This window comes from Hippichthys cyanospilos, chromosome 3, assembly GCF_059441005.1.
Source record: "Hippichthys cyanospilos isolate Australia breed blue-spotted pipefish chromosome 3, RoL_Hcya_1.0, whole genome shotgun sequence".
In the NCBI taxonomy this organism is placed as follows: Eukaryota; Metazoa; Chordata; class Actinopteri; order Syngnathiformes; family Syngnathidae; genus Hippichthys; species Hippichthys cyanospilos.
The window spans coordinates 22055839-22124691 of record NC_142371.1 but is presented as its reverse complement, the minus strand read 5'-3'; the positions used below and the strand labels follow the sequence as shown (position 1 = coordinate 22124691).

Below are 68853 nucleotides of genomic sequence, written 5' to 3'. Positions count from 1 at the left end.
AAAGAGGACAAATGAACTGGATATTTCGCCACTGCTCTTGTGACCCCGATGAATCATTACACAGCTTGCGCAGTCAAAGAATGTGTGCTTATGACTGTAGTATACTCCCAGTCCCAGGGAGACTCTCACGCTGTTCAAAAGCCTTTTTTTTTTTTAATTAGTCTCAAGTGTGTGTGAATTGTATGTATTTGGCCATCCTGCGTAACACCGAGAGGCTTGGGCAAGCACACTCTCAAAAAAACTACACCGGGAGTTAGTCTCTAATGATCCAGATGCAAGGAAAGACAGAGCTGAAAGATGTTTAGTCCCAAGGGATATACAGTAGCATGACTCCCTCTTGTGACTAGCTCCAACTCAGCCCTTTGAATTCGGACTCTCCCAAGATTCCGTTGATGAATAGGTCAATTTTTCTTGATCATTCGGGTTGCATCCGAAATCAGGAATACAAATGGTCAGATCCTGATCACCATGGCAACATCTTCTAATTTTTTAACACTGTCTCAAGTCATTGAGGAGAGATGACCAGGATATAAATAGTGGGCGTGAAGCATGTGAGGCGTTAGTGCGTGAACAAGCACAGTACACACGCACACACACACACACGCACGCAACACACACACACACACTGTGATGTTAGTACTGGTGATATCCATTGTGAGCATGAGTAGCTGCCAATTGTGTGTTTTTACGTGAGCATGTGTGTGAACAGCTGTCCTATACACGCTGGAAAGCAGTGAGATGAGGTCATAGCTCAATAATGACACCCACCTGTCCTCTGTGCAGCGTTACGATGGAGGCAGACGGCCACCATGAGAGCGAGGAGAAGACTCCGCCCCCCCGCCATGACGATTTCTTTCTCCTGCAAGGTGGGAAGCAGCCATTTTGTCATCATGTTCAAAACAGTGTTCTATATGCGCGTCCTTTTGGCTGGTGACTAGAAATGGAATAATTTTTGATGAGATGAATCGACAATTGATTTAGAAGTTAATAGATTGATTCTTGATAATGTTTTGGGACTTAAAATTTTATGAATGCTCCGAATTTCAGCCTCTTGATAGGACAAATCCTCAGATTTCATCAATCCTGCATGAAAGCAGATTGACCTTAATACATTGATTCTTGATAATGTTTTTGGACTTAAAATTTTATGAATGCTCCGAATTTCAGCTTTTTGATCGGACATATCCTCAGATTTCATAAATCCTGCATGAAAGCAGACTGACCAGCATTGTGTTAACCAAAAAATGAGACATTTACAACCATCTTCTTTTAATTGAAAACAGTGATCACCATTTTATCCGATTTTCTAACATTCAACAGACCAAACTAGCAAACGACTCATGATAAAATGTGCAATTTGAAAACGTCACTTAAAACAGATATGAATTGAAACATATTTTTAAAATCCAGTAAATCAACATTTTTTTTTAGTTTCAGCCCTACTGATGACCAGTCTATTGTGTTTTCATGTCCTGACATTGATTCACAACCGGTCCATTGATTTCTACGAAGCCCAGAAATAAACTGCCGACCAATCCGTTGTTCGTCTACGTGGCCTGTCGTTGAATGGCGACCAATCAACTATTTCTCTGTTTAAAGGCCTTCTTTTCATACCCATTGCAAGTGTATGGCCATATAACTATGTGCACGAGTGCAGTCTTCTTTCTTTTAGAGATTTTGTAGATGGGTGCAGTTTAAAATGGCTTTGTAGCGCCGTTGTGGGAGTGAACATAACCAATTTCATTCTTGGCAAATCGACACGACTATCTAATTCACTTTTATTTCAGCGCAGTTGAGACATGGGGTCCACACGGTGGAAGTACTGTATAACAAACTCGCTGGAGTTGGTACAGAAGATTGGTAGGTGAAAATTAGTCACTTCTATGGCCTGCCGTTGACTGGCGACCAATCTATTGTTTGACAATGGACCTTTTTTACATATCACAAGTTGAGAACAAAGCTCGCTCTCACTGTTTGCAAGGTTTTTTTCTTCTGCTATTTTTGTAGACGGCTGCATTTAGAAATGGCGTTGTTGTGGCAGTGAACACAGCTAATTTGATCCATGGCAAATCGGCATGACTCCCTTTTCGTTCTCGCGTTTCGTTGAAACGCGGTCTACGTGGTGGGAGTATAACAAAACTCGCTGTAGTTTGTGTGGGAGATTGGTCTGCGGAAATTAAGTTCATAAGGAACTGCAAGATAATCTCCATTTGCAGATGATGTAGAGTTGGCGGCTGTGAAATGTACACTTGGAAACCGATGTCTACTCCCTATTGTGCGCCTGTGTGTGTGTGAATTGGATGGAGTCCAGAAAACCCTAAACTGCACGCAACACGCTAGGATAGTAGTGAGCACATCTACCTCACAGTCAAGAGGTTCTGGGTTTGAATCTCAGGAAGAAGACGTGTTCTCCTCATCACATTCATTAGCAGTATTTGATGAAAATATGAGGATGACGATACTGATGATGACTGAATATTTGTGTTCCCGAGAAGACCAAAGTCACTTCCTTTTGTTTTTGAGTGTGAGCAGCTGTCCGCTATCACAAAAAGAAAACTGAAGAATTGGCCCATCTGCAAGTGTTTAAGCTGACTGCCGCGTTTCCTGCAGACCCGCGCCGCCGACCACATCAAGTGCCAAACGGCGGAGGAACGCTTCGGAATGTCATGTGCACGTCGTTTGTGAGAAGGTGACCGAGAAAAACGCGTTGTTCAAGAAAGACCGCTGGCGGCACGGCGGCATCGTGGTCAATGCGACCAGTTATTGACTGGCGACCGGTCATGGGTGTACCCCAAGTCAACTTGGATAAACTCCAACTCACCCTGACACGACCCCTTTAAGACAAACAGTATAGAAAAATGATGGATAGAAGGAACTTTTATCACCATCTGGAGTTAAACACAAACAGAAATTGTAATAAACATTCTTGATGAGCTGTATTAATTGATGCGCTATTTACACACGGATGGATGTTGTTAGCGTGCCAAAGAAAAAGCGGCGAGCCTTTGAAAGGTCAATGGTGCTTGTTGTATTTATTACAGATGAGAGGTTACAGATGGGACTGGGATGTTCATAAATCAGCTCCACTGGGCTGGAATGTGTGAGTGAGTGTGCGTTTGTAGCTGTCGAACACACGTGTGTACCAGCCAGGTCCAAATGTTTTACAGGAATGTGAGGATGAGGAATGGTGGAAATCATATTGTGTGTAATTGTGCATGATCTCTGTGATTTGGATAGGTCTGTCTATTTCTGTGGCTCTCAACCTTTTTTCCTGTGATGAACACCCAGGAAAGAAGCCCACTCATCAGCACAAAGCATTTTTGGATGATCACCTCGTTATTTCTGGCTCGCCTGCCGGAAAATGGTGTCTCTGATGACAATTTTTGTCTGTATAGAACTTAACAAAATAAAAGATTAGGCAGTTTTGCGCAATATAGTAACAAGTTGCTAAATGTTCCAATTCATTCACTCTTAATCTGAAAAGAAAAAAAAAGCGGTATTCCTGTTCCTGCACTGAAAAACATTAAATTAGATTTGTTTATACTTGCAGAAACCTGGATAAAATCTCCCAATCCCCCCGATGTGTCTTCACGTACCCCCACTTGAGAACTGCTGATGTTTGTGATAGTTGTGTATATGTGGTATGGACTGCATTTGTGTTAGATGTGTGTCTGTCATGTATGCATGCATATGTTGTTGATTAGCTGATGTGTGTGTGAGAAACGTGTACTTCATGTGTGTGTATGTAAAAAGTGTATATGTTGTGATGTGTGTGACATGTAAAAAGTGTGTAAGTAATGTTTGATTATAATGCATGAGTACATGGTGTATGTGAGTGTGTATGCATGAGAACATTAGAACCAAGAGACTCAACCACAAATTTTGTGAGATGAGATATGTGTGTATGTAATTGGTTTGTGTGTGGGGGGAGTATACTTGTGATGTGTGTGTGCATGTGTGTGTGTGTGTGTTGGAGTACAATGTGTACATTAAGGTGTGTATATAGATTTTAGGCCTGCGTATAATCACTGTCTCGGGCCGACCGTAGTTCTCCCAAGGAAAAGGGCCCCGCTAATGTGAAGCATGTGATGGTAATCACAGCGGGGCAACTTGAGTGACTTTGTTTACGTCCTAAGCTCAAACCTCCTCCTTTGCTCAAGGATGTACTGCAATGGTCTAAGGATGGAGGAAAGGGAAGCACCTGATTGGATGTCTATGACATCATCTGAAAAACGAAAGATGGCCTTGAAGGGTCAAAGGATACTGAAATGAAACAGCAGAAACCGTTTTCCTTATTGTTCCTGTTGTTCTCTGTCGTGTCCTTGTTCATGTCCATGCGCTTGTTCCAGTCTTTTTCATTTGTCTTATTATTGTTGTTGCTTTTGTTTTATTCTTAGTTCTGTTGTTGTTTTTACTCTTATACTTGCTCTTTTTCTTGTTGTTTCTGCTCCTGTTCTCTTCTTTTTCTACCTTTTCCTAATGTTTATGCTGCTAGTCCAGTTCTTTTGTTCTTCCTCTTACTTTTGCTCTTTTTCTTCTTCTTCTTGCTGCTATACCTGTTTTCTTTTTCTTGTTCTCATTATTTTTCCTGTTCCTATGCCACACCTAGCCGTCATTCCTGTTCTTTTGTTTTGTTGTTGTTCTTTGTCTTCTTATCTTTGTTTTTAAAATAAATTATTTCACCTGCTTCTGTTCCTATTCTGGTTGTTTTATTTGTGTTTATTCTCTTAATCTTGTTTTTGGTTTTGTTCCTGTTCTTTTTCTTGTATTTACTCAATTCTTCCTGCTCTTGCCCGAGTGCAAGGTGTCAAACTCCAGTCCTTGAGGGTCAGTATCCTGCATGTTTTCCATATTTTCTCTCTCAAACACACCTGATTCAAATGATTAGGGTCATTTTTAAGCTGCAGAGCTTGCTGGTTAACTAATCATTTGAATCTGGGTTTTTAGGGGGACAAACCTGGAAAACATTCCGGACATCGGCTCTCAATGACTGGAGTTTCACACGTGCTCTAGTGCTTGCTGTTGCTTCTCTACCTGTTCTTTAATTTCCTCCATCTTTCATTTTACTTGTTGTTGGTCCTGTTCTCATTTGTGTTCCCCATCCTGTTTTATGTTGTTTTTCCTGTTCCTGTTTTATTTTCCTTTTTTTGGCTATTATTGGTCCTGTTCTTGCTCAAGCTTCTTTAACGCTGTTGGTCTTGTTCAAAAGGTTGTTCCTGTTGCTATTCCACTTTGTTTATTTTATCACTCCAATTCCTATATCTGTTTAGTTCTCTTTCCTGTTCATCTGATTCTTGATAAAATCCCTGTTCACATGCATGCCCTTGTTCCTGTTGCGGTGGTATTACGTAAGGTGTTAGTGTTGGTTCTTCGAAAGCCATTAGTAGAACAAACATAGTCATTCAAGTGGAGTCCATTTGGAGTTGAACCAGCGACAGAATAGAGCCAGCTGGGACCGCTAACTTGAATCCAAAAACCTGCAAAATTTTCCCTTTTTTTTTCAAGAAGCCTCACAGCTGCTCTGGTCTCCTCAAACCCTCCAGGAGACTCAAACACTGAATGGATCTGAGTCCAGGCCGAAGGACCATCTGGAGAACAGATGTGGTCTTGGCCACTTCCTCCACATCTCATCTGACACTTGAGCGCCACATTTTCATCGAGTTACTGTCGGGTAAAGTGATTTACTGCCACACCAAATTCGTGCTGCGCCTTGGCTCGGTTCTGATGATTATGGACTTAGAATGGCTTATGAAATCAACTCAACTTCACACACATTGCAGTTCAGACCCGGCAGACCAGCCAGACTTGGCTCAGCATGGCCACCAACTCTACCATAAATCTTTTTCTTGGCCCACTCATTTAACACAAAGTCCACTTGATCACTATGACTACTTTATTATTATTATGACTACATTATTATTATTAATGCATGATCTCTATGACTACATGATTATTATGTATACATTGAGATTAGGAACGGTACATTAAAGACCTTGTAGAGTATAAATAAATGTCTTGTAAGTTTGACACGCTATAGTCGTTATCAAGTGTGCCAAATTTAAATGAGCTGAAAGAAAATCACCAGAAACATGATAAAAATGCGGCTTGAAAATTTTGAGGTCATGCAACTTTCTCCATTCTTAGACGATGTAACCATGCCCCCCTGAATATCCAACAAGGCACTCTAACTCATGTCAAAATTAGTAAACAATTACCTCCCTCTTCCGCCTTATTTCCGTGACGTGCAAGCACTCATGGCCGACAACGAGGCACTCTTAAATCAACTGAAATTTGGTCCACGCGCTGGCCATCCAACCAACTCTTGTGCGTTTCTCCCAGTGATGCATAAGTCACTATAACACAATTTAACTATAAGTTGTTTATTGGTACTTCTTACCACAAGAAGTATACGTTACTTTAACCCAAATTATTTAATTATTTCACGGACCCCCTGCAGTCAGGCCACTGATCCCCGGGGGTTTGCGAACCCCACTTTGAGAACCATTGCTTTGACATAATCATTATTTGAGTAAAGTTTAACCACCACTGATATTGTATGTATAAGAATTTTAATCACTAATTTCTGCGAGTCTGGTAGAGAAAACATCAAACAAAAGTTTCTTCCTGATCTAAATGACTGAAAACGTGACTAATTGCTGCTGACGGGAATGTTGGTTGGTCGGATGGTCTAGACGCGTCCTCACACGTTTCTTCCCGCTCCGGCCTGCTTTTCCTTTTTTGGTTAACGCCAACAACGGCCACATTCCTGCTTGGGCCTTCAGGACCTTCTACATAGAACATCTCCAGGAAATTCCTCTTCTTGGGTTTCTAGAGCGCAGGAAACCGAATCTTAAGCTGAGACGGCGTCACCCAGTATTTCGCCAAAGACACCCCCTAAAAAACAAATAACGGTGACAAGCCCCGGCCACTTTGAGCGGACGCCAACCTCGCAAATATTTCGACTTCTTTCCTGGATAATATTTATGTAACGTTATCATTCTGTTTGGAGAACCTATAGTGTCAGCTGCAATGTCAGGGACACGAGCTGGGTAACAAACTAATTGTTTTGTCCCGAGGGCCGGGATGAATGAAAAATCATAATTGTATAGTTACCTCATTGAACTATTGGCTCAATTTATGTTGAGGATAAAATGATGTCATGACATTGTATGCTTGTCAGAAGAAACCGCTTTGGAAATTTTGGAACAGGTTTTAGGATAAAAAGAAATATCAAAGTATGTGCATATTCAAAATGTGCCTATTAGAAATGTTTTCTTTCATTTTTACGATATTATTCCCTGAAAAACACTGATTTGCCAAGTCAGTCTTGTAGACATTTGCACTTAGGGTAATTCTCCAAATTTAAGACACACTTTTCCCCCCAAAAGTATGGGTGAGTTCTATAAATGTAACTTAGATTTATATTTTGTATTCGACACCTTTCAAAGAATATTGATCCGAAGACGAGTTTCAACACACAAATGTGAATTTTTATACAGGCCGCATTCTCACAATAATGACCGTATAGTTTAATATATAATATTATAGTTTAATATATGCACAGTATATATTTGTTTTATTAATAACCCAAATTGTTTTACGAACCCCCTGGTGTCAGGCCACGGACCCCGCTTTGAGAAGCACTGCTTTAAATCATAATGTAGCTTTATTAAAATAAATATATCAAGCATTTAGAGTTTTGATTATTACAATTAACTAAAACTATTTAATATACACAAAATTTACTGCATGCACATGTATGTTTTATTATAACATAAAATTAAGAAATATTAACCAAGCAGTTTTATGTCTATTTTATATTATAATAAAATAGACATAAAAATGCTTAGTTAGTTACTTAGTTCATTCTTATTTTAGATTATAAAATATATATACAATTGTTTAATTAATATTTGTTGTTATAGGGCTTGAAGTTGATTTCAATAAACTAAAATCGCATTTGTCCAGACAACTAAAAAAAAAAAAAAAAATGGAGATTGTATTTTTGGGCCCTTTCACCCTTTATTACTCTCTATTAAACTAAATATTTTTTTTTTTTTTTCTGATTGACCACCAGTCCTGTTGCAATTGATTTTTGACTTGTATAGTTGTCAATGGCAGTGAATGATTACTTTACAGTATTCTGCATCAGAATTTAGTAAAAATGGATCTTTGGCGTCTGTAGCCATCGATGGTCGTGAATGATTTAGCATACTTTATATATTAAATTGTTTACTAATTGGTCTTGGGGAAGATCTAAAGCATTTGCATATATAACTGTTTCTTGATGGCGTTTAGAACATTCAAATGACTTGTGTTTGTTGGCGACGGCGGATCAAAAGGAAAGAGCTGTCTGTGGCGTTATCAAGTTGAAGGTCCTGTGCGTGGGCGCGTTTGCGTGTGTGTGGTCCGTTTACAGTTCGCACACAAGACATTTGCTTTGTGTGTGTTTTCCTTTTTGAGTTCGACAAGTTTCGTCTGGCCATCATTAAAAAATACTTCAAAAGAGACTTTGTGTTGCTATTTAAGCATGTCATGTTCTTGTACTTCTTTTCTTTGATAGATCAAAGAAGTTCAAATTAATAAAAATAACAGCTACGATTATCATCAAAATAACCTTGACACACACTGCGGTGGTTGTGTTCACATTGTGTATATCGGGGAAACCCCAAACTTGATCTGCATTAGCGTCAACCAATCTAATGGGCGGGACCAACTTCCGGAGCTGATCTTAATCTGAGCTTTTGATCGGTCGAGACGGAAACGTCTCATTGACTTTGTCTCGCTTCGTCGTGTGGCGTGACCTTAACACCGCGACCCGCCGCAAACGACCACGCCCTCGTGAACAAACGGCACTTATACATCATCATGTATTATAAGCATACACTGTACTAATTATGGGCTTAGTTGAGCTTTTTTCCCCGGCTTAAATTGCGAGCTCTCGTGTCCCCATTGAAAGAAAAAGAGGGCAGCCCGAAAAAGCCGATTCAAATTATTTTTAAAGTTTTGTCATAATGCGTCATGGCCACCAGTGTGGAGAGGTAGAAGAAAAACATCTCATTATTTTTTTAATAACTCACACAAAACATATAATTCACTCCTGCTGCCTCCAGTGTGGTCAATTTGTAGACAGGTGTGTGCACTTAAAAAAAATGCCAACATTTGTCACATAAAACTTAGTTTGTGCCTCCGGTTCCAATTAGGTGAGGGGAATTTAATGAAGTCCCTTTTTGACCGCAATGTTTTGCTTTTTGTTTGATCATTTTATCAGCCAGAACTACTGTATAACTTTTTTGACCAATCGATTCATGGTTGTCACCCCCTCTAAATCTTGGAATTCATTATTTTTCAATTAGTTTTTTAAATTATATTGCATAGACCAGTGGTTCTTGAAGTGGGTTCCGTGAAATAATTGAAGCGTTTTGGAACTGATTTAGTTCATCTTTTAACATTTACAGATTTGTGCCTTGTTTGGCTGAGTCTTTGTTTTTTAGCGCCGCCTCTGGCCAATCATGATAGTGCATTGATAGTGCTCTACAGTAGATAGAAGCGGTTTTAACTAGGAAGGACAAAACTTTGGGTTATTAATAAAAAAAAAATGTGTTCATTTTATTTTATATTAAATCGTGAAAGTATTCATGACTCTTCAAAATAGCAACCAATTCAACCAGTTTCATATATTTAAAAAAATGCAATCATTTTTAAATTTGTCAAAATGTGTTTTGTGGCTAAAATTGCATGCTAACGAGATGATGAAGCCAGCAAAGCTAATGCTGTTGTTGACTGAATAATTGTCCAAGTTTGTTTTTTCCTGCCATTGTTTGTAATCTATAGCAGTGGTTGTCAAACGCGGGTAAATAAAAAACACATTAGGGGGTACGTGAGATTGTAACAAGGTATCAGCAAATCCAATTTTAATGTTAGGACATGACTACTTTTCAAACTGAGAGTAAATTCGTTGGAACATGATGCAATTTATTGTTGTTACAGAATGGTGACCCCAGTTACAAAATGTTTTATGCCTTTATTTCTTAAATTTTAAGAAATAAAACATGTTGCATTCACTGCCATCTGGAGTTGCTGAATTAAATATGCCTAGAGATAGCACTACTGATGTCGTTCCAAAGTTTAATCAGATATGAATGGCACAGCTCTCTTTAAGTCTGTTCCTTAGTCCCGCCAAAAATGATTTGCGCTGCTTAGGGGGTTGAAAAACTTTTCACAAGGGGTACATCTGTTAAAAAAGGTTGAGAACCACTCATCTAGCAGTATATACAGTTGGATTTTTTTCTTCAAATCTTTTCAAATATTTAAAAATATTTTTTTTTGGGGGGGGGGGGATTTTTTTCCCCACCCCATTTTCCATGTACTAAATTTTAAGACGCATTTTTGGGAAAAATTTTCGGTTTTAATTGTCAGTATTTTTTCCCAATGCATTTCAATGAGTATCAATTGTAAGTGCATTTTAGCTATTTGTGTGCTGGGTGGCCCCAATTCACTGCAGATTTTTGGATTAGCTGTACAGTGAATGAACAAGTTTTATAAATATATCTATTTAGGGAATGGAATCATTATCAGCCGGGCCAATTATCGCTCCAATATTTGGCATTTTGAAGTATGTCGCATCAACTTTTTTATACATTCCAATCCGAAGAAGAAAAAAAAACACAAATTAGTGGGGAAAACAGCCATACAATAATAATGCAACAAGTATTACTGGCCTCTGGATAATGTAAACTGTGAGTGGGCCCGATTAATGTGGCCCCCAGGCCGTACACCCTGACGTAGTGTATGTAAAAGTGAAACATGTGCATGGCGTGTATATAAAACTTAAACACGTACAAGTGAAAACATATGAGGTGCAGCAGCAGGAATTTATCTGACCTCTGCTGCCTCAAACTATGGAAGCTGATTTGGGACAAATGTTGGCAAAAAGTCAATTATGTTTATGAGCTCAATCTTTTAAAGATTTTTTTTTTTTTAAGTTTTGTTCAAACTCTAATATTGTTCCATCACATCATTAGTGAGTTGAGTCTGGAAATAAAAAACAAAGTGCAATTACAAATGAATGGATACAATGAATTAAGTTGAGCGCGCATCAATTATAGACATTTTAAATGGTCACGTTAATAGTCACACAACATTTATGAAGCAAATGAAAAGCTGCCAAACATGGTGATTAAAAAGTCCAACTCGCAAACATTTGCAGATGCGTGGGGGTCTGTGGGGTGGGGCACCATGCCAGAAACCCCCCCCCCCCCCCCCCCCCCCCCTTCACACACATCCTTCTGGTTCTTTTTTTTTTTTTTTTCTGGTTGCACTTAATCTGCTTTTGCCATCAAAACCAATGTTAATTCTCATATGTACATAAACCACGTTTCAAGTGGTTGGAACTTGTGATGAAACAATGTTCCTGCTCATATTTCTTTGAAAACATTCCATCCATCATTGTGTGCGCTTGCGTGGATGTTTTCATTTAAATGTGTTTTTCGTCTTAAATTTTATATGTAAACATATTACAGAAGATTTGTTTGCTCACAATCGTAAGATAAATCAATATGCCATAGAAACATCTAACAACTTAACAAATACACATGTGAAACACCTGGCAGCATTTTTTTTTCATTATATTCACTTCAATTGTGACGTTCCTTCTCATCACATTATTGCATTATTATGATCATGAATTTCAAAACAAACACACATATTAAAGCATGCACACACAAAAGAGAAAAAGAGACACTTACAAGTCACAGCTCGGACGTCCACTGCACGCCAAGTGCTGCGTTGCAACGGCCTTGTAGGGAGGTGCAGCCTGGGTCCTGCTGGACACACCCCTCAAAGACCACCCCTTCCTTCGGTCTCACACACACACATACACAAATGTGTTCATACACATAATAAATACTTAAAGGTAAAAAAAAAAGAACTATTTTCACATACCCAATTCCTATTTTGGCTGATTGAAACTAAGGCTTGATTAAAAGCTTTTCTAAGTCGTATAATTTAACCCAAGTACCTTGCTGATTTTCCTCAAAATGGCCGACTTCCTGTTCAATTTCAGGCATGCTGTTATGACAAGTATCTCTACCCAGTTTTATGTCGATTGGTGAAACTAATCGATAGTGAGGTAATTTTCCTTCAGTTGTGGCTTCTAACTTGCCGACTTCTTGTTCAATTTCACGCATGGATCCTTTAAACTTTTTGATGCATCTTGTAATGACAAATATATGTATTCAGTTTCATATAGTGAAGGGATTTGCCCAAGGTGGGCGTTTCAAATCAAAATTTCGGACTTCCTGTTCAATTTCAGGCATGGTTCCTTGCTAGTTTTTTATGCGTGCTGCTATGACAAATATGTTTACCAAATTTTATGTGCATTGGTGTATGTTTCAAATCATAATGTCCGACTTCCTGTTCACTTTCAGGCACGGGTCCGAGAGTCTTTTTTCAAGCATTCTGTCATGACAAATATGTCTACACAAATGTATGTCCATTGGTGAAACTCGTGCACGGATCTGGACATTTAAAGCCTTTCATGGGACGCTATACTGAGGGAGCTTGCTGAAGGATGTTGCTTCAATCCAAAATTTCAGACTTCCTGTTCACATTCAGGTATGGATCCTTGAGACATTTTCATTTGTCCTATTATGACACATATGCCCACTCGATTTTATTTCCATGTGAAACTAGTGTCGGGCTGAATTTTTACAACTTTCCAAGGTATGCTATAATTACTTTGTCCAAGACTTTTTCCATCAGTAAATGATATTATCCGTAAATGATATTTTTATATGACCACCCAATTGTCCATCTGTGACACTGGGGTTGTGGGCTGAATTTTTTTCAAACTTTCCACTGTGCTCTGTGGAAGGAACTTGCCAAGAGAGTGGCTGCTTCAAATCAAAATGGCTGGCTTCCTGTTGAATTTAAGGCATGGGTGCTTGAGGTTTTTTTTTCATGTATCCTATTATGATTAAGTATTGTAATTCTCCCAACTACAATCATCAATTGATGAAATAAGTATACAGTACTACTACTACTGTTTTTTTGTGTGTCACTCGGTTGAACCCTTAAATGTCATACTGCTCATTTTCACTAGGATACACGTGCTTGCAAAAAGTGCAACTAAGTTTTCAGGCATGTTGAGACCCCTTGCAAGCCCCCCAAAGATCACTTGATCAATCCGTCATTGACTTGCCAGAGTAATAATAAACACAGTGATTACAAGAAGGCCTCCACACAGCCCGAAAGGGCCGAAACTCCTTAAAGTGATAGGTTTATGTGTATAATACATTTCATATGTTGAAAATGTGAAATAGTTTCTGCTAAGTGGAAATCCCTTAAAATTGTGAATTATTTGGCCTGAAATACTGACAGATGGACATAAACTCCTTCCGAAGAGGAATAAGTCAAAGGTGATTTGTTCATCTTGTGTACATAAACCTTAATCGCAGAAATAACATGTACCAGTCACTACTTGCGCCCTTTGCGTCATCATAATCATTCATTCTCATACACGCGAAGAGCCACGCCTCCTCCAGGCTCCGGTATTTGCGACACTTCTTCGTTTTACGGCAGCGTGAGACGCACACCAAACATGTGAAGGAAAAGCTCAAAAAGAAGGAAAACGAAAGCCTAATAACAAGTAAGTTCACATTTGCTATCCCGCATTTGCACGCGAAGCGTAACTCGTTTGCTAGCGTGGGTTTAATGTTGCTTTCGCGACCATGGCGAGTGGAATAAGTTAAGTGCCGCCTTGTGCTTACATTAGCATAGCCTCGCACGTTGCTTAATTTCAGGTAAACAGTTACAAAATGTAATAGGGAAATAGTCGGATGAATATAATCACTCGTCTTGATTTGTCTACTTTTTCAACGTGGTGGCCGCGAAAAAGCTTCAAAGTCATTTCATCCTCATACCTGCTAGTGATGATACATTTTGCAAATGTCACATTTTGTCTCCTTCGCCATTAAATGTGACATTTTCTTCTTAACGCGATTAATTCAAAACCATTTGCCGGACCTGTGACACGCTGGCTTCCATTCGGCTTGCACATATTTGAATAAAGACTCGAAGCAAGTGCAAACTTGAGTCCACCAAGTTGGTGGATCATTTTATTCTGAAGCGAGGCAACTTGGTCACGTGACAACGAGAAATTTCCAGTGGCTGCTACGTTTAGCGTAACATTCTTACGCTAACGTGGTGATTTAACTACACACAATTTAACTGTTTATTGCAGCGTACTAAATGTAGCACAAAAGGCACGCGTTACCGATTTTGAACATTTATGCAATTGTTTATATAGAGTTCATGTCTCCTCTCTATAGTGCATGATTTGTTTGCTAATGTCAGTACAGTAGCATATGTTTCTATAAATGAAATGAGATACTAAATAATTGATCAAATTTTACTTCCCGGCAACCAGCAAAAAATAGTGGGTCATCTTTATTTGCAGATGGAGAACTACAGTAAGGTTCGCAGTACGGAGCAGCCGTCCGTGTGTCCGTTCAGCCTTGTCCCCGACACGCCGGAGGTGCGCGTCAAAGACGGCAGCAAGATCCGCAACCTGCTTCGCTACGCCCTGAGCCGCATGGAGGCCAAGCCCCAAGCGGACAACGACAAAGAAGGAGGAGCAGGAGGATGCGAGGGGGATCAGGGTCCGCCCGGCCGCCCCCTCTGCCGCCAGTTGGTGTTCACTGCGAGCGGCAAGGGCGTGTCGAAAGCCATCACGTGCGCCGAGGTGGTTAAGCGACGCGTTCGAGGTCTCCATCAGCTGACCACGCTGGCCAGCTCAACGCTGACTGATGTGTGGGAGCCCCTGGAGGCGGCCGTCGGCCTGGATAGCATCACTGTCAGCAGGAAGCTGCCCGTCATCTGGATTCTCCTCTCCAAGGACCCGCTGGACCGCAGCCTGCCCGGGTACCAGGCGCCCGGACGCTGCGACAACCTGTGGACTTGTAATGAAAAGGAAGAGGCGGGGGCATACAAGAGGAAGAGAGGTGGGGGCGGGGCTGGCAGAGGAAGGGGCGGAGGGCGCCAAACCGGACGGTCTGGAGACTCCAAAGCACCCAGCTGATAAAAAGCAACGAGGGTTTGACTGTTTGGATTCAGATTGCAAAGGGGTGGACGTTTTCCATAGGAAGTTACACTGAGGAATTTTTGAAATGCGGTGGTGCCTTGACTTACAAGCGCCCCAGCTATTGAATTTTTGTTTTTGTTTTTTTCCCCTGTTGAAAGCCAACATTTGACTCTGAAGAGCTTTACACCTTCTACCCCTAGATGGCAGCATCAAGCTTTACAAAATCCTGTCACCCATGAGAGCCTTTTTTTTCATTGTATAAAACTTGGTGCAAATCCAAATTGTGTCAACAATATTAAAAACAAAATATTAAGACAAGATTTTGCAGCACAGTTCTGTTTATTGCTTACATTTTTTTTCATGGATAGGCAAGTATCGGTAGCAGGTATTAGAATTGGGTTGATACCAGCCTTATTTTAAGGGATGGGTCCTCATGGAGGCTGCCAATACCAGCCAGATACTTGAAGGTAAAAAACAACATCTGACAGCAGTAACTGTTCTGCCGTGGCAGTTTTTCACATGAGCCTATCATCAAGTTAGGACTGTTTTTTTTTTTTTTCATTTTTACACATTCACTGAGTTTCATTTTGGCAATTCTCAGTTATGTGGCAAGAGGAGCACGACCGCTACGCGGGCTCCCTCTTGTGGTATCTGAAAGCATTAATGAATGAAAACGGACAATCTGAACGTTCGTGGAATCCACTCAAAAGATAGTCCAATGCATTTGTTTACTTTCTTAGTCCAACATATTTGCATTTAATAGTTTAATTTTCTTTTTGTATTTATTTATTTACATGCGTGGTACGTGTGTTGTATGTACATTTGCGATGTTTTTTTTCCAATGCTTCTGCGGAGAAATACGGGAGCGTGTCGCACGTGTTTACGAGCTATTTACAAGTGTGAGGGCCGAGGTGCATTTCACACATATACGCGTGTCAGTGGATTGAAGCGCAAACAAAGACGTGTGAAGAGAGCTAACCTTTTAAGATTTGTATTCCTTTGATTGGTCCTGCCACCATCTTGCAGCCACCTCTACAATATACGTGTGAATCTTTTCATTGCATTACTTTTTGTAAATCTTACTGTATTGTAAAGACAAAAGACGCATTTTTGCTTAGTGATATTGAGTATTTTTACGGGTTCATAAATTAGCTTTTATAAAATAAAAAATCACGTGTCAGCTTTTGGTTATACATATTGTTTAACCACAATACATGACGTTGATAAAGTGTTGCGGAACTTCTTGGAGTGGTATGTGAATAAATCAATTCCAGTATTTTGATACCAGCGTTTTACAAATATAGAAAATAGAGCATGCACGTTTTTCCAATTTGGTTTATTGACACACATGACATCTAAATAAATTAAAGGTGCAAACATGCGTTGTATAAACATCGTCACAGTAGAAAATGGTCTTTAAAAATGACAGTTATATACACGTGGAGTTGGACATTCTATTGCACTGACATTGTCCCCTTGTGTTGGAGATCAGGACCAGGGTCTCCACAAGCCCCCCTCCGTGGTGGGACACTTTTGGGGCGTCGTATTGCGAATGGCGCTTTTGGAGGGACCCTCCAAAGTCGGAGTAGAAGAAGAAGACAATGGGGAGTCAGCGAAGGCCACTTCTTTGCTGTCAGGTCCAAGGAAGCTGGCTGCTTTCTGCAGGCAGGAGGAGAAGCCATTTTGGTAGGGGTGAAGCACCTTCTTCTTGCTGTCTTTGTTGACATGTTGCTGTAGGAAGAAGACGGCGTGCTCCAGAATCTCTGCTTTCTCCAATCTGCGCCCACCAGCTAACTGTTAAACACACCCGGCGGTAGCACACACACAGTTTTAGACGCACACACACACACACGCACACACACAAAGAAACGTATTTTAAACACGCTTCAAACTTGAGTTTTTGTATGGGATAAATGTTATCAATTTTTACTCCTACTTCGCTCTCCAGGTGGCCTACCAAAGTCACAACCAACGTTAAAAAATATTTAGTTTGTGTGTTAAACCCAGCTGAACTGTACTCGGGTACTACACCGGTTTTAAACAAACAAAAAAGAGTTGAGCCACAATATGTACACGTAGGTTTATGCCGTTGTAGATTTTTTACAGTACCTATATTTTACCACTAGAGAGAGCCCGTGCGCCACATTTTGCAAATCATTGTCCATCCACGCATCCATTTTCTAGAGCCGCTTATCCTCACAAGGGTCGCAGGCTTGCTGGTGCTTATCCCAACTGACTTCGGGCAGTAGGCGGGGGACACCCTGAATCGGTTGCCAACCAATAGCAGGGCACACAGGGACGACCAACCTTTCACGCACCCAGTCACACTTAAGGACAATTCAGAGTGTCTAATACACCTTAAATGCAATTTTTTTTTTTGGAGTGAGGGATGAAGCCGGACCAAAAAACGCCAAAAAATCTTTAAAAAAAATACTAAATAATAAACAAAATTTAGATCTGGGCTTTAAGCTTTTTAGAACGAACGTGTCTTCGGGCATATTAAGTTAGTACAAAAGTAGCATATAAGCATTATATTTACTTGTGGTGTAATCAAAAGAGATTTGAGATTCTCCAAGCTTCTGTTTATTCTTTCTCGTCGTCGCCTTTCCACCAGAGGTTTTAAGCTCTGCGGAAGACAAAACAGCATCAACATTTTTATGATATGATTCCATAATTCCTTGCTCCAATGACAATGACAATAAAGTGTTCACGTACCTTCCTGTCTGTGTTTGCATGCTGGCATTGCTGAGGCATCTTCATGACTGCAGTCCCAACAGAGTCAAGTTGAGTGTCGGGCCCTTCGCTCTCACTGGACGTATAAAAACTCATCACAGGCCCCGCCCACTCACTCTCCACACTCATATAGGAAACGATCCAATTGCGCGTCATATCCATCCGCAAACAGTACATTTTTTTAGTTGTATATAGCAAACGTTTCGTGTTTGACTTTTTCTAACATTGCGACATAAATGATTCCCATTATGTTTCTTATTAATTGTGATTAAAACAAATGAATAAACAGTCGTCATCCTAAAAAGGATTTTTATTTCTTTGTGCAGATTTGTCATCAATGTACCGTAATATTCATTAATGTTAACACTTTTTGTTGCATGTGCCAAGAGGACCCTTCGCTAATCCACGAGCACGTGGACGTAACCCCCATTTCCTCGACAGACCCCCACCCACGCGACACGCGCCCGCCTAAAGGTGAGAGCAGCTCGTGTGATATTAGCATATGTGGGGGGCGGGGGGGGGGGGGATTGTTGGCGTCTGGCATCCGGTTAACAATGTGAAACTGACACTTCATTGTGTGACCAAAAACACTTCCGAGAGGCAAATGCTGTGCGCACCGAACCAAAATTACCCTATTGTGTTCATTTCAAAATCTTTATACATATAAATATCCTATCAAATAAACCAAACCAAACGTCTGTTTGAAATAAAATTACCTGTACAATGAAATACGATAATTCAGCGAATTAAACGTATCGGACTACATGTCTCAGAGAAACCAAACAATGCAAGCCGAGAGTATTTTCGCAAAACTATTCATCTCGTGCGTACTTGCCAAAAATGGTGGTGAAACAAGCGAACTTCCGGTTGGATGACCTATCAGCAATTAATGACTAACTTTGTGTACATGGTAATAAGCACTTACTTCACTGATTTTAAAAAATGTACGTTGAACACATTTTCGCTTATTATTCAAATCAATTGTTTTTTTTTTTTATGAATACATTATTTCCTACATTTCGTACTGTCCTAAGGTTAATTGTTGCAGTCAAAACATGCTTAAAACACAGCGCCACAAATTTACTAAATATAAATTAATTAAAATTGAGCGTGTTGTTAATTTTCAACTCTTGCCCTACAGTTGGCTCTACAGGGCTAAAAAAAAAAAAGCCAGACAAACTCAGTGACAACTTTTCCAATAACAATTGAACAATTGAATTTAATCGAATATTTTATTCTAATATTGATGTATTCGTCATATTTAATAAATACGCACCAATCAGAGAGGCGATCCAAATTTTGTTGAACTATTGTGACAAGATATTCTATTCTATTCTATTCTATTCTATTCTATTCTATTCTATTCTATTCTATTCTATTCTATTTAACTCTAACCAATTTATAATCCCGCACTGAATGTAATGTAATGACTTTTTGATTGAGGGATTTGCATTTGTGTATATTGCATTTTCTTGGCAAACATGACGTTTCGCAAACTCACTAAATCAGATCTATAATATAAAACAATGTCATGGTAAAATGCAGTGAATCAAACATTTTAACCGCCGTTTTTTTATTGAACGTTATTGCGTTCACGTGCGAATGAAGCTTTCGGCGCCGCGTGGATTGACGCGTGCACGCGATTTCTATTCAAGTGCGAAGCAGTCACACCTCCCACAGCGAGAAACGTCTGCTGGACACTCTCCCACCGTCACACCTCGGGGGGGCTTTGGTACCGTGGCGTCGCTCTCCCACGCTCGCGATTGCACATCAAAGGCTTTCGCACGAACGCGTGGACACTTTGGCGCGCCAGCACGCGGCACACAATGGCACGCGTGCATGGATTTTGCAAGTGTGAATGCAAACATGGAGTCCACAGAGACAAATGCAAAGGCAGCTTCGTGCGATTCGCATGTTAGTTATTATTCGTGATGGTCATGTTTGATATCAAGGCTAATTTATCGCGATGTATTCGATTTGCTTTGCGACATTCATTTGGGGACATTTAGGTTGCTTTGCTACATGATTCAGAATGTATTTTCCCTCATTGTTCTTTTGTTCTATGATGCACAATTCTCCCGATCAAAATAATAAGTAAATATGATATAGCATAAATAATAAGATCACGTCCAAAAAAAAGGCTTCAACAATCACCTCAGCAAATGGTCACACTCAAAAAGTTTGGGTCAAAAATAAACCATATCGAGTCAACTATGGATTGAAGTTAATAGTTTTAAAAATTTGGGTTGGTAATATTTTGATCCGATTTGGGGTATTTTTGAGCCAACAGTTTTAATGTGTAAAAGTTAATACACTGGATACACTGGGTGAAATGAATAACTTCAAAAAATTGGGGATCCATTTCTACCTGGGTTATTTTTGACTCAACTGAAGTGCATCTTCGTAAAATAATGTTTTTCCCTTCGGCAAACACGCACCGAACCGAAAAACCATTATAATTTCGGAGTAATTAATTGTTCAATCTGTTGCTGATTTTATTATGAACACAAACACTGTTGCATTGACTTTGCTCAATTTTATTCCGTCACGTGGTCGCTCGAAATAAAAGCATCTGAATCCAGCATTTGTCTAAAGTAGAAAACCGAAAAAATGTATCTGGACCCAGTTGATTTTGTCCAACTTGACATTTATTTTGTTATTAAGTGACATTAAGCGGGTTCAACGCCCCGTTTTCCCATGAATAATAAAATTAAATTAGAGTACACCTATGAAAAACATGAAAAAAAAGCCACAATTTGTCCAACTTTAGGGCGTTCTGGCGGACAACAATCCAAGTTAAGGAGCTAGAGCAAACATATGAAAGCAAAAAACAAAACAAAACTGAATTTATGGCGTCTGGCTTTGCGTGTCCGAGCTGCTTTACAAGGTTCGGCTTCGTGCTGAAGCTGAAAAAAAAAACCGCAGCGTCTGTGTGGACGAACGTGTCCGGCCTGACCCCGCTGTCTTTCAGGGTTCTGGGCACTATAGGAACACTTGAGTTTCTTCTCTATTTATACATCCACCATCACTAAGTGGATTTATTGCACTAAACGGTGAGATAATTAGACGGATGCTCAATTAATGTTGTATAAAATAAAACAGAAAAACCCGCGTCGGGGGTAAGGAAACACCCATGGAGCTTGGAGTTGCCAAGATAGCATGTGATTGGCTCTCGGGGAAGTGGGCGGGGCTCGGGTGGACCGGGAAGCTATAAAAAAAAGCAAGTGGAGGAAATCGAGTCCCTTTTCTGACAACTTCTGGATCCCAGAGGAAGGCTTGTTGGAAGAAGATCAAATCATGAAGCTCATGCAGGAAGCAGAAGATGCAAATCGCGACAGAAAGGTAAAAACACCACATTAATTCCCCGCAAGTTCTTTATACAGCATAAAAGTTTTTTAAGGCTACTTTTGATCATTAAAAACAACACGTATTTTAGTTAAAAATATACATCCATTTACGTATTGAAAGTGTTTCAAAGTCTAGTTTTAAAATGACATTTTGGTTAAAATTGTAATTAGAAGTTTTACTTTTCTTTTTCTCAACGCTTTCCAGCTTCTAAAATCCCAAGTGGAGAAGCGTAGGCGTGAGAGGATGAACCAGAGTCTGGAGCGTTTGAGGAGCATGTTGATGCAGGAGCCGCAACAAGAGCAGCCGCAGGTAAAAATAAAAAAGCTGTACATCATCACTGAAATTGGAATCATGTTGAGGGCAGCACGGTGACCTAGCGGTTAGCACGTGTACCTCACTGTTCTGGGTTCAAATCTCGTTTCAGGCCTTCCTCCCTTCCTGCGTGGAGTTTTGCATGTTCTCCGTGCTCTTTCACGGCTCAAAAACATGCACGTTAGCGTCATTCGTCACAAAAAATGGCCGCGGGCGACCTAGCGATTGGCGCGTCCGCCTCACAGTCGCAAGGTTCTGGGTTCAAATCTCACATGGGTTTTCTCCAGGTGCTCTGGCTTCCAACATCCCCCCAAAACATTCATGATGAAGATTCAAAATTATCTAGAGGTGTGAATGATTGTGCCCCAAATCAGCTCCTCCAGCTCACTTGAGAACAATATAGAAGATGTGTGCCCGGTGTTAATTTAGAACATACGTGTGTTGCTCCAGGGTGCAGCCCAGCGTCGCGTGGAGAAGACCGAGATACTGGAGCGCACGGTCCTCTTCCTCCACAATAACAGCAAAGCGACGAGCGGGCCGCCACCGCAACAGCACTCCTTCCAAGATGGCTTCCACGCTTGCCTGCAAAAGGCCGCCCACTTCCTGGGGCCCCAGGGCAAAGGCCTGTGGCTCGCCCTGGACGCCTCCATCATCCGACGCTCGTCTTCGTCTTCTCCCTCCTCCCCTTCCGCCATCCTCCGCGCGCTGAGACACAAGTCCAAGCACAACCGGCGAGCGGCGCCGGCTCCGCCCCCCAGGACCCCCCCGCAGGGGCAAAACTGGCTGGGGACGTGCATGGAGAGCCCCCCGGCCGAGGGCCCCTCGCTGGGCCAGAGCGTGTGGAGGCCCTGGCCCTGAACGATGAACTTTGACCTCCCCCTTTCTTTACGTATTCATTATCTGTCAAGTTGATGGTGTAAATAGTTTCAAGGCGTCATTTGTACGCCGCTGTGTATATACGTGAACCCTTCCGCCCACTATAGACGTGTATATAGTGCTGCTTGGGATGGGAGCCGGATGTTGGCGCCCACCATGTGTCCGCTTCGCAGGTGAGTTGTCACACACGCACATACGCGCACCGACGGGAGTGTGGATCATAATCACGTGTCCTGTCTCATTTCCAGCTGCTATTAAATGTGAGGGACCCCAACCCTCACGTCCATGAGTCATGAACAACCTCTGTATCCCTCCTCATCATAATATATGACTTGTATATTTTGCACACTAACTTATTGTACATGTCTCCCTATGGTGAGCCTCTATTTTTTTGTTTTTTTTTGTCTCAAATAAACATACCATCAAATGTCAACGTGTGGGCTTTGTTCTTAATGTGAATTCCTGATTTTTTTTCCTATAAACATAACTCCCAATATGCACCTGAGACCCACCCTATTAATTTGTGTCCACAGTAGTGGACTTTGGTTTTTAGTTTATGTCTTTTGACTCATTCAAGCCACATTGTAGTTATAGTTTCTGTCACAGAAACTTGAGGTCAAATCAGCATTTCACGGGCCACATAAAATCATGTGGCGGGCTGGATCTGGCCCCCGGGCCTTGAGATTCACACCTGTTAGCTACAGTGTTAAGTCAGGGGGCGTGGCTAAAAATTTTGTTATGTGGCCAGGGTGTCACGACACAGCATCTCAGTGAGGAGTGCCATGCACACTTTTCATGAAATAAAACATTTTATTATCACATTTAAATGTCTAAACGTTAATTCAAGACGTCTGAATACCGCATGCATGTAAAAATGTCAGAAAAATCACAGTAACGTTGTGTGGCCAAAGTGACAAGGGTTGGCCTCGGCCACCCCTGGCCACCAAGTCGCTCTACCTCTCCACTAAGTCCTATTGCGCTCAGTAAAAGACATTCTGGTCTTTCCCATGTCTCATCTGTTTGCTGTCTAGCTGAAACAAAATGGACACAACAGTGAACAAAGATGAAAGGTTGGGTCTCAGAAGGATATCTCAAATCACTTCCACCCATAACTTTTGTCCCCCTTGATTCAGACTAGCTGAAAATGATGTGATTGGACCCTATTTCTGGTCACATGATCGGGATCGGGACCTTCTTTTGGTATATTTGTTTTGCTTCAATTCAGTGGACATTGTGCTGCTCCTTTTTGTGCTCCTAGTGTGATAAAACGTGTTTTTTTTTTTATATTGAGGTACACAGCACTCGCTGGCCTCATTCATATGTATTTTTTGTTTGATGAGAAAATGATATATGCTTGTGAGTGTTGCCTGTGTTATTGTCTACGTGTGTTGCTTCACCCTTTGTATTCAAATGTCCTTAAAGTTTTTTTTTTTTTTTTTTTTCCACCAAAACACAGATGCTGTTTGGTCTATGGCATTTTGCAATATATGGTATTAAGCTAAATGAGTGCTTCTCAATTATATGTTGCAAAGCTCCCTTAAGGAAAGAGAACCCCCCCCCCCACACACACACACACACACACACACACACACACACACTAGACACGACGACCATAAATAAGATTATCTATAAAAATTGTATAAGTACTGTATATCTAAATCTGTATCATTTTTAACATTGACACAAGAAAAAAGCAATATAACGAAACTTTCAACAACTGTTAAATACTTTTTAAAGCATTTATACAGGTTCAAAGTTTGTCTAAATCAGGGATGTCGAGCGGACAGGTTTTGGCCTGCAAATGGGTTTAATCTGTTCCGCCAGATGATTTTGTAAATTATAAAAGTGAGCTGGATTTTTTAATAAATGAAAAACTTTAAATGTTTTAGGATAGGAAACAATGTTTAATGATTAAAAGGAATCTTGTGCTTTTACTATTATAAATAGTAATACAACATACTAATAAATTAGAAGTTTTTGTTTTGAAGTTATGTATACCATGATTTTATTGGTTTGGCTCACTTGGGAATAGATTTTTATCCACGTGGCTCGCAAGCGAAATCGAGTTATTTTGACACCCCTGTTCTAAGCAGAAAAAAACCCCCAAGTGCATCAAAGTGCCTGAAAAAAAAGATGCCGATCATAATCCAAATTTGATCACAAATGACACTTCACATGGCAAAAACAAATGATTTCTCCAAGATGGTCTTTCCACATACTCTCCCACGAATGCAAATGGTGTCTGAAATGGAAGTGCGTTTCCCAAGGCGTTTTCCACACTTGGGACATGGACAATGAAAAGCGTGTCCCGTGGGAACGCCACTCGGCGGCCCTTCTCATTCCTTTAATGCAGGAAGCCATAAATGAAGTGTTAGTCATTTGCACGTGGCGTTAACTACTTCAAGGGCCAAAAAGTCCTTTGAAGGCGCGATTATTTAAACGTGAAAGGAGCGTGACGTTTTCAAATTGTCTTTGAATTAAATTGGAAACTGCGATGGCATAATTTCATGAGACTTTGTATATGTTTAAAACTTGCTGTTTAAAACTTTTGCCTGTATATTCTTTTCAAATATTTATAACATTTCTTTATCTAAGCCTAAAATTGATTTTAGAAGTACACGAGACCGGATCGGTGGGTGCTTAAGGCATTTATAATAATAAAAGGCAAGACGGAAAGTCGAATTTGTGAGAAAATATGCAAACCGGGCTTGAAGACAAATGTTTCCTTCGGGGTGTGACGATGGAGGAACGGAAAGCAGTCGCTTCTCGTGGCGGAATGAAGTGTGTGTGAACAAAGTGGAATGGCTTCATCCATTCGCACCTTGAGTCGTTCACACATGACTTGAAAGGACATGCACGCACGCGTCATTCCACTCGCGCCAGGTCAATTGCCACTAAAATGCACTATCACCCAATATAGCCTTTAGGAACCAGATGTCAAGATCGAAATGAATCTGCCAAGTGGGCTGTGTAGTTTTCATTTAATCTATTGGATGCGCAGGTGTTTCCTAACCCTTGTTTGTTTGTTAACTTAATTTTCAAAGTTTTGTTTACTTATTCCCGTGTATTGAAAACTGAAAAAGGGGCGTTTCTGTGTGCTGGTGGCTGGTGCGTCCACCTCACGCTCTTAAATGATGACGCAATTCTTTTATGTAATGCTAACAAAACGATTTGTTTCAGATCAAAATTTCCATCCATCCATTTTCTATATTCATGCGTGCCTGGAAGCTTTGCAGCCCCATCGTCAAGTCAAACAAAAAAAAACTTTTGATTTTAATGCACAACTGAAAATTAACTGATTGATTGAATGAGACAGAGACATTGCCGCTGTAGATTAATTCTGAGTTTGGTGTGCGTAACATTAGGCGCGTTTTACATGAACCGTAATAGTGCCCGTTTTATCCACATCTTTCGGCTGTAATATTTTATCATCTATTTTGCAAAGACTTTGTATAAAATGCACAATAGCAGGAGAGTCACCGCAATGTCGTTTATGGCTGTGCCAGCGCGAAAAAAAACGTTATTTGCGACGGTGTTCCCTTTGGAGGTGTTTGATGTCACGTGGTGAAGAGTCAGTTTCACGCTGTTTAGCCGGATGCTTCATGCGTACCCCCCCCCACCCCCTCCTTCACATGGTAATATCACACGAGCGTTTCTCACCTCTCGGGGGGCGCGTGTCGCGTCCACGTGCCTGAAGATTGGCGATGTCCGGATGGTAGACATCAAAAGTATATTACGCATGAATCAAGATGACGAAAATAAACGATAAAGTGCAGACCTGCACCAAGGTACAAAATGTCAAACTTAAATCCAAATGAAATCATTTCCCTAGAGATTAAAGAACATATTTGGAAATAATAATAACAATAATAATAATAATAATAATAATAATAATAATAATAATAATAATAATAATAATAATGTGAAACCATCTTCTACTTTGCCTTTGAATGAAATTAAAATACAGTATTCTTTCCAGATGAATGTTGACTCAAATTTGATAATTTAATGAAAAACTAATATTAATGTGGAGAATGAATGGGGGGGCTGCGGTGAGTTTTTTTCGAATGATTTCTGAAGGGGAACATTCCATTTTCATTCAGTTGGACTCCAGGCATGCATGATTAAGATTCCTCAGGATGCAAACGGTTGATTGTTATCTTCACGTGATTCTTTCCCACAGATCTTCAAACCTCGAATGGAGACCTCTTGTCAACGTCACATGAACAAACTTAGGAAGCAGGTGAGCCATGATTGGTCGTAGCCTGAGCCTTTAAAAATTGTGATGTCATTTTCACTCGACAACAAATGGCCGGCCCTATAGCTGATATGGATAAAACGGGCAGCCCCATCTACCCCGGCGTCCTGCTAAAAAATGCAAATTTCGGGGATTTATGGAACATATTATTGGACAGAACATTTCAAACACGTGCACGTGGATGTAATTAATCTGTATTGACGATATTATTTTTATTACTTATGGTTTAAAGCTGAAGTTTTAATTGGCCGAATCTACCTGTAATACATAAAATAACCAGAGAGTGGCGCTATTTAGCTTCTTGTGGCGTGTAATTTGACCTTTCCCTGCAGGCCGCTTCTCCACAACTACCTCAAGAGTGAAACAAATTTACTTTTTCTAAGCCACTCGAGCGAGCAAATATGATTTATTTCTCATTCCTTATCTTTTCTTTGCTCTTCGCCTCATGCAAAGGAGGAAATCCACGTATCCCGAGCGCTTTAACCCGAGCAAAACGTACTATAAATTTCCCAAGAGAAAAGATGACTTTTCATCAGGATTATCTCAAACTACCAGTTTTTGTCCGCTCCTCGCTTCCGCCGCTGGAGAAGCTCCATTTGTACCCGGTCAAAGGCAGCGGCCTCGAGCCTATACCTGATCCCGTCAGAGAGCGCCTGCTCCCTGCGCGGCCTGACCTAAGGTCGTCGGTCCCGTCAGGTGATCTCTCCGTGAGGACGTCGTGCAAAATGGACAAAATGCGCGTCCGTGTCCCCAAGAGCATTCTGGGCGGCGGAGAAACAAATTATCAACTCAAACTTGGATTATGTCATGCAAATAAATCGTCGAAGAATTATGTTTATTTTCTAAATGACCTTGACCAGTGTGGAACCAAGCGACAGGTGAGCTACTAATCTTTATTTTGTGATTCAGGGGACACCATGAAATATCGTGGACTGAAGTTGACAACAATTTATCACGTAGTTTTTAAACGAACCTTTGGAAAGTTAGATTATTCAGCTTTTATAAAATCGTAAGCATTGTTTGGCTAAAGCTAACGACTAGCATAATTAGCCAATTAGCTAATGTCACTTAGCAACATGTTAATACGACGTTGAGCCCAGAAATCTTCTGAACATTTTGTTTGTTGTTCTAACTTCAATGAAGTTGTTTAAATCTAAACTATACGTATGTACACCATACAGTACATCGAAGTTTGTTGAAGTTGGTTAGTTGTCATTTTTTGATATTTGGGTTGATTTATTACTGGGCGTTGGCGTCATCAATGTGCGACAACACTCACCTGCCCCCTCGTTAGGCATCAGTGAAAATATTAAAAATATATATATTTTTAAGTAACTGAGCTGTTAATTGCAACATTTTCGACAATTTTATTTTGTAGATGTGTGAAGCCCAACCAATTAAAACTCAACCTATAAAAAAAGTCACAAAATAACAAATTACTTAAAATTGCGCCAACAATTTATTTACTTTTATACTGTAACTGTTAATTTACTTCTATACTGTAACTGTTAATTAAAACTACTGTATATCTATAGACTATACAGTACATGCATTGTAGTTGTAATCCTGGTCTTACAACTAACTCGAAGTGCTTAGTTTTTTTGTTATTTTTTTTTCTGCATGTATATTTAGCATTCATCTTGATCCTATTTTTGTCCAGATGATTAGTGGGCAGATGACTTATTCAAATACCCTTCGGTTCAACCCAGAGATGCGCGAAGGGCCCATAAGGAGAGCAGCACCCTTTGTGATACCTGTTGCCTGCAATTACACCAGGTGACTCCCGCAACCTCCACATCTCATCACATGATGTGTCTTCATATACAAATTCTGGCTTTCTTTGGTTTTCATAGGTATCAATATTCCTACAAAGTCGGCTATCTTCCAAAGATGCGATTTCGCAACATCTTCAAACCAATGAGGAACAGAGCTAATTTCATTCTGACACCACGGAACGGTAAACTTTGTGTATCATTTCTTTTGCTGCTCTAAATTACTTGCAAAAATCAATGAAGAAATACGTATTTGTATTTTCATCGGCAGCTCAGTGGGAAAGGCTTTCTCCATTGGATCAGTACATTCTTGGCGAGCCCATGTACTTCGAGGCTGAGGGTCCATCCATCCCCCAAGACATGAGGCTGTACATCCACTCCTGTTATGCCACGCCCAATAAATCACACACCTCCACTCCTCAATTTCCTGTTGTCAACAGCTTTGGGTAAAAAAAAAAAAAAAAGATATTCTAAAGCAGAACAAGTATGAGTGTGTGTTTTCAACAAACTGCCACCCAACAATGAAGGTGCATGATTGAAAGCAAGTACAGTCGCTCCAGATTCATCCCATACAAGAACAATGTTGTCCGATTCTCCGTGGATGCTTTCTTCTTCCAAGGAATGACGGACCAAGTAAGTTGTATTATATTAGCTATTCCAAGGTAAACAACGTGACCAACAGTGAATTTCTAATTGCTCTACAGCAACTCTACATGCACTGCACCATGTCAGCTGAAAGCGACGTTCCCACTCCGACAGCAAAGTCCTGCAACTACGACACAAACTTAGGACGGTCAGTTTTTTCAAGAGATATCTTCTTTTTTTTTTCCCCCTCAAAGCCGTTACTGATTATTTGTAGTTAAGAAGGCCAATAACCAATATTTGGAGCCGATATTTATTCCTTAATTAAAATGTAAATATTGCCAAAAACTGGATTCCAACTCTTTGTTGAAATGCCTTTAAGTATATGTTAAATGAATAACTTCTCAAATCACATCAGCATGTTTTAAATAGTTAAAAAAAGAACCTAAACAAGTAAAAGGCCTTCTGCAGACTTTTTTTTTTTTACAGCAAATGAAGTTCTCCAAAATTTCAAAATTACAGAGACGCTAGTTTCACTTATCTTTGTCGTTGTTTTCATTTCCAACAAAAAGAAAATAAAGTGCAGTGTTCCCAGGTTCAGCAGAAAATCTCATGAAGTTAATGCATTCACTACCAGCCCAGTTAAAATGGCTTTGATACCAATACCTGTCAATGGCATTGAATGTCTATCCAACCGTTTTCATAGTCACTTATCCTCATGAGGGTCACAAGCGCCGTTTTCAGGGAGTATGCGGGTACCATCTGGATTCGTAGCCGGCCAATAGCAGGGCACATGGGGATGACCAACCATTCCTGCACAGTTAAGGACAATTTAGAGTGTCCAATACACCTGGTATGCATGTTCTTGGAATGTGGGAGGAAGCCAGAGTGCCCGGACAGAACCCCTGTGGGCTCTGGGAGAACACGCAAACTCCAAACAGGAAGGCCGGAGTCAGCTGGAATTGAACTCAGGACTCTGAACTGTGAGGCAGATGTGCTAACCACTTATCCACTGAGCCGCCACTGCAGTGAATATGCTAACAAAGGACACTGAAAAAAAAAAAAGAACCAAAATAATCAACATATTTTGAATTAAATCACATAGGGTAAATTCATAATTTTCAGGAAAAGTCAGCTTTATATCCCTACAGGATAATTAGTTAAAGTTAAGAGAGCTACAAAATTATAAAACAAAGTAGCAATGTTACATAAATAATACTGAAAGTAATATCTTCTTTATGTTTTCCTAAGATGGGTGGAGCTACAAGGTTGGGACTGGGTGTGTGCCTGCTGTGATTCACAGTGTGGTCCTGCTGCCGCTGGTTGTGAGAAACATCATTACAATTTTTTTTTTTCTGTAGGATTCATTAATACCAACAGCATTACATTTCTTCTCATTATCCAGTGAGTGAAGTAACCAGCAGAGGGTGGAAAGTGCAGCCAACAGGGCAGCTCTTCAAAAACCACAAGAGGAAGCGATTGTTCTCCACCACCTCTACAACGGTAGCTTCCATTGTGAAGACCACCACGGAGGCCACTCAGATTTTGACCACACCGTGGCCCAAACTGATTGCGGCCGCGGCTGATGCAACAGAGTTGAAGTGGCCATATGGGGACAGAGGAGTGGAATGGGTGGAGGAGGTAGAAGAGGAGAAGCAGCAGGTGAAAGGCACCGCCGTTATGGAGGAGGAGGTCCTGGAAGCTCATCAAGACGTTGAAGGTATCAAAAGTTCCCATTGGAACACGGTTAAAACAGAAATGAAATAATGATGATGATCATTTGCTTAAATCAGAGCCTAAAATGAAAGCGGTCAGAAAATACGAGACGAAGACGCCGTCACGGAAGACGACGAAGCTTGAAGTGACGGGTAAGCCGGTGGAATGGGAGGAGGAGGTGGTGAAGAAAGGTTCGACCGTCGCGGATGATGTCACAGAACCTTACCGCACTTTTGAAGATATCTTTGAGTTTGACAAATAAAGCCTAACGTCGCCAACACAGGAATCCCATTGTTAGCAAGGAACATTTATTAACAAGGAGTAAATAACGCGTTGCTACATGACGGGATATTCTGTACACTTTCTTTTACAAATGTCTTTCAAGTCAAGTCTCACTTACAAAATCATTCCAACTCTCAAGGCACTTGCAGTTGATATGAAACGTCTACACACTCCTGTTCAAATGCCAGGTTTTTGTAATTAAAAAAAAAAAAAAAAAAACACAGTGTAGGTGAGTCAGTGAAAATTTTAAATACCTGTGGTAAATCCCAAAATACACTTGACTTTATTCTCATAGGGGTTTCTTGCCATGTCAGCAGAAAGTGGAACACTTGGTGCTAATACTAATTACTTTTAAAGTGTTAGTTATTCCTTCCAGTTTGTTTCAAGTTTCCACTTCCAGGTGAAGGAAAAAAAAAACAAAGTATGCTTCAATGAAGCATTCTTTTAACGCAGATGACCAAAAGTTTAAACGGTGAACTCAGTCTGAGCACAGAACCTTTTTCACCGCTAAAAAGAGAAGAAACCTCTAGAAAAGAACTTCACTCTAAAAACAGTTGGGTCAAAATTAATTTCAGATGAAAAACAGCCAACCCAATATTTGGGACAATTCAATCCATCTTTTTGGCTTGTTTTATGCAGAACAACCCAATTTTAGAGGCTTTTTTTTGGTACAAAGGGACCAAAAGCTCCCTTTGTAGCTTTTACAATCTAGCCTTTGTAGATTGTTTTTGTCCAAAACAATCCCGAAACCCAAGTTGAATTGAGTCGTATATTGGGTTGGTCTTGTTTTTGATCTATAATCGGGCTATTTTTAATCCATATGTTGTTCGAGTGTATCATGGAAGAACAGAATATACTGTATTATTCAAATTCACATTGCAGAAAATCATCTAACATATTTTTGGTATGAGCGACATACTGGTTTGGTCAGCATGTCTTGAAACTGACTAATTTTGAGAGAGTTGTTTTCCAAAATGAAAAAAAAGTTTCACTCCAAAATTTGTTGTCTTAAATTAACACAATTATCATTCAAAAAGTGACAGACTTAATGTTTCTGGCTTGTTTTACACAAGGCAAACCAATTTTGTCTTGTACAAATCAACGAATTTCTGTGGGTAGTTTTGTGTAAAACTGGGTCAAATTGACTCAAATACTTAGTTGGTCCTTTTTTTATTTATAATTGAGTTCTTTTAACATTTCGGAGTATTGTAAATGTCTTATTTGGAATCATCAATGAAATTTGCGAATATTTCCATCAAGAGCCTGAAATTCTGAGGATTCGGTGTCGATTTACTGTTACATCTCTAAAGCCAACCGAGTTGTACGTTTTGTAAGTCGCGGCGGTGGAATATGCTCTCGGTCTCATTTTATCAGAAAGTGTGTGTAGACCTTTGATATCCGCTGTACATGAGGAAGAGAAACTTGGTTCCGTTACAACTGAATACAGTAAATACAGTATGTCATCAGTATATTCATAATATCCGGGGAAGAGTATAAAAGCATCCGTTAGTCCCTTGTGTTTGTCCAACCGACATCATAATGCCCTTTTTGATAAACATCATCTTTCCTTCTGGATGTGTGCGCTCAGTAGTATGAGCTCAGGTGGGAATGGGTGGCGGGATGTCTGTTCATGGCCGCCCCGGGGTAGATGGGGCTGCTGGGCGAGTTCCAATACGTGGTCGGCGGGCCGAAAAAGTTCCCGGGCGAGACGGGCATGGGCGGCGGGTGGCCCGTCATGAAGTTCATTTTGGGCTGGTGGCTGTGATACGGCTGCACGTAGGACATCTCCGTCTGGTACTTGACCATGCCGGCGCCGTCGGCCGCCTGGTGGCTCTGGTGCGTCTGCGAGATGCCGTGGAAGTCGAACTTGTAGGCGTAGCGCTTGCCGTGCACCTTGGTCATGATGTTCTTGTCGTAGTAGTAGCGCAGGGCCCGGCTCAGCTTGTCGTAGTTCATGTTGGGCTTGCTCTTGCGCTCGCCCCAGCGCTTGGCCACCTCGTCCGGGTCGGTCATCTTGAATTCGCCGTTGGTGCCCTCCCAGGTGATGATGCTGGCGTTGTTGCTGTCCGACAGCAGTTCCAGCAAGAACTGCCACAGCTGGATCTGGCCCGAACCTGTCCACGGGTCGTTTGTGCGTCAGTATCTGGCTGCTTTCGCGCACGTCGGATCAGGCCGATATTTTGCATTTCACGCGAAATCTGTCATCGGTTATGTCGTCATTTGCTGACGGATCAATGACATGATAAAGTATTTTAATTAGCGTAAAAAGTGACTTGCTATGTAAAGCTTAAAAAACACATACAGTGTCACTTTGGACATGAAATTGGCTGTAAATCGAAATAGAATAGAAAAAAAAATGCTAAATTCCTTAGGAAGTCGGACTTTTTGTGTTGAGGCCATAACGTTAGAAAACGTTATTTTAAGTCACCAGTAATATTACTAAATGTATTGGGGTTTTTTTTTTGTCTTTAGCGGTCTCTAAAGACTACAGATGAAATACTGTGTAGCCTTTTGACTAATTATGGCACATTTACAGAAATGTTTAATATTTACCGGACCTGAAATATATCAATTAGTAAAGTTTTTGTCCATTCATGTCAAAAAAAAAATTAAAAAATCACTTCCTAACCAGATTCACTCAATGAGTCAAGGACAGATGGAAAAAGTCTTAAGGACCTATCCCATATTTCAACAAGGCCTGATGTCAAAGTACCCAACATCATTACATTTCAAAATGCATTTTGGAGCACATATTGAGAAACTGATGACAAAAATGATGCCCCAAATGAATAAACCCAGAATTGAAACATTTTCAACACAAACTTAGAGTGATCCAATGGGACCTTTTCACTGTGCGGCTGGGAGTGGGGATATCTTTTCTGTGGACAGTGACCTACCAACAGGCCTTTGGGCGCTGAGGTCAGGCAGCTTGTCCGAATTATGCCTGCCCGTCCGCTTCTTGGATGGGCGGACGGCTTGGCCTTCTGTGAGGAAAACAGCAAGGCAAACGATCACAGACGTCGCCTCCGCCCATCACCTTAATGCCAGCCCCTCCATTTTTTTTCTCTTGTTTTGCCAACACACACAGTGCAAAGGCCTCATTTTGTGTCACTCCGCTAATTCTGTTATGGTCTCCTTACCTGGGTTTGCTAGCCGGCTGCTTATGGGCCCTAGTGTCTGGTAGGGATCTAGAAAGTAAGACATTACATAGTTTTATTTCTGACTCGTTTACCAAAGAATTGTGTCACTAAAGGCAATAATAGCCAAATAAAACTTAAAAAAATTAAAAGCATACAACATTTTGTAACGGGGTGACTATAGCACAATTTAACATCATGTGCCAATTAATTTGTGCTTAATTTGAAAAGCAAGCTGCACTCTTCTTGACTGCCTTAAAAGCATTAAAATAGATTAGCTGATGCGTGCAGTAGCTCAGTTAAAATCTCATGTACCCACATTTGAAAACCACCGTTAGATCTCTGTCGTTTTCCCAGGGTGAGCAGTGTTATTTTTTTTTGGTTTTATAATAGCCTCTCAACACGTGTGTTGCATTGAAAACTTTAATAATGTTCATTAAAACATGCCTGTAGCAACGGATATCCCCTAGCATTATTTCCTATTGGAAAATAGTTTTCAAGTCAGAAGAATTTTGAAAGTGTCCCTCTAATGGTTGGCCGCGAGGGAGGAGGTCTCCTGTCAGCTCATTCACTTCCATTGTTTTAGTGGCATCTGTTTTTTTTTTTGGGCCTCACGACAATATTAGCATTAGGGTTTCATTGAGTCTGTATTTATCAGCATGTTTTTGTAGACTCGCACCTTGGCCGATTCTTGATACGGGTTCTGTCACTCTGTTGTGTTGGTGCTCCATGGTGGATCCTATCAAGAAGGAAGACGGCAGAATTGTTGATAAATTGTTGTTAAAACGATCCGTTTTGGATGAGGTTTCTTACCTTTGGGCACGACCGTCATGCTGTTTGTAGTCCAGCTGTTCCTACGTCCAATCTCATCAAAACTGCTTTCTGCGCAGAACCAGACAATGAGATTGATGAGTGCAGAGCATCAGCAAAATCTTTTGAAGTGGCCATTGGAAGCCGGGGCGGGAAGGAAGTCCGTAAATTGGCCGGAGAGACGATAAGTATGTCTGGAGATGACCCCGTAGTTTCTTGGGTGAGCTTTCTTTTGTTTAGGCCGACTCTGTCTCAAGCAGATTGTGAGTTGTGTCCCAGCAGTGCGACCTATGCCCCCCACTCCCCGCCGCGAACCTCGCCACCCCTCACTTCCTGTGCCATTGCAGCTGCTTCCTGCCTGAAACGGCCTGTTGAGTTTGGGATTCATCAGTTGAGGCCAGTGTTGTGCCAAGGAACCGCTTTCCACTCGTGAAACTATGTAACACGGCTCTGAACTCTCGGCGCATTGTTTCTTGAAGCCTCGCTCGTTCCCGCTCTCTTGTTTGTTTGCGATAAGCAGAGAATTTGGAGGTTAAACTGAGAAAGGATGTGACAAGTTGAGATCAATCAGGATTGGACAATAACAGCAGAATCTCGAAAGGTTAACGTTTGTTCAGACTTTGATTGGGTAACGAGTTGAAGAATGATTTAAGTCCTGAATGAAAACTTATTTTGATTCAAATTTCAATGCAGAAAGTGGTTTATACTGATGAGATTTAGCAACCCTTGCGAATCGTCCTTTTGGTACATGGAGCCTTCAGTGGCCTTTTATCAAATGTAACGTCCTGGTGTTTGTTTTTAATGCTTTTTTTTTCGATGTATCGAGATCAATAGCCCAAACTGGGTCAAAAGTGACACAGCTAAAAATCCTCCATGCATTAATCCCTAATTGCTTGCAAATCATATTGATTTGATTGCAGAATTTACAATAGTATGACTATCGACATCGAGTGAATCCACTTGTTAAAACCACTCATATCGAATCACATTTATACTAACTTGAGATGAAACATATCCACATCACACAGGGCTGTGCAATTAATCGAATTTTAATCGCGATCACAATATTGGCTGCCACGATTAATGAAGCTGATCCTAGGTGATATTTAAGTATTAAAGAGCTGGCTACCGTACGTGTCAAATCAAACCCTTTGTCATCCTATCAGTAGCGGGGAATGTTTCCCACGTGTTTGCATGACAAAAGACTCTGCTTTTCTCACCCCAATATATTATTAACCTGTGTGAAATGGCTTTGGGTTTCTCACCTGATTCCTAATATATACAGTGCTAGCTGTCATTTGAGACCCATTTTGAAAAATCAGATTGGCAAAAAAGTAGAATAAATTCAGCTTGAAATGATCGAAAATGACACGTTGACTGCTGATTGATTAAAATTTGCGTAAAAGTAAATAATGTGCTTGGTTCTAAGGCTTTTTTTTTTTTTAATTGGTTTACACTCAAGTAAGCTGTGTTGCCCTGTGTGCCAAGTTTTTGCCATGTCTTGGGTGAATCTGTTTTAATCATTTACTGATTTATTTTTGTTTATTTTTATTATTTGTAAGTATCAAGCTTTAAAGCCTTGTTTATATACTGCTTCTTTGAAAAAAGAACTTGAAAAAATGTTTGACTAAACATGAGAAATTATCGTGATTAATAATCATGATGATGAATTATCGTGATTTCAATATTGACCACAATAATCGTGATTATTATTTTGGCCATAATCGTGCAGCCCTAAAATTACATCTCTACACGCTGCCGTCAAAAAAAGAAAAAAACAATCGCATTCGATTGCTCATTAAGAATGCAAAAAAGCACTTCAATTATGTTGTCATCTTATGAACTGGCACAAGTCTCCAGCATGAGCCTAGCCACTAACTAGGTGAAGAATTCAAATGATTTTTTTTTTTTTTGTCTTAAATGAACCCCTATGCATCGGTAGGCGTCACAGCTTAAGATATGCTAATGTAGGTATGATTTTTTTTATTGATCACATGCGAAATGTTGATGGCAAGTCTCACCAGCTTTAACTTGAAGTCGAGGCTGCGGTTGTTGTTGTGGCGGTTGTGGTGGCGGGGGCGTGTTTGTTGAGGCAGTCGTGGAGTACGAAAAAGTTGGACTACCTGTAGGAAAGACCAAGAATATTTATCTAATCCTTCTTTATTTTTTTATGTAGCCTTGACTATGGTCATCCAACTTAAAAATAGTCTGAGAGAGGAAGGGCGTGGCCTTACTCTGCCGGAGGTAATTGAGGTGCGAGAGCAGGATGTCAGCGTTGTAGGCGGACGTGAGGTGCATCATGTCCTCTTTGGTCAACTTGCATAGAGCTTTGCCGTCCAGCGCTTGGAAAAGCATGACATCCACTTCCTCCAGGACGTACTCTTTGATGGCCCAGTCCAGCCACTGACGCACGTGGTCCTGTGTCCACACCTCGGGATCTGACAGCGAGGTGATAATCAAGGCTTCGTGTATTTGGCGGCCGTCAATAGTTTATTGATGATTATTTGGAATCAGCACAGCTTTTGATGCGTAAAAATTAGAAGTTAAGTCTCACTCAGTTATGAGTGAGAAATCCAGAGTCGGACAAGATTATGTACCTCAAACTTGAACTACAAATGAGACAATATTTCCCCAAAATGGCCATTAGGATGGCAACATCAACTTTAGTAAAATGCACAGTTAGATTTGTGATTTGGTGGATGATAGTTTCTGGTGGGGTTTTTTTTTCTTAAATTGAGGTTAAAAAAAATATTAGGAAACATTTTTGCGTGACATTGCCGATGATAAAATATGCATAAAAAAAATTAAAGTACCCTATTTTGCACCTAAAAGTCTTCATTCAATTCTCTCAAAAACTGACAGTGCGCCTTATAATCCGACCTGCCTTATACAGCCCAAAACCGCAAGTTTTCATTTTTGGGGATGAAAAAACAAAAATAATCGCAATACATGGAAAAAATATCCAATGTGAATCACAAGGTTCAATGCTTGGCATCACTGGAATTATTGCGAAATATCTATAAAAATTCAGATGTGGCAGCTACTAGTCTTGTGCATAGTAGTCTGTTAATCCTGTATGCGATACAGAAAACAAACACCCATGTGACCAGTCATGCCACAAATATTTCAAAGAACAATTACAATAAAAAAAATAAATAAATATAATCATGTGACTAAAACTGGACTCACATTTAAAATCTTGCTAAATTGATGATGTCCAGTACATAATGTGTCACCGCAGGAAGGGGTGAGTCATTTCCAGTGGCTAAACAATGAGCGCACCTTTTGAGTTGCCCGTAACAGCGTACTGGGGACGGCGCCCTCACACTTCTTTTAGTTGTTCCCGATTGTTAAGATGCACACCATTCTTTGGCAATAACCACGTATTGTGACGCCATTACTGACTCCTCAGCGGGTCTCATTGAATTCCTCGGCGACTTGAATGGAGGGAAAGGTCCAACTGACTCATAGGAACGTTCATCATCAACCATCTTGGTAATATGTTAAGCTTCAATTCGTGTCAATAAATGACTGGATCAGGTGTGCCACATTATCACATTACTTTTACTTTCGAGTTTTTTTTCACTCATTTATCCATTTTATGCTACTTTTATACCATACTATCATAGGTTGGATTAATGGTCGGAATCCCTGTATTTAAAAATTGAGGTGTGCAGACTTTTGATGCTTTTTGTATATATCAGTCTTTGAATTCTGAGTCATAGGGTGACTTTGGCGGGCGATCATCTCACCTGCGGGTACGATGACCCGCTTTTCTTCTGTGGTGGTGATACTGGGTGGAGTGACGTTTTGCGGGCTGACGCGGGGGTCCTGGTACGAGGGCTGGTACGCCATCGGGACGCCGTCGTTGCTCATGTGCCGGGAGCGCTTTGTGACGCTGCAGTCCACCGGGTTCTCGTGGCTACAACGCATAGAGGAACACTGTAATCATTTTGCATCATCGTAGTGCAGGATTTTTTTTCCCCTCCGGGGCCGAATTGAATGCTCTTGTGGGCCTTATATGTCCCACGAGCCACAGGTTGCTTTTAGTATCTTACCCACACAATACTTTTACAAATAAAACATTTATAAACAAAATAATAAAGGTAAAAAAAAAAGGTATCCATGGATGATTGATTTTCTTCATAGATGAATATTGTCAAAACTTTATCCCTGGTATCAAAAAAGTAATGTAGCATAAACTTATTTTGTTATAAATATAAACTCTATAAACACTTTATAAAGGATTTTCATTTATGATCATGTTTTTCTGTTGCAGGTTTGTGTGGATATTTTTCTCGCAATTCTTCCTTTCAGGAAAGACCAAAAAAATTAATTGTATTTGTTTAAAACAAGAAATTAATAATTATATTATTAACATTTTATTCATTTGAAACAAGAAATTGAACCTCTACTACATTATTTAACGCAGATTTACTTCACGATTTTTCTTCAGATTTTTGCTCCTCAGTCCAACCAGACCAAAAAAACAAACTACTTTATGCATATATTTATGAAAGAAAAAAAATAAATAAATAAAAATTCATTCTCTACTTCCCAGAGTTTTGTTCCTGGTTTTTTTTTTTTTTTCGTTTTGGAGCGTAACCCTAATAAATGACGCAAGTATACCTACAATATTTATTAAAATGATCTTTATTAGTTTGTCTTTAAATGAAATCATTGATCACTTTTTTATTCTACTAGGCCATCAGTCAAATGCCTCATATTTTCAATATTTTTTTTTTCATTTCAGATCAAAAATAAAAAGAAAAAAGACATTAAAATGCGGAAATGTTTATCCCCATCAGATTGCAATACAATTTCAAAATTTTAAAGCAAATTGCCAAGCTGTGCCCGTAACTGATGCATTTGGAATGGGATCAAGGAATATTTTAGTCAATGGAAAAACCTTGGATTGTGACCCCCCCCTCAGTTGGTCTCCCCCTGTCCCACCCTGACTCACTTGCTTCCGTTAATGTGCTCGCTCCTCTTCTGCACGGTGGCGGCGACGGCCGGCCAGTCGGGCTCGGCGGGCTCGGGGCTGTGTTTGAATCCACCCGGCGACGTCATCTCTGTCTTCATGTGCATGGCGGTGGAATAGGGCGGCTCGTATATGGGCTGGTCCTCACTCACCACAGACAGCGCTTCCTGTGAAACACAGCCACTGGGTCACTGGCTATTTTCACACACTTCCTGCTTACCTTAATTATTGTTTTAATCGCCAGTTGAAGAATGCCTAATTGCTCATTTGGTTGTTTTGTTAGCATTACGTTCTTGGGAAGAATCTCAATAAAACTCGTCGATAAAAAGATTATCCTCGTTGATGAAAGCTAACGAAAAAATGGATTACTACACTTTAAGTTTAAAAAACAATAGTAACTAAAACTTTCAAGATTTCAACATTCGTTTTTGGTACGCCAATATCGTTTTCTCTCGGGCCAAAGTGGCAAAACAACATACCTGCATGTTTAGCACCAACATATTTATAGAAAATGGATGGATATTTTCAACATTAAGACCAACACAATACTGTAGAGTCAAATAGCAGTTCAAACCCAAAATCGATACCTCAATAGCGTCTTCTTCTGTCTCTCTTTGATTCATTGATTGATTATTTGACCGAACACATAAACACATTGCGCATAATTTATTCACACAATACATATGTAATTTGCACGTCAAAAATCTTTTAACAAGATCTTATTCACTTTATAGATAACTTTTATATTTATAATACTACATGTTAAAAACCATCTTTGAGCACAGCCATTAATTCCAATCTTTTCAGTTCTATTTCGTAGTTGACACAGTGAACAGATACACACTGCAGATAAGCAGCCCTGGACTAGAAGCCCCAGGGCTCAAACCACGAGAAAAAAGATGCAGGTTGTTGTCTGAAAAATATGGTAATTCATATTCCACAAATGCAGTATTAACCCAAATACGTTTTTTAAATTGTCACAGAAAATATGGTGTCGATGCAAGTGCATAAAGGGATATTATACTTATTTAGCCATTTTCAGTAGTGAATCAATATTTTGTCTAAAATCTTACTATTGTCGTGTGTCATTTTCAGTCAACGGCAAGTTGCAACATTTTTAAAGGTATTAATTGTACAAGAGAAATAACTTGTTACTGCTAACAATTGCTATAGAAATATTCCTATGTGTGAAATGAGTCTTCAGAAGTTTTAAACCACAGTTAAAGCCACTGGTCAGATTTGGTTTTGCGGCGTTAGTAGGCGGGGTCCAACTGAGGTTAAAGTCCCCTCAGCGCTTCTGCCCAAACTTAAGAGCGCACGGTGCGTTGGTGCGCCTGCGCTGAGACCGCAACAACTACAACGACATCGGGAACCTGAGAAGCGTTGTTTGTTTAGAGGAGCCGAGCATTGTCTTTTGGGCCTCGTACGTCAGCGCCGTGCTTTTTCAGTGGCCGACAGGAAACCTGGCCGCCATGTGCGGCAGAACCTTTTGGCACGGGCCCACAGAGAGGAAGTCGAAAAGATGTGGGTCATTTGAAATCTGCAAAACACCCCGTGGTCAAGGGTGCTGGTGGCAGGGGAGTGGCAAGGTCATCGCACAGCCAAACTATTGTTGTTGTTGTTGACTTTGTTCATTTGGTAGCTCTATTGTGACCGCTATTAGCTCCTTGTGTTGTTGCAATAAGTTAGAAAAAAACAGGCAGATTAGACTGGGTGATTGCTCTTAAACAGTCCTTGTCAAGTGAATTTAGAGGTTTGAGTCTGAATACACAAAACGTGTTTCATGATTTCATTCATCGAGATTTTTCTTTGGGTGTTTTCATTCATCAAGATTTTTCTTTGGGTGTGACTAAATCAGCACCACCAATTATCTTTGGAGTCAGACATGAGTTCTCCCACTCCCTACTGTATGAGAACTTGAGCGCCTTATTTTGCATCTGTGACACAATTCCCAGTTGTTACTTTTAGGCCCAAGCTTGCTAGCTAGCGAGCTTGCTAGCTGGTGGCTAGTGCTTCTTGGTGCGGCAGGGAAATCCTCGCAGCAATCTACAGATATATATACATATATACTCCAGCCATCAGAAGCTTTGGGCAGGTTTATTTTCATGGCTCAAACGTTTGGGGATATGTTAACAATTAGCTTGTTAGTTCGCTAGCTAGCTGGTAATTAGCATATCTTTGTGTATAGCACACAAAAATGCCCCAGAAGCCCCAGAACAATCCATTGGGATATATTCCTCTCACCAGAGGATTGAAGCACATATATTTCCACAGCTCAAACATACATTATAGACATGTGTTGGTGATTAGCCCGTTTGTTAGCTAGCTATCAACTAGCATCTTTCATTGCGGCAGGGAAATCCTCGCGACACCCTAGTGATATATGTCCACATATACTCCAGCCATCAGACGCTTTAGGCAGGTTTATTTTCAAATGTTTAGCTAATTGTTAAAAAATAGCTTGTTAGCTCGACGTTAGCATCACTTAGTTTGTGAAACACAAAAATAGCCGAGAAAGACCGGGACAACCCATTAGGATATATTCCATATTCTTTGAGCATATATATGTTCACGGTTAAAACGTACAGTATAATATTGTGTTGAAAAAAGGCCTGTTAGCTCACAAACCAGCTAATGACTATCAACCTTTGTTGCTGCAGAGAAACCCTCACAAGAAGCCATTGGATACATTCCAGCCATCAGAGATGTAGGGTTGCTTTTGCAATTCTCCTAGCTAATGAGCTAGCTGGTGGCTAATATCTCTCATTGCGGCAGGAAAAGCCCACAAGGTAGCCCTATAGTAATAAACTGTTAGCTAGCGAGCTAGTTGTTCACTAGCATCTCTCCTTTCAGAATGGAAATCCTCAAAACGACCGGTGCAATATATTCAGGCCAAAAATAACGTTAAATTGATTAATTTTCACAGCACCAACGTATAGCGATGTGATGGCAATAAGCCTTTTAGCTAGTGAGCTAGCTGCTTATTAGCATCTCCTGTTACAGCATTAAAAAGCCTCACAGTAACCCACCAGACAAAGGCTTTAAGCAGATGTACTTTCACAGCTCTAAATGTGGAGTTTTGTTAGCAATTAACATTAGCTGGTAAGCTAGCTGGTGGCTAGTACCACTCATTTTGACAAAAAGCCTTGCATTATCCGTTGAAGTATATGATACTTATATTCCACGCACCAGAGGCTTGAAACATTTACATTTCATTGCTGGAATATATAGGGGTTGGTAATTAGCCTGTTAGCTCATTAGCTAGCTGGTAGCTAGCACCTCTTGCTGTGGGATAGGAAGCTCCATAAAAGACTTGATGGTACATATATATTCCAGCCATGGGAGGCTTGAAGTGGAAATGTTTTACGCTTTAAACAAAATTTCTGATTTCATTCACACAATCCAATATTTGATTCTAATCCATGTTTATTTTTGTTGTTTTTTAACCACTTTCTCCACAAAGAAAATAGCTCCACAACACATTCTCTTCAAGTGACAACTTGAAACGAATGCTAATGTGCAGAAGTGAAAGAGCGGCCTGAAACTGGCACCAAACGGCCTGCTAGGCAAGCAATCCTCAAGAGTCAAGACAGCAGTTGCTTTTTTTCGATCTTCTGCCTCTCTTCACTCTTTCGCTATAACCACAAGCGATTCAGCGCAAAACCACCGCTATGCCAAACGGCCTCTTTGAGACGAGCGTAGCTGGCTCCGCCTTTTTGAGCCCCGAAAATCTGCAACAAGTCGTGTGTGTTGTTGTTGTAAGAGAGATACTTCCACACAAGTCAGCAGCTATTGCATCACACCATCTTGCTCAAAACCACTTCAGGTCAAAATTGCAATCTTGTCCTCTAGAAACTGTTGGGTCACAAAGAGATTGACACAAGCCTCTAAATTACCAAAACGGTGGCTTGTGTGTTACTTCTCTTGAGTCAATGGGAATTACTAACATAATTTTATTTTATTTTTGGGAGGGGTGGGTAGAGTTTTATTTATTTGTGTATCTACACTCAAAAAAAAACGGAGTCAATACAGTATATTGTATTCTTCATTTGTCTCAAAAAGTTGGCATTGTTTTTTGGGGCTTAATGAAAATTTAAGTGGAATCCAAAATTGTGTTGTTTTGTTCAAAACAAGCCAAAAAATGGATTGTTTTTTGTTATATTCACATCTCAAAAATAGAGTGCACCCAATTTGGACAAATTTTGGCCTATTTTGACAAAACTGTTTTTGGACTGCATCTTAATTTCTGTGGTTTGTATTAGAGTAAACTACTATTCCCAAACCATTTTTCTTTATTCCCTCTTAGTACTTCCAAAATATATGCATTTAAAAAGCGACACATTAAGCTCGTGTGTGAAACTGATTAGGCTGAAAAGAAATGTATGCGATACAAAAACACAATTCTTTTTGCAGCCAAGTTCCAACTCGATGCAAACCTTAGATGAAAAGGTTTCAGTTTCTAAACCATGTACAGTATGCTACAAAAACCGGTTTTGCATCCTGAAACATCGTCTATGGCGATTGAGATGCAATTTTGATCATGCAAATGAATCTGCATGCATTATTAGCAATGCTTTCAATTTTTTTAACATAATTTTGTTTATATTTATAATGTTTAATGCTTCGAGTACATTGTTTGTGTGTTGCTTCTGTGTTTTATATTTACCTGGGATGATGATTTTGTCTATTACAGTATTTCATATACGTACTTATTTTTATGTTTAATTTGGTGCAGTAATAAGGTCTGTTTTTCCTTTTGAATGCAGTAAATGCACAACATTGTGGTTTTACTTCGTCTATTTTCGAGTGCCATCCTTTCCTGTTGCCTCCTTGTTTGTACTTGAAAAGACTTAATTTTTTAATGGTAATTCGTCAGGTCTTTCTTTTAATATACAGTATTTGTTTTTGAGATTGTATCAAAAGCACTAATGGTATCGACGTCTTTGTATCAGTTACTGGTATCAGTCTGGGAAAAAAAGGGTGTGGATTATCCCTATAATTTCATTTTTTTAGACAATAATTCTGAAGTTGCCATAGCCAGTGTTCTGCATAGTGTGAAGTGCGAAATAATCGTTGACTGCATCAATAGCTTTCAACACACAAGTGTGGGCGTAGTGATGTCAGGTGTTAAACTTGACTTCCCTGTTGACCTTTCCGGCATTCCCACACCTGATAGCTACCTCCCGAGGGAAAATCGCTGTCATATTTGAACATATAACGTTTGAATGAAAGTTACGCGTTTTCAAGAGACGTTTCAAAATTATGGGAAACTTTTCCTGACATGACATGTTAAAAACGTCGTTTTATCAGTGGAAAAGAAAACGAATTTTTACGGGAATAATTTTCTGAAAATGTTGGGACATTAAATCAAAACGCGATAGAGTCATGTTAGTGAAAATTAAGTAAAATCGTGACGAAAAATGGACATCGTCATACCAAGGAAAACTGTTTTCAAGAATTAAGTTTTAGGATTACAACAACGAGGTTGTTTTTATGGCAAATAAAAACGGGGGTTATTGAAATAATTGAGGACGTTAACGTATAGAATAAAGTTGTTAGAAGAAAAATAGCTTGTTATTTTTAAACATTCTTTTGATAGCGTGAAAATGTTTATTTTATGATCTAAAACGAATTTTTTTGCTTTCAAAATATTTAAAAAAAAAACATTATTTACAGTAGACTGACACGTTTTTAAATTCCAGAACAAGAAAAATGGTAAATAGTACAATATTATTTTAAAAACAAAATCTGTACTGCGGTTTTAAATGTAGCCATGCTTTTTATTGAGTTGATTTTTTTCAAGCTGTATGAGTCTTGCTGAAGTTGTGCAAAGGTTGTGAGCATGTCTGAGGCCCACAAAAAAAAAAAAAGCGGAAGTAAAAGTTGACTTGAGCTGATTTTGCAAACACTGTTTTTTTTTTCTTCACCCCTGGAACTTCTTTGCGGTGGTAGACCAAAACGTTTTATTTTGCTTCATTTTGCTTCTTTTTGCACTTTTAAAAAATGTTTTAAACTCTGTGTGCCTCTACGGTCCGGGCAGCCGGAAATATGTGCGGAAAGTCTGAGGTTTGAGACAGGAAGCCTGCAGAGTTGAGATAACGACACCTGACGAGCGCTCCCGTTTGCAGCTATAAATTAGGACTTAAAATAAACCACACCGAACACGCACACACATACACACAAGTACACACAATCGACAGGAGAGAAAAGTTCGAACAGGCCATTGTGTGTTCAAGAATGTGCATGTGACTTTTGTTTTTTACATGAACAACCATTAAAATTACAATGCCGTTATTCCATTTTCAAATTCGTTTATTTAACGTTTGTCACAACGAAACACGTATTCATTTTGAAAATATCTCAAATAAGACTTCCTCAATTAATAAAGACGCATTTTCGAATCGTTACAACCGAAACGCATGTTACATTTTAGTTTATGGAATTTAAAAAAAAAATCAATAAACCGTATATTGATGTCGAATTTCCGCACATTTTCGGCTGTTTCAATCTCACATCTCAGTCAATTAATCAGCATAGGAATAACATAAAAACTTTCCCCCAAAAAAGAAGTAAAATACCGCATTTGCCCATGTTTGGCCTTCCGGTGCCCATCCACGGTGTTCTGAGGAACACCTGCCGCTCCATTGCGCGCAGCTTCGGCGCCTCTCTCTAAATTGCGCTCCTAAAAAAAAGTCCACGTTTCCCGTGCCTGTGACTCGGTTCGGTTCGTTTTCGAAGAAGTATTTTAAACAACAACAAAAATGATGATTAAACAAATAACCACACTGAGAATTAAAAAAAAGAAGAAAATTGAGATTTTTTTTTTTTTTTTTTTATGCGCCCAAACATTAGCGGCCGGTTTCACGGAGTGCGTGAGTGGAAAGAAAAAGATGCGGTGGTTAAGTTGTGTTATTCTAGCGCCGACATACAACCACGAACGGGAAGGAAGAGGAAATTTTGTAGAAGAAGGAAAGAGTGCAGGGGACTCTCTCACTCGCGGTGTGCATGGGTGGAAGAAGCCTTTGCGTCGTATGCGAGTAGAAAGTTCACAACTACCAAAATTTACCTTGATGGTGCAGTCCATATTCGAAGCGGCTGGCTCATCGACCGCGTCGCTGTCGCCTCCTTTTTTGTTTTCGTTGTTCGGTTATTTGCGGGCTTCAATTGACGCCAAGGTACATAGGCTGGATGGCGCAAACCATTGTAAGTGCTCTTTTTTTTTTTTTTTTTTTTCGCACGCACACCATAAACCGGATGGCAAGCTCTCTCTCTCACTCTCTCGGCTCTCTTTCTCTAAAGTGGGAAGTGAAGTCACCATTGCATTCAAACAACATTTTTTCGGGGAGGTGTCACGTGACCTCCGTTTCGATGGAATGCTATTTATTATTGGCATGTGATCAATAAGTGGAATTTGCGCGGAGGAACACATGTGGATTTAAGAATCAAAATGGTATCTGAAAAAAGGCTTTGGGGGGTGGTTGAATCTAATGGAAGTAGTTTTTTGGAGTCCTCATAACGTTTGAAAATAGTATATATTGGGGGGTACAGGAAGTACAATATTTTAGACATTATATCAAGAAATACATTTTCTTTATAATGTGTTCTTTGCAACCTTTCCAAACATATTATTCTGATTGGCTTGCCAAATCTAACAATATTTATTGCTCTCTGGTGACTGTCATTTCGCCATTGGCTGTCGATTAAAAATGACGTCATAGATGCTCAGGACTCAGGCAGCAACCAATCGTGGCTTGGAAAGTAGTCAAGAATCTAAAGACAAAATGTTTGAAAAAGGTGAAGCGAATCGAAAGTCAGGTCAAAATCTTGTTGAAGAATGTGTTCTTTGCTTTCCTAAGCATGGTGTTCTAATTAATATTGCTAAAGCTAACAATTTTTACACCTCTCTGAGGGCAGCCATTTTGCCACTGCTGTCTATTGGAAATGACATTTGTTCACAGTTCCTCAGACTGCTGTGACGTCATTGTCATTCAACAGCAAGTGTCAAAATAGCTGCCACCTGAGATGGATAAAAACAATAAAAACCAGTGGATTGTGCTGGGTTTTTTTTCTTCCTACACATCAGAATCCCATTTGTAACTTTTTCAAAGCAAATTGTAACCAAAAGTTGAACTCGACCACTGCCATGTAGCCTTTTTGCCTAGCCTTGCTAACTTTGGGAAAAATACTGGGTACACTTTGCAATTGTTTTCGTTTTTACAGAACAAATTTAAAGAATGCTTTTCTCACAATGTGTCTGGCTAAAAGACATTATTCTCCCATAGAATACTTTTTTTTTTATGAATGATTTTAGTCTTTAAAAATATAAAACAGAGTTTCCGGGTGTACCCCTCCCCTCACTCAAGGTCAACAGTTACCTTTTCCATTTGGGAAAATAAAACCTTGCCTGTTTTTGATAGGTAAATAACGCTCATTTCTGGCCACATTTCAAAGCACACAAGTGACTTGTCAACGTAAAATATGTCTTGAGTGTTCCCAGAATAGCTGCTTGGATGTTTATGTGCGGCGTCGTTTTCCAGGTGATGGCTTTTGTTGCCTTGTGTTGATCCCCGCTTTCCTGTCAGACACAATGAAGGAACATTCCCCGGCAACTTCTTTTGCTTTGTGATCCTCTCCCCTATACTGACTCACTCTTCTGTCTGATGGTTTCTAGCCTCTTTCACATGGAGACACTGCGGAATTTGAGCCTTATTCGCAATTCGAAATTTAGCCTGTTTCACACAGAGATACAGTAGATGTTCTGCATCAGAGGTGTATAATATATAATCATATTAAACTAAAAGTATCATTAGTGTCGAGCAGAGATCTTGAAAATCTAGCAGCTGTAACTGAAAGTATGTTTACACTTTGGTTTTAGACATAATACATGTGTACCTTTTGAACTATTGCATTTTTTTTAGCTACTTTCACATCGAGGGCCTGCAAAATTCTATCGATTGGAGCCATCATTTCTTTACATGTATTTCAGCAAAGGTGGCATTTTGTTGCCAGATTGCTAGCAGTAGCTTTTTTCCACATGGAGGCTCTATAAAATTGCAGAATCACAGCTTTAATTCATTTTGACATGAATCAATGGTGGATTTTCTCATTAGGGAGAAAACTATCAATAGCCTTTTTATAAACAAAGATTGCTGTTTTGGAGCCTTTAGTAATCAATACAAAATCCAGTCGTGGTTGCATTTTATAGCTAGCTAATAGTTTTTTCCACATGGAACACAGCAACATTATAGCATTTGAGCCATAACTTAAATAAAATACAGTGAGGGTGACATTGTGTAGCTATCGAGCATATCGAGAGAATTTTTCAAACAGAGACCCTGCAAAATTGTATAATCTGATCTATATGCCACTGAAACAGTCCAGCGAATGCACCATTTTATAGAGGTTTTTTTTTTTACTTTTTTTTTCACTATTTGTTTATTCTGACAATTTTGGTTTACATCAACTAATCTCAAATGGGGGTGTATGTTAAGATATTCAGAATTTAAGTACGATTTTAATTAATATAATGCTCAGACATGAACAGATTATTTCTTTTCAAATTAAGAGCAAATGAATTGGCACATGTTAGTGACTCCTTTGCAAAATGTTTGCCTTTAGTTGTATTTTTTAACAAATGGGCAATTTGTACGCAGTGACACCAATTGTACCCGCAGTGACCTATATTAAACATAATGTTGCACAATCTGCCTTCTGGAGTTGCTGAGTAAAACACATGAGATACCATGATAAAAATTGCTTCAAACTTTTTCAAATCGGATGTGTAACGCAGAGCACTCTGTCTTAAGTCTTTTTTCCCCCCTCTAGAAATAATTCTTAGGGGTACTTGCCTGGAAAAAGTCCATTATTGAAAAAAAGATTGAGAACCACCAGTGACTCTCATTGTAGGCTCCCTCTAGTGGTAGGTGGAATAATCAGTTAATTAAATGTTCAAACGTCTGCACCATGTTACTGAGATTTTCTTTTTTGTTTTCACACCAAGAATAAAAACGATCTTCTCCACTTATCTCTCACCTACCCATTTTAATCATTTTTTTTCACAGTTGTTGTTCAATGTTTTATCAAGATTGGAACCTTGAATATATTTATTGTTGATTATGACGAAAACACCGCAAAAATCTGGGCGATCTGCCGGAAAAATATGCAAATGATGTCTCCCCCGAGTGAAAATGTAGAAATGGCTGAAAAGTCACGTATTCAAATTGTCCCCGATTGGGGGTGGCGAGGCCCCCCCTCCGGCCACCACGCAGCTCTGCCCCTGATAATAGTTGCAGTGTCGGGATTCCTGAGCAGATATTTGCCGGCAGACGGCAGTTAATCAGCGGCCGCCTCTTGTGTAAGCTTAGCCGGCCGCTTGGCCCGAGGTGGGGCTCCCCAATCACGACTCAGCGACGCGCACGATTTCACCCGAGGAGAGCCCATGCACTTTTCCAGATGGGGAGTGTGTGTGTGCGTGTGAGAGAATGGCAAAGTGATGTTTGTTTACATAAGGCCCTTGAGGAGGCCTTATCTGCAGCGGCCACTCACGCTGAGATTTTAAGACTTTTTTCATCAACCATGCAGCCTGTGTTCATGTGTTTATATGAGTGTGTGTGTATGGGGGGAGGGGGGTTAACGGGCCATTGTTTCAGACAATTGCCTCCCAAAGATACACACTGATTTTTTTTTTTGCTTTCATCCGCCTCATTAAAGACGAGATCCGATTCGAAAAAGGCCGCACTTTTTCCAAATTGTGTATTTTATCTACTATCTATATTTGATGCACAGTCCTTTGGTTTGACTGTCAGGTTGACAAAAATATCGTTTATTTCACTAACAATATTTATTTATCACAATTACATGTAATTATAGTCCCTAATGGTCGAGAACAATTTCGTTTGTATGAACAATTAATGAAATGCATATACTATAAATACCATAGTTTTTAACCATTTGCATTTAAAATGGAAAAAAAAAATCCATCATTTATTATAGTCAGGTCAAAAAGTCAAGTCAAGATAGCGTCTCACAGCGCTTCATAATTTAAAAAAAATACAGAGAACATCACAAATTTACAACGGCATCCACTGAACAAAGTTCATTGTTGTTTTTATTTGTTTATTTTCAAATCACTGGGATATATATATATATATATATATATATATATATATATATATATATATATATATATATATATATATATATATATATATATATATATATATATATATATATATATATATATATATATAAATGCCAATACATTTGATTGGCTCAGAAATCGATGATAAAATGGATTACATTGTAAATATGGTAGCGTAATGGTATTTCAACCACAATTCAATGTAAATGTCAAACGACAACAAATATATTTAAATGTCTGAACTTTAATGATTTTACCACTGATTAAAATATCTCCAGATAGAAGGGAACCATATAACTATAGAATAGAACCATAGAACCATCAAATAAAGTGTGTGCGTGTGCCTTTAAAACGTTTGACAAGTATTTGATTTTTAAACGTTCTGTCAACAAGGGCGTTTATGAATGAAAGTAGTGGGTGGGTGGGTGGCGGTGGTGACGTCACGACTCCGGCGGTCACGACTCGACCAGCCCCTCCCACCCTGTCCGCTTCGCTCTTATAACCGATCTGTCCCGCCACAGAGGAGCCTAAGCTTCACTTGACTTCACACTGGGACACGGACAAACATGTATTGGGACTCTGCCATAAAGCCTGACACCAAAATTAAGGTATGACGCCATTTGCTATAAAAAGATGAACTTTTAAAGGCAAAAAAATACGAACTTTTTTTTTTCTTTCACATCGCTACTATAGATGGAAGTGTGCCAGAGTGGCTTTTACGTGGAGGACTTTAGGACCCAGGAGGTGCCAGCAGGCTTTGACTTTCCATCTTTCGGTGAGTTTTTTTTTTTATTCTTTTTTTTAATTGGGGAGGGGCGTGATTTTGATGAGTCTGCTTTTAATTCGGATGATGAAGAGCCAATTGTTTATGCAGCCGGTTTCCTGTGAGCCTTGAAGGACACAGGAAATTGTTTCCCAGTCGGCAGCATCATCACATCTGTCAGAGTTTTTTGCAATGAGGCCTTGACACATGTGAGGGTTGGATGAGGGGTGGGGGGGGGCGATATCGTATGTGTGCGTGTGTGAATCAGGGTGGTCAGCTTAAAGATACCCTCCCCTGGCTAATCCTTTCCTCCAGACTTCCTCCTCCAACAGATTTAGAGTGCATGCCCCCCTCCCTCCATCACTACGCTGTCACACTCCCTCCACTGGTGTTTCCTCCGCACTCTTCCTCCCTTGTTTCCTCCATCCATTGAGCTGGAAAAAAAAACCAGTGCAGCCTACGCTGATTGGATGGTAAACAAATATCCCCCCTGACTCACTAATAAGTGTTTAGTCTAATTGCTCGAACATTATGTTGCCCCCCTCCCCAATGGCACTTGTATTGTTTTTGTGTGTGCGTGGACTGGAAAGCTAATTAGTCTCGTCATGAAGTCGTAGTTTAACTGTGTTTAATTCACATTTAACTCTTTCTCGCAGTATGGATTATATCAAAATATTGGCAATAAATGTAAGGACGTAGAATAAAGTAAAATACTTGCAATTTTGGTTGAAATAATCAAACAGTACAGCCCATGTTTTAAGTCCCATATGGCAATTCCTAAACTTCATTAAAAACCATATAAATAAGTGGAAAAAGTCAAGTATAATTAAAATAAACTAAAAGTACGTTCAATGATGCCGATTTACTTAAACGTCATCATTTGCATATAGACAGTAAACAATCACATTGTAACATCCCTGTCAGCCATAAAAGTTAAGCAAAATGAAAGATAACCACAGCCATACAGTTCGTGTTTTCAATCAATAAACATCCTGAAGGTGTTCGTGTAAAAAAAAAAAGTTTTAACAGTAAAAAGAAAAGGCGTAAAATTAGAACTCTCGTCGATTAATGATTAAATATAAAGGCAATGTTTTAAGTCTCATGTAAACTTTCTTACAGTCGAACGTGAATAAAATAAAACAAAAAAGGCTAAGAAAATACAGTAGAATAAATGTTTGTTGAATTAATGTTATAGTTAAAAGTAAAAAAGTTGGAGCGAGCAGCGCGTTGTTTCCGGAGCAATACTGCCATCTAGTGGCAATGTACAGATTTGGCAATAGTCATAATAGAGAATAATTGTATTTACAGTATTTAGCTTGTATTTAGTAGCATCGCTTGCTTCAATTTGTGCATTCTATCTATCTATCTATCTATCTATCTATCTATCTATCTATCTATCTATCTATCTATCTATCTATCTATCTATCCATCTGTTCATCCATCCATCCATTCATTGTTATTCTGTCTACTCTATATTACGTTCGAATTTTACTATTATGGGCAGATGAAACTTGGCTAATACAAGTATTTGCGTGTGTGTGTAACCTCCAGACTACCCTGGTGAAGATGTGTCTTTTCTGTTAGACAGCAGCAAGGCATCCTCGCAGCCGCCGCAGTATCCGCTCGACAGCTGCTATGCCGAGCAGCCAAAAGGTCAGTGAGAACCATAGATCATAATATAGATTATAACACACCGTACAACGTATTGATGTGTTTCAATGCTAGGCATTTGTGGACCCTTTTTTTATATGAACACTTAAAAAAATTAATGGGAAAAACTGTAAGTACTTGGAATTGAGTGTCTGGCCCCTTAAAAACATAAAAATACGTCTTTGGGATTGACTATTAAAATGCAATCAGATTGATGGGAACTGTTTTTTTTTTTTTTTTTCAGTGAATTCGACCGGCGACATTGGCCTTTTCAATCTGGACTCATTCCAGGATTTCAGCTGGTGGTCTTCTTATCCACAAGGTGAGGCTTGTTTCAAATGAAGACCCTCAAAAATAAACATATATAATTTGATTTTAGGCACCCCAGTTAGGAAAAAATAATATATATCTAAAGCTTTTTTTAACCCAGTTTTGCATTGATTTATTACTCCTAACAATGAAGAACAGTATCACACCAAATAGAAGTATTTCATTGTTTTATTTTGTTTTTGTTTTAACTAAAAGTACCTTGATTTTTCCTAACAACAAAACTGGAAAAATAAAATGTATTTATATGTTCTTTTATACCATATGTTAACATTTGACCAGTTTTTGTCCCATCAATGAAAAAAAAAACATGTTTTTTCTAGAGAAACAAAGTTTAAAGACTTATTTGCTACCCTTTCAAAAAAATGTTCTCGCAATAAAAACATTACATTGCTTTTTTTCTTAATACTGACAAAATAGAAAAACGTTTCCCCCAAAATGTTTTTTCCTCACAGTATAAAAAAATAAAAATATATTTGTCACAATTTTATATATGTTTTTATTTATTAAAAAATATATTCAAAAAATATATCAAAAATAAAATCATAATAATTTGTCACTATAATTTTTATTGATGCTTCCCACCAATAAAATCTAGGAGTGGGTTTTTTTTTGCCTCTGATACCAATCACGTGACTGAGGTTGTCTGATACTGATTTTATGATTATTTTATCAATGATTTGTGAATAATTGGTGAATCAAAAAAAAAAAAAAAAAATATATATATATATATATATATATATATATATATATATATATATATATATATATATATATATATATATATATATATATGTATGCATGTGTGTGTGTAGTTAATTTCTGTGCAGTTTTCGATCTTGTTTTGCTTTCGTCAGACGGGCTGATGGTGGAGCAACCCCAAGCGGCGGGCGGCTACCAGGAGCCAGGAGCCGCCCAAAGCTACCAGAGCCTGTTGCCCCAGAGCGAGCAGTTCAGCTCGGGCACGGAGGGCAGCCACGGCGTAAAAAGCGACGCCGAATCGGGGTACCCTCGCCACTCGACCGACGTCTACGCCGACTCGGACGGACAGAGAAGAGGCTTCTGGGCCGAATACTCCCCGGCCGGCTTCGGCGGCCCCCTGCCGCACCCGCCTACGCCCTCCGTGTGTCCCGCCCCCACCAACGCCAGCCCTCAAGCGTCAGACCACTACTACCCCCGTGTGGCCAAGCGCAAAAACCTACAGCGACCCGAGAGGGACAGTCACATGGCCGCAATGTCGGCTTATCCAGGTCTGCGCTGCTTCTTGCGTATTTGTCGAACGTTTTACCAACAATTAGAATTTTGAGGGGAATACGGAGTCTTGGTTGCCACGGTAACACTATAGGTGTATTTCACATGCTTTTGGCAGGTTCGGGTCCGATCCAGCTTTGGCAGTTTCTACTAGAGCTTCTTCTGGACTCTGCCTGTCGCACCTTCATCTCCTGGACGGGGGACGGCTGGGAGTTTAAGATGTCCGACCCCACTGAGGTTTTTATTTATTTATTTATTTATTTATTTATTTATTTATTCTTCCATCTCAGGGAGTGAACATTTTGTCTCTTGTTGTTGCCTAAAATTGGCATCCAAATTGCACAGGGCTCAATTAACGTCCACTCACGCCTAACCTGTTTTCAGAGCTTGGTCATGTGACAATTGCTAGCTAAGCCATGATTGGTTGTTACCCTTAGGTACTGTAATGACGTTTTTAGGCGCCAGCAAGAGGCGAAAGGGCTGAGACGGGTAAAGAAAAAAAAGAAAGAAACCGGTGTATTTTGCTCCACAAAATACACACAAAATTAGCATTGTTCACAATCTTGTGTTTAGACTAGTAAACTGCAGTATATTATTGTAAAATACATTTTTTTGGTTGACTTCCCCTTTAAGTGGAGGCAATTAACTTTGCAAAGCATCTTTAATCGAAAATAGAACATGATAATATGTCCTCATATAGGAACATTTCTTTTCTTGAAAATGCCTTTTTTTTTCAAAAGCATTTTCTAAATCATTTCAAACAACATTATTTACCTTATTTAAAAATAGTTGATCATTGTTTTTAAAACATGTTTCTGAAGTGCCTTGCGGTAGGGCTTTTATTTGCTAAATTGTGGACAAAGAAAGTTGCTTATCAGGAAGGGAGACCCTTTGCTTTGAAAAAGCCTTTTGGGAATTATATTTAATTACATTTTTGACCATATTGCCTGATTTTGGGAGGTGCCAATATGGGGAGAGGCCTTTTTTTTCAAGTTTATTTCTCATTTTCTCAAAAAACTAGGTCATTTCTTTTTGAGATATTAAACTATGTATATTTCCCCAAAAGGAAATCTGCTATTCATTCTCTTTATGTTTACATTTTTTTTTAATCCTAGTTTGGTGTATATTAAAAGAACGGCCTTCGTGTTTACGAAAGACTTACTGGAATACTTTTAACAACATCATTTACCGTCCATGGGTTTAAATTCTCCAATTTTCTGGAGGCGAGGCCTTTATTTTGAAATCCTTCGATTCAACCTTTGTCTTTTCCCGCATAGGTGGCCAAGCGCTGGGGCCAATGCAAGAACAAGCCCAAGATGAACTACGAGAAGCTGAGCCGTGGCCTCCGCTACTACTACCACAAGAACATCATCCACAAGACGGCGGGCAAGCGCTACGTCTACCGCTTCGTCTGCGACATGCAGGGCATGCTGGGAAAGACGGCGGAGGAGGTGCTGAGCAGCCTGAACATTTTGCCCACCGCCGGCGGCACGGAGTCGTCCGCCGCCGAGTTCGGCAGCGAGCAATGGGAGTGAAAAGAAACCCGGAAAACTGAGTACTATGGACAAAGTGAGTAGCGTCATGTACACAAAATGTGAAATTTGTGTACAAATTCACCATGTGGCCAGAGGAGTTTGTGGTGGATGGGTGTCAAGCTCAGGGCCAAGGAGGCATTTGAAGCACTACAAAGGAGGAACAACGCTAATAAACCAAGGAGTATTAGGATTCAAGCTGAAAAGACTATAAAATGCTTATACATTACGGTTGGAAGCATAGAATTTTGTGAATGAATACTGCAAATAAATTATTGATTTTTAGTGTTTAAAAATGCATTATTACACAAGTGTCGCAATTTAGTGGAAAAATACACAAAAAAATATTGTGATTCGAGATACAATAACGCAAAAAAAAGCTCCAATTTTATGAGCAAAATAAAATCTATTTTGTGTGAATAAAATCACAATTTCTGGGAAATTTTTCACAAAGCCTTACTTTTTGAGATGATAATGTTTTATTTTGTTGTATAAATACATTTGCATTAACTTTAAAAAAAATTGCATGATCCGAATACTCCATAGATTTTAGCGTTGTTTCAATTAACAAAAGTACTTGTACATAGTGTTGATACAGTGGAGTTTTGCGCATTCATTATATTTTTTTATATATTATATACACAGAACTCAGGTCTACCTCTGTTGTCTGATTGCAATGAATAAACTCAACTGATTCCCTTGTGTGTATGATGACTGTTGTATGACAATAAAGTGCCGTGTGAAATTACAATGAATGTACGATATGACGCTGTGAGAAACTACTGTACTATACGGTATTATTAGAATATAATATAGCAGTTTCTTACCATATAATAATGATATAGGCTCGATAATTTCATAAACAGGAAGTACTGAGAGAAACTGGAAAGCTGCCATGGGATGGAGGATTTTTTTAACCGCAAAATTGTATTATTTTTAAAATCCTGTGTACGATTTAGACCGTTTTTCATTACGGACAGCAGGAGGTACTGCAGGTGCTGCATTTACCATTGTCCGTAGCTATAAAAAACATGGCCGCTTCCGGAGGAGTGCCACCCCCGATGTAATATCATTTAATGATAACTAGACCTTTGATTACTTTTACAACATACATTTAACACATTCATTTGCAAGTTTTTAAAATTTACAGTCAAATAGAAAACGGTCTAAATCTTACACACTGTCCCTTTAAAGAAAATGCCAAACTTGTTGTAATACAATAATTACTACAAATATTTTTATTGTTGACTCAGTGACGTAGTGAATATTGGGGGGGGGGGGGTCGTTTGCATTTTCACGTCTCTGTTTTGGTTATGGGTGACGTATCCGGAAGTCCCAAAGAGCGAGGGACCAGTACTTGAAGTCGAACAAAATAATGATATCGGGAAATAAAAGACAGTTGATCGCATCAAATTGAGATGGTGTTCTTTGTATATAATGTAAGCGTCTATTTGTGAGACAACTGTGTTATAAAATGACAGTTTGTTGTATGTGATCGCGGTCCGACGCGCCACATGTCGCTGTTTTGGTGGTGCTGCATTCAATGTACTCGGAATTTTGTGACATGACTTAATCGATTACACGTTCCTCAAAAGTCAAGTACTGTATATCAGTACAATTTCATCAAATGTTTACCAATCTAAATTTCCATATGCGTTTGCTATCAAGGTACGTGATCATGTAACGCCTCTTCCGGGATAGAAAAACGCCCTTTCATCGAAAGCGAAACTAATCCTGCCACCTGAGCGGCCGCGGTGCGTTCAGAGACCGCTCTTTTCCTTTCGCGTATTCCTCACCCGATTCCCGACTAAAAGATGCCATCCAAAAAGATGGTGATCGCGGACTCGTTAGAGAATTTGTCCAAGAGGAATTTTGAAAAGTTCTGCATGGCTCTGGTGGACCGCCGCGGCGACCGAAAGGTTCCGTTAAGCAAAGTGGAGGACAAGAGCTTCTTGGAGGTAACCAACGTGCTTGTGTCCACTTTTACCGAGGACGAAGCTCCAGCCGTCACATCTGAACTGCTGATGTCCATCAAGTGTTTCGAGGAGGCGAAAGAACTCGGTAAATAACTTTTACGTGCGGAAGCATGGCGACTTTAAACACCACTTAATACCTACCAGCAATGTATATTAATGGCAAATTTTGATTCACATACAAAATAAAATAATGTTTTTATTTCGTGCCACACTGCACCGAGGTGTTTTGACACTTTGGCCACCCTATAGAAAAACATTCTGATGTGAGCATCCAATATGTGTTATTATATGAATATAGCGGTGTAAGGAATTCAATCTGTGCTATTTTTATTATGTTTTGCCAGATTCTCGAATCGAAACGCTTTTCCCGAAGTCATCGTCTTGCAAAAGTGGGTCTTGGTAGTCATTTCTATTTATTTATTTTTTTTCGTTTGGAATTTTTGATAGCAACATTCTGAATTAAGGCTAGGAAAACTATTTATTTAAAAAAAAAAATCTTTATTATTTATAGCTGGAGCAACAGCTGGCAAAACCGGAGCTGCGGAAAATCCTCCAAGCCCCGCGGGTAACCATCTCAATGGACACACAATTTTTTATTCAATTTATAATTTGTATTGTATGTTGTTCTAACCCTTTTTCCATCGTTCCCAATCTTTTGTCTCTCAGAGGAGCACTTTGTGGATAAGCACAAATTGGAGTTGATTAAACGTGTGTGTAACATTAATTCCATTCTGGACGTCCTGCTGAAGAAGAAGGTCATCCAGGACGAGGTCTACGAGGACATCGCCAATGCACCGGGCAACCAAAACAAGATGAGGAAGATCTACAGCCTGGCTCTCAAGTCTGGTGTAAGGGCCAAGGACGTCTTCTTTGAAAGCCTGAAGGAATATGAGCCGTACCTCGTGGCCGACCTTGAGGACGATGTGTAGACGTCCAATCGCCGCGTCATTGTTTTGTTATTATATTGGCTAATTTACATAATCCCAGCCAACTGTTCATTTTCTCCGCCTGTGCCCAGGAAGATGGTCTTGGTTAAGGTCACACTTCACTCCAACATTTTTTTTTTTTTTTTTTACTGGACGACTGCTTCAAGATTTCAGCAAGCAAAATCTCGAATGCAAAATCGTCTTCACTTATTCTATAAATGTTCAACAAATACTGTGACAAAGTGATTTGAAAACAACTTTTTTAGAGATGAATTTGAACTGTTTCATACTTTTGTTATATGTCCATTAACGTTTCTTTAATTTTGTATTTTTTTTTATTTTAAATAAACATTTTTTTTTATCCAAATCAATCCTATGTCATATCAAACATTTATCTGAAATAATCACCTCAATTAGTGTCGTTTGGGATGTGTTTGAATGGTTTCCTCCGACTGGATGTACTCTCAATGTTCGCTAGGTGACGCCAACGCGCCTTTCTCAACAACAGCCATCAAAAAGTGAACAAGAGAAGAAGACTAAGCAAAACAACCACAGCAGAAAGCAGGTGACCCATTTTCTTTCCGCGTTAGACATTAAATGTCTTTTTTTTTCTTTTAGTTTGAAGGGAGCACATTGACATGTTTGTTTGTGGGGCAGCTACCGTTATCAGTAGGACGTCTTTTAGTGAAGGGACAGTTTGGCTTGCTTATCACTGCACGCTCGCTAGCGTCAAGCTACCGGAAGTAGAACATCCGGGCATTTTATGACTGTTAATCGAATGGAAATCTATTTTTAAGTACTGTAGTAAGTTAGCTCCAGTTTCAAAATTTTACGTGATTAAATGATTTCGCAGGAAATTGAATGCAATCAGGATTTAAATTAGTTCAAGGTCATTTTGCTAAGTTAAAATTAAAAGTGATAGTTATTCAATATTTCGTACATGATATCCTTTGCTTTACATCGCGACTAAAATAAAAGTCGTGATCCAACAAAATAATATGTTTTTTATCACATACATTCCTGTAACTTTCATAACGCTTCATATATTCGTAATGTTTATTTATTTATGTTTTGGTTTATAGGCTCGTCTGCCTATTAAAGTGGTCATCAACACATTTTATCACAAATTTGGTAGATATGAAACCTTAATAGGTAGCGATAAACAACTTTGAAGAGTTCAGTCAATTACTTTTTTTTTTTTTGTGGCCATTTACGATAGGGTCCATCCTTCTTTCCCGGAATAGTGAGGGATCGCTTTACTCTACATGGAAAAGATAAGATAAGGAACTGTGACGGAAACTAAGATAACACACACATGAACTCAATTAAGATGAGGCAGCAGATTACAACCAGTGTTATGAATTAACTTTCACCCTGCTTGGTATTAAGTGTATGAGGCCCTTAAGCATTATCCATTTAATATGGAGTGGATTTGCAAAAACAATACAAAGGGAATTCACATTTGTAGTTATATTTATTATCATGATGCTATTCTTCATATCAATAGCAATGAGAAATAAATAGATATAATAGAATAAGAAATAAGAAAAATATTAATAAATAATATTGCTTCTAATCTGGTGCCTTATTTTAAGTAAATTTGATGTTTGTTTCTTTTTTTACAGTGTGTGATGTGTTTTCTTCCAATGTGCGCATAAAATCAGAATAGTGTCACAGCAGTGTAAATCTTCGTCACTGCTTGGCCCGCGTGATGATTGTTTCGTTTGTCGTTTTCAGGAGTGGGTTACGAACAATGAGACCTCATTTGTTAGTATCCTGCAACTCCTCTCGTTGCGGATCCCTCCTGCTGCTTGGTTCTGGCCGGTGCTGCCTGCTCCGAAACTTGAGCGGCAGACCTCAAATCAGCGCCAACCTTCGAGAGAGCTACCGACTGCTCCAGCTGCCCGAAGACGAACCCATCAGCCCCTCGCGGGCCAAGGAGTCTTATCTTCGCTTGGCCAAGCTCTACCACCCGGATTCTGGCGCGCCCACTGCTGATGCAGCTCTCTTTACCCGGGTAGAGGAGGCCTATCGCTCCGTACTGGCTCACGGCAGCGAAACCCAACGGCGGGATGCGGCGCCCGATGAAGATAAAGACACGCCTGGAGGTGTGGCCCCCCAGCATAGACACTATCTCAGCTTCGAGGGCGTTGGCTCGGGGACCCCCAGCCAACGCGAGCGCCAGTACCGCCATTTCCGCGCCGACAGGGCCGCCGAGCAAGTTCTGGACTACCGGCAGAGGTCTCATGAGAGGGCGGCGGCGGCCGAGGGGGCGCTAGCGGAGCGGGACGTGCGGCAGCGCAGCAGGAAGATCAAAATCACCCAAGCGGTGGAGCGACTGGTGGAGGATCTAATCCAGGAGTCAATGGCCCGAGGGGACTTCCGCAACCTGAGCGGCGCCGGAAAGCCGCTCAATAAGTTCCAGCACAATCCCTACGCCGACCCCATGACGCACAACCTCAACCGCATACTCCTGGATAACGGCTACCAGCCGCCCTGGGTCCTCACGCAGCGCGACATCCGCGAGGCCGCCGATCGCATCCGCGCAGAGTTGCTGGACGGTCGAGCCGGGCTGGGCGAACCCCTCGGCCCGACGGAGCGCCTCCGCTGGGAGGAGCTATGCGCCAACGCCGAGGAAGAGCTGGCGAAGCTCAACAAAAAGGTGGACGGCTACAACTTGATCGTTCCCATGCTCCAGATGCAAATGGTGCATTTCAGCTTGGCGCGGGAGGTGCGGCGCGCAGAGGAGGCGGCCGGACGGCGCCGAATTGAGCAGCGACAGAAGAGGAAGGAGGAGAGGAAGAGGGTCAATGCCGCCCATGTGGCCACCAGGTCTGCTGGCGCAAAGTCAGGGCTGGTGTCATGGATGCAAAGTTGGCTGAAATAAATAATCCCATGAAAGTTCAAAAAAGGATCGACCCCATGTTCGAGTTAATTCAATCTAAATTTCTGGGTCGTTTTTATATGAAATAACTCAGGTAACGACCAATCACAGCTCCGCTTGCAAATATTACATGACCAAACTCAGAAAACGGTTGAGCCTTGAACAGTGCTCATTTTCAGTCGACAGTAAGTGGCAAAATGGCCGCCCCCTGAGATGGATAAAAACGGGCAGATTTTGCTGCTTAATTCATATTTCACAAATGCAATACTAATCAAAATGCCATGTGAAGACTAGTGTGGTCACTTAAAACATAAAATAAAGAATTGGTGTTGACTTTCCCTTATAATGCAAAAAAAAGTGACCTGAGTAAGTCCTCCTCAGCAGTAGTTGGCGCTACAATGCATTACTTTCACCTTGGAGATCCTGTTTCAGAAAATGTTAAATATCTAAAATACTATAGTTATTAGTACCAGTCTGAAATAAAAAAAAATGGTATCAAAACAGAACAGATCTGCAGACCATAAAAGAAAAGAGAATTCTGTGAACAAAAACTATGAATCGGGAGTGTGAATATGTATCACTACTGTTGTTCCGGCCTTTCCTCATTTGTCGCTGGGTTGGAGATGACCACTGACGATGACAGATCTTGAAGCCGTCGAGCCCGAGCCAGGACGGCCGTGGACGGCGTCCGCTTCTGGCTCCAATCTCGGGCTATGTACTGCTGGTACGGGTCCTGGGAGCCCTCCAGCTTCCTGGAGCGGATGAAACTCAACATGACCGCGAAGGAGAAGAAGCTGAACATGCCGAACACCAGAAGGATGAAGAAGACGCCCTGGGACGTGACGGAGGTGTTGGTGTGGTTCTGTGGCGAGTAGGCGGTGGTTCTGTTAAGGCAGTGATGCAACAAGGAGAGCAGCAGGGAACTCAGCTCAGTGCCGTTTATGTCAGACATGGCCGCCCCCTGCTGGATGCTACGATAACTGCAAGGTGAGCACAAAAGACTGATAAGAACTAAATATATTTATATCTGTACAGTTAGTTACTAGAATATTTCATGATACCATCAAAGCATTGTCACAAATACAATGGATGATTCTAAAATGTATTTAAAAATGCTAGGATTTTTTTTTATTTTACCAAAAGACTTTCGTAACCACCCTAATTCTGAACATTCCATCATCACAAATCAACGTCCATTGCTCATTAAAAAAAATAATCTTCATTTAAAGTTTTTTTTCGTAGAGTAGATGTGTCTATTTGGGCTCATTAACAATGAACAAATTACGAAGTGAATTGTATGATTTGTAAGACTTAGTGAAATCTACTGGTGAGAAAAATATATTTAAAAAAATCAACAATCATGTACTGTATAAGAAAACATGTCCTGTCATTTCGAAATACATTTTGTGTATCCTAGTAGGTTTCTGTTTAGGTCTCTGAAACACCGCAAAACGAATGCTTAACAAAAAAAAAAAAATCACTGCATTTTCCTACTTTACCGCAAGATGTCGTTAAATCCTACACATTGTCCCGGTAGATGTTAAGTAATTCTATTTGTCTATTTTAAGTTTGGTTTGGGCAAATTTCCAGATTTGGATCCAAGTTTGATTACATCTGTGGAATAAACCTAATTTATTTGGGGTATTACTGTGTATTTATTTTACATAGGATTTGTCTATAACAGCGGTGTCCAAACTACGACCATGGAGCCCCTTGTATGCTGCCATTCATTTTTCAGCAACCCTGGGCATACATTAAAAATGGGAAAGCTACTGGGGAAAAAAGAGAAGGAAAGGTGTGAAAAATACACGGGCCCCTGAACCTAATAAAGTAGTTTTGTCAAAGTTGGTGCAGGGTTTAGGAACTTTTAAAACCGCTGTCAATTTTTTTTTCTAAATCACATTAACGATTAAGATCATTTAGAAAAAATCAGCACAATGTTTCATACCTTTTTCTTCAGTTTAAAATTTTCAAATATTTTATTCATAGAAGAAATTTTAGCATCAAACGGTCCATCCCTTTAACGTGAGCAAAACTAAATGATGTGACAAAAATTGTAATCCGAAAATAAATCTTTCTGCTTGATAGATTATCTTGATTTTCGTGTGAATTTATGCATAATTCCTAATATCCATACAAAGAAGCTTACCTGTCTGATGACTTTGCTTGCCCTTGTTCTATGGACCTTCTTAACTTTGCATTCCCCCCTGAAAAACAAATCCTCCCACTGGGTTCGAAACCTCCTCCAATGCCTCGCTGTCAACACGTTTAATGAAAGCATTTGTTAGAATTCACCTCGACTAAATATGGGAGGATACCATAATGCAAATTATACCGCCGTCCCGACATTCATGTGTGTTAAATGACAGCTCATTGGCAGAACAATGCTTGCACTGTGCCACTGTGACCTCCGTGTGGCCTTGAACGCACCTTTTGCAGTGCACCATATATTTGTGCCTGTTCCCGATGCATGCAGTACTGTCAATAAAATAAGTATACATTAAATTTGTCAAGATGAAGTTGTAGTCAGTCAAATTTTGTGAGATGACGACCAGAGAACCGAAAATGAAAGATCCTGTGCAGTCAAATTAAAGAAACAACCAACTATATTCACAAATTCATAGTAAATATTACACGGTTTGTTTTAAATACAAAAAAAAAATCAGTTATTTTCTGTCATTCTAACTTGACGCCGTCACAGTCTGCAAGTCTGAAACACACACAAAAACAAAGTTAGTGTTAGCAAAACAGTGTTAGCATGCTACCAGTCACAACTTTAAAAGTTTGTGTTAATTAGTGTCAGTTTAAGAAGCATTTTCTTAAATTTACCCTTCATAAAGAAAATTCTGACATAACATTTTTGTGTAAAATTCTCACTTACGCTCATATTACAACAAATGACAAACTATTACCATAATATGATGGAGTGTACTAGAAAGTTTCAATTAAATTAAAAAAAAAAAATCCTACTTGTTCTCGTAATAATCCAACTAAGGATTTAGACTCATGAAATCATCTTAGAGTATCAAGCGAATTTTACTGAAAAATCATTGGTCGTACGTACTCCTTGTGAGCCTTGAGAGCTTTGCGTGCCTCACGGGCGTCCATGTCGTCGGACACCTTCTTGTAGCAGTAGACCACTACCACAATGAGCCACATCTGCAGCAGCACGATCAGCACGTACATGACCATCTCCGAAACCACTGCCGCCAGCTCCCGGTTGGCTTCAAACAAAAAAAACTGTCTCATCTTCAGAAAATTTCTGATCAACCTCGAAACTTTACTTTTCATGCTAACAAAATTAATACTTGCCCTGATATGATTATATTTTTTTTTCTCGTAGAATTATTGCATCATATTTTCGTAAAATTACAAGATAACCGAAAATTCAGATTACCGTATTTTCCGCACCAGATTATAAAGCGCACCTTCATTCAGTGGCCTCATGTATTTTATTTTATTTTTTTTCATATGTAAGATGCACCGCATTATAAGGCACATAGAATAGAAGCTATAATATTGGCTGGGGTTGCGTCAAGCATCCACTAGATGGAGCTACACTAAAGGGAATGTCAACAAAACAATTAGATAAGTCAAGGACATTTTGATTATGATTAAGACAATCAGAAATGAAGAATAAAGATGATTTGTGGAAAGTACTATCCGAATGGAGAAAAAATACTTCTTGATTACCTTAAAAGACTATTTAGATCAATACCAAGACAAATCAAAAGTTTAAAATGGTATAATTATTATTCAATTAAATATGAAACTTATTTCATATCGACTCATCGTTGTCAAATGAAAAGTTTTTCTCTAAAATTTTGATGTGTTCTGGTGAAATTCCGATTTATTGCTGTAATACTTCATGTAATACATGTACTGAACGATGACAACTTGTTTTTATAAAACATGATGTATATTCGTTTTAAATCTTAATAATCACGTTAAATAATAAAAAAAATAATAATCCGAAAAATCAGTGAGAAAAATAAAGCATAAATGCAATCCTCACGGGCATCCACCACGGTGAGCTCCACCACCTTCTCCACGCTGACGTGGTGCCGGAAGCCGGCCAGGAGGAGCGTTCGGCTGAAGGTGCAACGGTACGTGCCGGCGTCCTCCAAGCTGACATTTCGTATGGCAACAGTGCCTGCCTGGACGTCCTCGCCCCGTGTGCCCATCCAGTCCAGACGTCCCCTGAAGGCTTCGTCCACCACGTCGGCGTTGGGGTGCTCGTAGTGGAAGATCTGTGGAGCATCCAATACGTGTATTAAACACAAATCCGGTGACCATCAAATGGGGGTGGAGCTAAAGAAGAATTCCTGCTTGTTGAGTTGAGTTCTCGGATTCAATCAAGCACTCGTATCTCAAATTTTTGCTCTCAAGTCAAATGAAAAATCGTCGGCGCTTATATTCAAAGAAAGAAACAATAACAGTACTCACATGCGTGAAGTTGTCCAGCCCTTGAGGTCTGAAGTGCCAGTCGACGGTGGTGACGGCGGACACTTCCCCTCGTTTCTTGCAGGAAATGCAGCCCAGGACGAAGGCCTTGCCCAGCACCGCCTCGGTCAGCGAGTCCACTTCAGCGCAGCCGCCCCGGCACTCGCACGCTAGACTCACCGTCAGGCAAGGAGAAAAAATTCTTTGCAACAAAATATTTTTCATCGCAAAAAGTATCAAGTATTTAAAAATAAATCAAAAGAAACGCGTTTAGTTTGAAGCAGAGTGAATAGCACGTTCAGGGACCCGGATTTAAATCCACCTCGCTCTGGCCTTCCTGTGTGGAGTTTGCATGTTCTCCCCAAGCCCACGTGAGTTCTCCAGGCACTCCGGCCTCCTCCCACTCCCCAAAATCATGCATGGCAGGTGTTTTGGACACAATAAATTGTCCATGGATGTGATTGGGTGCCTGAATTGTTGTTTGTCTCTGTGTTCCCTGCAATTGGCTGGCAGCCAGTTCAGGGTGTCTCCCCAAAGGAGAAATCCGTTTTAGGGTCTTCAAGTAATCTATCATGCATCTTTTTTTGAATTGAGAAGAAACGCAAAAGGCCACTAGGTGGCGGTATTGCTTTGCTTGCTATTTCCTACTCGTCACTTGTCTGTCACGTTAAAATAGCAAGTTTACTTTATTCAAATGTTGCTTTACGTCGTTCACGTATGACGTAGTTCTTTACATAGCATTTAGCAAGATTCAAAAAGGAATAGTTTCGAATAATTTTGAATAATTTCTGGACTCACCAAGCAGACTGACGACTATGAGAAGAGGCCATTGTACTTGTGTGAGAGCCATTGAACAAAATCCACTCTTGCAAATCACCAGACTCCATAAAGTCTTCAGTTTACTTTGAAAATCAGTGAAAAAAATGGTTGGCGAAGCAAAAAAATTGTTTAGCGAGTCATTTGTTGTCTCCCGGGTACCCACTGCTCCGACTTTAAGGAGGTTATATTTAGAGGGTGTCAATAATCCAGAATAAGACAGCTGGGAACTTGAGATGATGAGACTCCCATGCGTGACCACTTATGTCTCCATAACAGACTATCTATCTATCTATCTATCTATCTATCTATCTATCTATCTATCTATCTATCTATCTATCTATCTATCTATCTATCTATCTATCTATCTATCTATCTATCTATCTATCTGTCTGTCTGTCTGTCTGTCTGTCTGTCTGTCTGTCTGTCTGTCTGTCTGTCTATCTATCTATCTATCTATCTATCTATCTATCTATCTATCGAGTATTAACAGGCTGTTAGATCCATCTATCTATCTATCTATCTATCTATCTATCTATCTATCTATCTATCTATCTATCTATCTATCTATCTATCTATCTATCTATCTATCTATCTATCTATCTATCTATCTATCTATCTTATCAAGATCGAGCATTAACAGGCTATTAGATCTATCTATCTATCTATCTATCTATCTATCTATCTATCTATCTATCTATCTATCTATCTATCTATCTATCTATCTATCTATCTATCTATCTATCTATCTATCGAGTATTAACAGGCTGTTAGATCCATCTATCTATCTATCTATCTATCTATCTATCTATCTATCTATCTATCTATCTATCTATCTATCTATCTATCTATCTATCTATCTATCCATCCATCCATCCATCCATCCATCCATCCATCTATCTATATCTTGTTTTCAATCTAATCTAATCTAATCTAATCTAATCTAATCTAATCTAATCTAAAAAAGAATGATGGGTGGCCTTCAAGTGTTATCCTGCACCTACTTAGCAGGATATTTTGGACTTTTCCCCTGATATTAGACGCTGTAAAATAATGTCATCATTTAGCCCAGATAGCCCAGATAACACCCCCCCCCCCCCCCCCCAACCCCCAAGACTCCCACACCACTCAAAAGCCTCACACCGGTGTCAGAAAGAGAGTGACAAGATATTTTTGTGTCATTTACTTCTCTTTCCGTTCGCATGCACAAGAGAATACATCTATACAACATTCTAACGGTCTCTCTGGTCATTCCA

The 68853-nt window shown here is 39.9% G+C and overlaps 10 protein-coding genes and 1 long non-coding RNA gene across 15 annotated transcripts in view; 7 read left to right on the top strand and 4 right to left on the bottom strand.

Annotated features, from left to right (window-relative positions):
* col6a4a (collagen, type VI, alpha 4a) overlaps positions 1 to 853 on the bottom strand; it is a 22283-nt gene extending 21430 nt beyond the window's left edge. Inside the window, exon 1 of the mRNA XM_088410287.1 lies at positions 769 to 853. Within this exon, the coding sequence (XP_088266413.1) occupies positions 769 to 844 (76 nt within the window). The 5' untranslated portion in view covers positions 845 to 853. The remainder of the gene's footprint in view (positions 1 to 768) is intronic.
* LOC148426295 (uncharacterized) overlaps positions 1 to 12726 on the top strand; it is a 14233-nt gene extending 1507 nt beyond the window's left edge. Inside the window, exons 3-4 of the long non-coding RNA XR_015865049.1 lie at positions 784 to 866; positions 12429 to 12726. This is a non-coding gene — a long non-coding RNA (uncharacterized LOC148426295). The remainder of the gene's footprint in view (positions 1 to 783; positions 867 to 12428) is intronic.
* Positions 12727 to 13556: 830 nt separating this feature from the next.
* Positions 13557 to 15402, top strand: rpp25l (ribonuclease P/MRP 25 subunit-like). The gene is made up of 2 exons (XM_088410919.1): positions 13557 to 13648; positions 14459 to 15402. Exon 2 carries the CDS (start codon positions 14459 to 14461, stop codon positions 15077 to 15079), a length of 621 nt encoding a protein of 206 aa, XP_088267045.1. The 5' UTR covers positions 13557 to 13648; the 3' UTR covers positions 15080 to 15402.
* Positions 15403 to 21112: 5710 nt separating this feature from the next.
* Positions 21113 to 22689, top strand: her7 (hairy and enhancer of split related-7). The gene is made up of 3 exons (XM_088411388.1): positions 21113 to 21157; positions 21368 to 21472; positions 21926 to 22689. The coding sequence occupies exons 1-3, from the start codon at positions 21113 to 21115 to the stop codon at positions 22331 to 22333; spliced, it is 558 nt and encodes a 185-aa protein (XP_088267514.1). The 3' UTR covers positions 22334 to 22689.
* Positions 22690 to 26898: 4209 nt separating this feature from the next.
* On the top strand, positions 26899 to 30965 carry zp3d.2 (zona pellucida glycoprotein 3d tandem duplicate 2). 2 transcript variants are annotated; one of them, XM_088411199.1, is made up of 9 exons: positions 26899 to 27487; positions 28270 to 28385; positions 28463 to 28566; positions 28653 to 28827; positions 28909 to 29014; positions 29086 to 29174; positions 30215 to 30285; positions 30369 to 30683; positions 30757 to 30965. In XM_088411199.1, exons 1-9 carry the CDS (start codon positions 27011 to 27013, stop codon positions 30939 to 30941), a joined length of 1638 nt encoding a protein of 545 aa, XP_088267325.1. In that variant the 5' UTR covers positions 26899 to 27010; the 3' UTR covers positions 30942 to 30965. The 2 variants fall into 2 exon arrangements, with proteins under 2 accessions (XP_088267325.1, XP_088267324.1); XM_088411198.1 differs by having other exon boundaries at positions 30215 to 30288.
* fli1rs (Fli-1 proto-oncogene, ETS transcription factor-related sequence) lies at positions 30966 to 47116 on the bottom strand. Of its 2 annotated transcripts, XM_088411200.1 has the most exons (10): positions 46956 to 47116; positions 39872 to 40056; positions 38661 to 38830; positions 37143 to 37346; positions 36930 to 37031; positions 34912 to 34980; positions 34778 to 34837; positions 34102 to 34149; positions 33859 to 33945; positions 30966 to 33075 (listed from the first exon to the last, which is right to left on the bottom strand). In XM_088411200.1, the coding sequence occupies exons 1-10, from the start codon at positions 46971 to 46973 to the stop codon at positions 32546 to 32548; spliced, it is 1473 nt and encodes a 490-aa protein (XP_088267326.1). In that variant the 5' UTR covers positions 46974 to 47116; the 3' UTR covers positions 30966 to 32545. The 2 variants fall into 2 exon arrangements, with proteins under 2 accessions (XP_088267326.1, XP_088267328.1); XM_088411202.1 differs by lacking the exon at positions 33859 to 33945.
* etsrp (ETS1-related protein) lies at positions 46740 to 57635 on the top strand. 3 transcript variants are annotated; one of them, XM_088411204.1, is made up of 8 exons: positions 46740 to 47092; positions 51551 to 51637; positions 51723 to 51804; positions 53344 to 53445; positions 53687 to 53764; positions 54627 to 55019; positions 55139 to 55257; positions 56298 to 57635. In XM_088411204.1, the coding sequence occupies exons 2-8, from the start codon at positions 51596 to 51598 to the stop codon at positions 56553 to 56555; spliced, it is 1074 nt and encodes a 357-aa protein (XP_088267330.1). In that variant the 5' UTR covers positions 46740 to 47092; positions 51551 to 51595; the 3' UTR covers positions 56556 to 57635. The 3 variants fall into 3 exon arrangements, with proteins under 3 accessions (XP_088267330.1, XP_088267331.1, XP_088267329.1); XM_088411205.1 differs by lacking the exon at positions 46740 to 47092 and having other exon boundaries at positions 51244 to 51637; positions 53377 to 53445; XM_088411203.1 differs by lacking the exon at positions 46740 to 47092 and having other exon boundaries at positions 51244 to 51637.
* A 630-nt stretch (positions 57636 to 58265) lies between these two features.
* On the top strand, positions 58266 to 59825 carry pycard (PYD and CARD domain containing). Its single transcript, XM_088410788.1, has 4 exons — positions 58266 to 58613; positions 58873 to 58917; positions 59040 to 59093; positions 59195 to 59825. Exons 1-4 carry the CDS (start codon positions 58367 to 58369, stop codon positions 59455 to 59457), a joined length of 609 nt encoding a protein of 202 aa, XP_088266914.1. The 5' UTR covers positions 58266 to 58366; the 3' UTR covers positions 59458 to 59825.
* A 156-nt stretch (positions 59826 to 59981) lies between these two features.
* On the top strand, positions 59982 to 62713 carry dnajc28 (DnaJ (Hsp40) homolog, subfamily C, member 28). Its single transcript, XM_088411947.1, has 2 exons — positions 59982 to 60019; positions 61192 to 62713. The coding sequence occupies exon 2, from the start codon at positions 61208 to 61210 to the stop codon at positions 62339 to 62341; it is 1134 nt and encodes a 377-aa protein (XP_088268073.1). The 5' UTR covers positions 59982 to 60019; positions 61192 to 61207; the 3' UTR covers positions 62342 to 62713.
* Positions 62714 to 62903: 190 nt separating this feature from the next.
* On the bottom strand, positions 62904 to 64539 carry LOC148426287 (potassium voltage-gated channel subfamily E member 1). The gene is made up of 2 exons (XM_088411952.1): positions 64488 to 64539; positions 62904 to 63318 (listed from the first exon to the last, which is right to left on the bottom strand). Exon 2 carries the CDS (start codon positions 63288 to 63290, stop codon positions 62919 to 62921), a length of 372 nt encoding a protein of 123 aa, XP_088268078.1. The 5' UTR covers positions 63291 to 63318; positions 64488 to 64539; the 3' UTR covers positions 62904 to 62918.
* Positions 64540 to 65014: 475 nt separating this feature from the next.
* LOC148426286 (sodium channel regulatory subunit beta-1) lies at positions 65015 to 67758 on the bottom strand. The gene is made up of 5 exons (XM_088411951.1): positions 67580 to 67758; positions 66785 to 66951; positions 66354 to 66588; positions 65403 to 65562; positions 65015 to 65048 (listed from the first exon to the last, which is right to left on the bottom strand). Exons 1-5 carry the CDS (start codon positions 67629 to 67631, stop codon positions 65015 to 65017), a joined length of 648 nt encoding a protein of 215 aa, XP_088268077.1. The 5' UTR covers positions 67632 to 67758.
* Between the last annotated feature and the right edge of the window lie 1095 nt (positions 67759 to 68853).

Coding starts and splice junctions, on each gene's coding strand:
- rpp25l (XM_088410919.1), top strand. CDS start 14,459: ATGGAGAACTACAGTAAGGTTCGCAGTACGGAGCAGCCGTCCGTGTGT.
- her7 (XM_088411388.1), top strand. CDS start 21,113: ATGAAGCTCATGCAGGAAGCAGAAGATGCAAATCGCGACAGAAAG. Junction 21,158..21,367: donor ATGCAAATCGCGACAGAAAG/GTAAAAACACCA, acceptor AACGCTTTCCAG/CTTCTAAAATCCCAAGTGGA. Junction 21,473..21,925: donor CGCAACAAGAGCAGCCGCAG/GTAAAAATAAAA, acceptor GTGTTGCTCCAG/GGTGCAGCCCAGCGTCGCGT.
- zp3d.2 (XM_088411198.1), top strand. CDS start 27,011: ATGATTTATTTCTCATTCCTTATCTTTTCTTTGCTCTTCGCCTCATGC. Junction 28,386..28,462: donor GTTGCCTGCAATTACACCAG/GTGACTCCCGCA, acceptor TGGTTTTCATAG/GTATCAATATTCCTACAAAG. Junction 29,015..29,085: donor TCCAAGGAATGACGGACCAA/GTAAGTTGTATT, acceptor ATTGCTCTACAG/CAACTCTACATGCACTGCAC.
- fli1rs (XM_088411200.1), bottom strand. Junction 38,831..39,871: donor GAGCACATTAACGGAAGCAA/GTGAGTCAGGGT, acceptor TATGCGTTGTAG/CCACGAGAACCCGGTGGACT. Junction 34,981..36,929: donor TCGACTTCAAGTTAAAGCTG/GTGAGACTTGCC, acceptor GGTTCTGCGCAG/AAAGCAGTTTTGATGAGATT.
- etsrp (XM_088411204.1), top strand. CDS start 51,596: ATGTATTGGGACTCTGCCATAAAGCCTGACACCAAAATTAAG. Junction 51,638..51,722: donor AGCCTGACACCAAAATTAAG/GTATGACGCCAT, acceptor TCGCTACTATAG/ATGGAAGTGTGCCAGAGTGG. Junction 53,446..53,686: donor CTATGCCGAGCAGCCAAAAG/GTCAGTGAGAAC, acceptor TTTTTTTTTCAG/TGAATTCGACCGGCGACATT.
- pycard (XM_088410788.1), top strand. CDS start 58,367: ATGCCATCCAAAAAGATGGTGATCGCGGACTCGTTAGAGAATTTGTCC. Junction 58,614..58,872: donor CGAGGAGGCGAAAGAACTCG/GTAAATAACTTT, acceptor ATGTTTTGCCAG/ATTCTCGAATCGAAACGCTT. Junction 59,094..59,194: donor AAATCCTCCAAGCCCCGCGG/GTAACCATCTCA, acceptor TTTGTCTCTCAG/AGGAGCACTTTGTGGATAAG.
- dnajc28 (XM_088411947.1), top strand. CDS start 61,208: ATGAGACCTCATTTGTTAGTATCCTGCAACTCCTCTCGTTGCGGATCC.
- LOC148426287 (XM_088411952.1), bottom strand. CDS start 63,290: ATGTCTGACATAAACGGCACTGAGCTGAGTTCCCTGCTGCTCTCCTTG.
- LOC148426286 (XM_088411951.1), bottom strand. CDS start 67,631: ATGGCTCTCACACAAGTACAATGGCCTCTTCTCATAGTCGTCAGTCTG. Junction 66,589..66,784: donor GGCTGGACAACTTCACGCAT/GTGAGTACTGTT, acceptor GATGCTCCACAG/ATCTTCCACTACGAGCACCC. Junction 65,563..66,353: donor GCTCACCGTGGTGGATGCCC/GTGAGGATTGCA, acceptor TTTTGTTTGAAG/CCAACCGGGAGCTGGCGGCA.